Raw genomic sequence first — 55,156 nt, 5'->3', positions numbered from 1 at the left:
GTGAATATGGGATATGAGATATATGATAATGAAAAATGAGATTCCATAAGAGTATTACATGATATGTGATAAACAATCATGAGCTTATATGAATATGTGATATGAATGTGTATATGTGAAATGACATAAGTGATAATGCCCATGTTACGTGTTATGAGAGCTAGATGTATAGTTGGCATGCCAAGAGTCGAGGGTTACCTATGTCTTCTGAGACATATGGATAGTTTACCTATGTCTTTCGGGACATATGGACAGTTACCTATGTTATTCGGAACATATGGATAGGTCATTCGAAACATATTTCATATGCCACTCAGTGGACCCTTATACGAACTGTGGTGACAGCAATAGTGCATAACCTCAATGAACTCACATATCTTTAGTTCTCCAAAGTGTACATGGGCTAATAAAGAGATAATATAAATAAACTTAATATGATTGTTATACGTGATTGAGTACTTGGATATAAGTGTATGAGTTTCATTTATTGCATATGTTATAGTTTATATGTGAAATATGTTAGTATGATATATTTAAATATAAGAGAATCTAATAAATTTATATGATATGTTATAAGTAATTACATAAGAAATATAGTGAACTCTATAAGTATATATATATATAGGTAATGAGGTGGTGGACAATATGACTAATGAGAATTGAGATAAAATAGATAGTGTATTAACTAGGAAACATGTATATAAATAAGCATAAGAGTATATTAGATAAACTATGTAGGAAGGTTTATACGTTTAAATAGAATTGTGATCTAACCTTGTTAGATTCTTAAGTAATATGAAATTTAGTATAACTATCTAAGAAACCATATGAGAACATCAAGGGAATCAAATAACAATAAGTTATGCAAATATATGTTTATGTAACAAAATTATTTGAAAAATGAATTAATAGAATATAAGAAATTAGTATACAAGAATATGATATAGAATATGTAACAAGAATTTATGGATTAATGTTAAATAAAACATATGGAAATAAGAGATAAGATATGTGAAATTGTGAGTGAAATTATATTATTAGAAATTATGTAAATAAGCGACTTAACTAATGATAGTAGAATGTGATATAAGCTAAGTGGTGTAAAATTAAATGAATGTAAGAATATGAAATAATAAACACTCATATATGATATGATGATATTTGTGTATGCATGTATTTATTTTATGAAAGTGGATATGAGGTTGTATGATATAATAGCATGAAACGTGCATTCATTGTTAGAAGTTATAGCTATATTATATGTTTTATATGCCTCACTAAGTCATAGACTTAGCATGTGAGTGTTTCACACGTAGGTTCCAGAAAGCGAGAAGAGAAACGAAGAGAAGCAAGTCAGGTCAGATTCTCCTTCCTACAGATCAGATCAGAAGTGTAGTTGATATGTTTTGTAAACCAATTAATTTTAAATGAATGAAAAGTAAATATTTTCTTGAATTAGGAATTTAAAAGTTTAGTCTTCTTTTTTAAAGAAAAATGTTTAAAAATTCAATGTGACACCTCGGACTCATATCCGGGTCGGGAACGGGTTGTGGTGTTACATTTAATGGTATCATTGCTATGATTTAGCTGATTCTAGGCTTAAATCGAAGTTAAACGAGTTTTATAAATGGAATACATGCCACCATAAAGTGAATATTTCTGATATGATAGTGTAAGGAGTATATTGTCTTGCTAATAGAATTAGATTGATATATTATAATATAAGTATGATAATGAGAGTTTCGAAAGAAGTAGGCCTGATGGTGATAGCAATTCACCTGCCCTGGCCAGGTAGAATGAAGAGTGAACACCTCAGGAAATGCCTCGTAAGATCAAAGGTGTATTTCAGAAAGTTGAAATCATATAAGAATAGTGATAGAAGGTCTTCACTATTGTTAATCGAAAAAGTGATATGGAGTAGTTTTGTTACTGCGTGAATAAGATAGAATATGGTGAACAAGTGTCACCATAAGGACATTAAAAGAACAAATGATGTAGTGAGAATTTGTATAAGACTTCAAGAATAAGTGCATCAGTGACAAGTTTATAAGATAAATGAAACCAGAGTTTATGAGTTTGGAATAAGAGAATAGTACTGTGTATAAGCAAAAGTGTGGATATGATAAAGGTTTGTATTTTAGATGGAAAGAGTTAGCGTAGCCTAACAAGATTATGTGATGAAAAGTGTATTGGAGTTGTAAGATTTTAAGATATTGTCAGGTTAATATAACTAAATATAAAGTGGATCTGGATACAAGCTAAGGATTAATAAGAAGAGTATAAGAATGTTTATATCGATGATCAATTTATAAGACAAAGGAAGTTAGAATGTTGAATTTTGAACAATGGAAACTATATGGTGTTTGAGAATAAAGGTGGATTTGATAAGTTAAGTAAACTATTGTTAAGATAATTCTGATTGGAAATGATGTATATAATTGGTTGATTAGGGCTTGTGCCCTAGATTGAACAGTTTCTATTGACTAGTTGTAATAGTAAGATGATAGAGTTGTAATATGTGGAAAAGATATAAGGTTAAGTTAATCAAGTATGATATGGATTTGGATATGTGGATAGGGATTTATGTATCCAAAGGAAGCTAAAGATAGTAGTAGAATATGTATATTGTAAATATAATAAAGATTTTGTATAAGAACAAGATTTTTGGGCAATTCATAGTGGATTATAAGAGTTATGAAGAGGTAACAAAGAGGGGTAACCAAGGATAAGTATAAGTGATATAAAAAGAGTATGAGAACACGAGTGAAATATATGGTTAAGTTATACTATAAGGAGGTTTTGATTATGAAAGGATAAATGGATAAGGAAAATAAAAAAAATAGTGTCTAAAGGATCAAGGGTGACAAGAAATATGGAGGAGTAGACTATAAGTTTGATAAAGAAATAAGAAAAGTATGTAAGGTTGTATAAAGAGATTGTTTGATTTTGGTAAAATGTATGTTTTAATCATATATGATGAAGGTTTAAGGTTATGTTTCTTGGTCAAGTAGACATAGTCAGAGGAATAAGAAATGATTTATAGGTATTAAGGAAGTTCAAAATACAGTTGAAGTATTATATATTCTTTTGATCAAGTTATCAATAACAAATATACTATTTGAAAGGATTAAAGGTTGAGTTATTATTGTAAGTCAATTAGAGATTGACGAAGGAAATCGGAAGATTTATGATCTTGAGTGATAAGAATAAATGTTACTGTTTATATAATAAGTGACATGATATGAATTTTCAATGGTTAAAACTAAGTGCACAATAGAAGAAGAGAAAAGATAAAAAATAGATGGGGTTCTTTGGAAATTAAAGGCAAATAATTGATTGTAATTGCAAAGGAATAAGGTAGGGAAAGCAACATGAGAATATTAGAAGATATGTTTTTATTAAGGTGTGCAGTGAAAATTCAAGGACGAATTTTCTTAAAATGAGGGAAATTTGTAACATCCCAAAACAGGGTTAGTGACTAAAATGCAAATTTTAAAAACTTTGTGTTTAATTTTGAAATAAGTTAAAAGTTTAGGGACTTAATTGGAAATATTTTGTGAAGGATAGTTTAGTAAAGATTGAAAGAAATAAGGGTAAAATGGCCATTTGAAAAGAAAGATTTTTATCTTTCTTTTGTAGGCTATATAATACTTGGGAAAGGAAGGAAAAAAGTCTCTAGAAAACTCTTCCTTCTTCTTCTTTCTCTTCACCGTGAGAGCCAAAGCAAAAGTGAGTTTCCTGTTAGTTATTTATTTGTTGAATTTAAGGTTATTTTATGATCCTTAGATGATACTTAAGCTTAAGGAAAGCTTAAGTTAGCTTTAAAACAAAGAATAAAAGGGTTAGGAAAGATTAAAGTTAAAGAGTTTTTAAATTAAATTTTGAAAAATAGTTGATAAGATAAATTGGAGGCTAAATTTGACTTGTCAATGGTTGAATTAAGAGATATGAAGTGATAGAATTAAATTTAGAACAAGTAGAAAATTTGGTATGATTCTTGAATTCCATATGAAGGATGAGATTTTGAGGTTAAAGATGTGATAAATGAGTATAAGTAAGTTTAAGCATGTGTATGTAAGTTAAGAATATGAAAGGGGATGATATATGAGGTATTTGAGATGAAATGAAGTAATTTTCGGGCTTAACAAGTGAATTCTGAGCAATGGGTATCAGTACCATTCATCAGGTATCGATACCTCAATAGTAAATTTCAGGAAGATATTCAAAGGGTACTGATACCTTAAGGATGGTATCGATACCCCCTTGAAATGAAAAATTATCGAATGTAATTTGGGTATCGATACCTAGGCAGTGTACCGATACCTCAGTTAAGGGATGTATGATACCCTATGGGGGGTACCGATACCTACTTTAAACAGAAAATGAATTTCGTCTTTCTTTTAGTTAGAAATGAAGGATTACAGTATGCTATTTAGAATACTAATATGTATAAATGTATGATTATATAGACATCGAGCGTATGCAAGTTCCGGAACGACTTAAAGGTTAGAATTGATCAAGAAGAGAAAGTAAGCCATAGGAGTAATTGATAGCAAGTGAGGCACATGTGAGTGCATACTAGTTGTAAATGATGTGTATGGAAATAAGACTCGCGATGAGTCTAATTCAAATATTTGATTTCATAAATATATGAATGTTAGTATATGTGGTTGATATGACTATTATGTATGAATGAATACATTAATAGATTCATAAAGGTTATATGTTACTTGGTGTGATAAGGATATATAAATAGTTATAAGGTAACAAGGTATAAATTATATGAATTAAGTCTAAGTGGTTAAATGAAAAATAAGAATATAATATAAGTTAAGAGATATTGACATAAATTAGTATACAAATGTGTCAAATAAGCTATATAGGAAAGTTGATATGTTTAAGTGGATTATGACACTTTACCAGCATATTATGTGATATACTGGATAAGAAACTAGGAGTTTATATGTTATACGATCTGAACATAAGAGGTTATGTGAAATGAACTATGTGACTATATAAACATATGAAAATATGACTAAGATCCATGTGATATGTGACATGTGACATGTGAATATGCGATATGAGATATATGATAATGAAAAATGACATTCTATAAGAGTATTACATGATATGTGATAAAAAGCCATGAGCTTATATGAATATGTGATATGAATGTGTATATGTGAAATGACATAAGTGGCAATGCCCGTGTTATGTGTTATGAGAGCTAGAGGTATAGTTGGCATGCCAAGAGTCGAGGATTACCTATGTCTTCCGAGACATATGGATAGTTTACCTATGTCCTTCGGGACATATGGACAGTTACCTATGTTCTTCGAAACATATGGATAGGTCATTCGGGACATATTTCATATGCCACTCAGTGGACCCTTATACGAGTTGTGGTGACAGTAATAGTGCACAACCTCAATGAACTCACATATCTTTAGTTCTCCAAAGTGTACATAGGCTAATAAAGAGATAATATAAATAAACTTAATATGATTGTTATATGTGATTGAGTACTTGGATGTGAGTGTATGAGTTTCATTTATTTCATATGTTATAGTTTCTTTGTGAAATATGTTGGTATGATATATTTGAATATAAGAGAATATAATATACTTATATGATATAGTATATGGAATAAGGAATATAGTGAACTCTATAAGTATATATATATCGGTAATAAGGTGGTGGACTATATGACTAATGAGAATTGAGACAAAGTAGATAGTGCATTAACTAGGAAACATGTATATAAATAAGTATAAGAGTATATTAGATAAACTGTGTAGGAAGGTTTATACGTTTAAATAGAACTGTGATTTAACCTTGTTAGATTCTTAGGTGATATGAAATTTATTATAATGATCTAAGAAACTATATGAGAATATCAAGGGAATCAAATAACAATAAGTTATGCAAATATATGTTTATGTAACAAATTATGTGAAAAATGAATTAATAGAATATAAGAAATTAGTATACAAGAATATGATATAAAATATGTAACGATAATTTATGGATTAATGTTAAATAGAAACATATGGAAATAAGAGATAAAATATGTGAAATTGTGAGTGAAATTATATGATTAGGTATTATGTAAATAAATGACTTAACTGATGGCAGTAGAATATGATATAAGTTAAGTGGTGTAAAATTAAATGATTATAAGAATATGAAATAATAAACACTTATATATGATATGATGATATTTGTGTATGCATGTATTTATTTTATGAAAGTGGATATGAGGTTGTATGATATGATAGCATGAAACATGCATTCATTGTTAGAAGTTATAACTATATTATATGTTTTATATGCCTCAATAAGTCATAGACTTAGCGTGTGAGTATTTCACACGTAGGTTCCGGAAAGCGAGAAGAGAAGTGAAGAGAAGCAAGACTGGTCAGATTCTCCTTTATACAGATCAGATCAGATGTGTAGTTGAGTATATGTATTTTTTTATATAGAGTGTAGTTGACATGTAGTCTAAAGATGTAAATTGTATAAGCTCTGATATGTTTTGTAAACCAATTGATTTTAAATGAATGAATAGTAATCATTTTCTTGAATTAGGAATTTAAAGTTTAATCATTTTGTAAAGAAAAATGTTTGAAAAGTCAATGTGACACCTCAGACTCGTATTCGGGTCGGGTATGAGTTGAGGGTGTTACAATGATGATAATATAATCACATAGTTTTATTAGTAAACCTACTTCTGCCTTCTTTTCCTTCCTCTTTCTGATCGATACATTAAACCTATTTTTTGTTCCATAACATCTAGCTTCTTTACATGGTATTAGACACCAATAGATTCTGATGATAGTTTTCCGCTTTGCTCTGATCATTATTTTTTGTTAGGGAGCTGATTTCGACCTTCAATAAGGTTTTGATCTTCACTTACCTTTTTTTTCTGCCATGGTGAATCCTCAAGCAGTTCAAGTGGATTTTTTCCATCTAGTCTACTTACATCCTTTTGATACCCCAAGAACCTTATTAGTTTCTTATAAATTATCTGGGATTGAGAACTATAACCTATGGAGCATATCGATGGACATAGCCTTACTTGCTAAGAATAAAATTGGCTTCCTTGATTGTTCTTGCCCGCGTGATGATATCGCACTTAAGTTACAGTCACAATGAGTTGCAAAGCCATTGTGTTGTCTTGGATCTTGAATACGGTTAGCCATGAGTTATCGGCTGTAATTGTTTTTACATCTAATGCTTCGTTGGCGTGGGCAGAGTTTCAAGTCTAAAAAATTGTTTTAAACTTTTTCTAAGCTTTCCAACAACATTAGTAACGTTTAGGTTTGATTTCTTGCTTAGTGAGAGAAATTAGAGAAAGCTCCAAGTGCAAGGGAAAGGAAAAGTTCACCATTGGTTGAATTGAAGGAACTTCTAGAAGCTTAGGACTTAAGGTAATCCACTTTTAACTCAACTCTACCACAATATAGATCACTAGGTGAGTTTGTTAGTTTGCATAAGTCATGAAGCATGTTCATGGTAGATTTTAGTGTTTGGATTTTCTTATTATAACCCTTATTTTCAGACATAACACTTTAACAATGTTTATGGACCTTATTAGGACTCATATGACTGATGAAGAGGCATTTCGTACCCAAAATAGGGTATTTCTAGGTGCAAGTGTCGATTTTGGAAGAACAATACCAATAATATTCTTCAGATGCTAAAACTAAAAGGATTTTGGGCTATAAGTAATAGTACTGATACAATATGTATCAATACTGTAGGTAAGGTATCGATACTTGTAGGGTGGTATTGATACCATGTTTACTTAGCAGATTCCAGTTGCCATTTTTTGTGTCGGTACTCGTGGGAGTATCGATACCGAGGGGGAGTATTGATACTCCCAATAGGGGTATAAATACTTAGTTATTTTTTTAAAACATTAGAGCCAAAATTGGTATCAATACTCAGGAAATTATCGATACCATAGACTAGAAGTATCGATATTCAAACTAGAGTATCAATACCAACCTTTTTTTCTCGTAGTCTTCAGTAAGTTAGTAGTTTCAATACCGAGAAGTTAGTATCGATACCCAAAGGTCAATACTGATACTGAGGGGCTTAGTATTGGTATGCACGAAAATTTTTGGGTAAGAAACCTAAGTTTTTAAGGATGGTTTTCAGGAACCCAATAATATCATAATGTCATAAAATAAATGAAACTTTTATGTCGCTTGGGTTAAGATGGTATTTAACTGCTCAAAACTTTTTTGTTATTTCTTGTCCCACATAAATAAAACTCCATTTTGAAGTAGTTTAGTCATTGGGGTAACTATCACCGAGAAACCCTTTACAAATCAACGATATTAGTTGGAAAGACCTAAAAAGCTACGTAGTTCAGTCACATTCTTCAGTGGTTACCAATCTATGATGACCCGAATCTTCTAGGGGTCAACCCGAATACCATATTCTTCCACAACATGACCAAAAAAGGAGACCTCACACAACCACAACTCACACTTGCCAAACTTGAATAACTGACAGTCTTAGAGGGTCTGTATAACTATACAAAGATGTTTGTTATGCCCTTCCTCAAATCGCGAGTACACAAGGATTCATCTATGAAGACCACCACAAACTGGTTTAAGTATGGGTAGAACACTCTATTCATTAGGTCCATGAACGTCATCCGGGTATTGATGAGCCCAAACAACATCAGAAGGAACTCATACACTTTGTCCTAAACACGATCTTTGTTATATTAATATATTTGACCTTCAACTGGTAATACCCTGACCTTAAATCTATTTTAGAGAAAAAAACACATTCCCTTAAGCTAGTCGAAGAAATAATCTATCCTAGGGAGTGGGTATCAGTTCTTGATAGTTAATTTATTTAGCTAACGGTAGTCGATACACAACCTTATCGACCAATCCTTATTCTTCATAAAAAGATAGAATCTTCCCAATGAGAAATGCTTGGTCAAATAAAACCTTTCTCTAACAACTCCTGGAGTTGGACTTTCAACTGTTTGGGCTTTGTCAATGCCATCCAGTAGGGAGCAATAGACACTAGAGTAGAACCATGCAACACATCAATACCAAATTCTAACTCTCAGTATGACGACAATCCTGATAATTCTTCTGGGAGCACATTATGGAAGTCTTGAACGGTCTGAATATCATTGATAATGGGGATGAAAATTTGGGCATCGATCACATGAGTAAAAAGGGTTTACAACCCCTGATTTATCATTTTTTATGCTTTTACTGCTGAAACGATCCTTGAACACACATATTTATCATCCAACATCACCACTTTGGTGCCATAACCCTTCATGAGATTGAGTTGTCTAACCTTACACGTCAAGCTATCATTGAGCTCCGAAAACCAATCCATGCCCAAGATTTTATCGAACTCTCTAAATGGAAACTCCATTAGATAGGTTGAGAAAATTTGTTCTTGAATCTCCACTGGGCATCGAAGGTGAGTCTTCTCGACCAGAACATCTAACCCTAAAAGACTAGACACTATGACTCATATCTCTAAGTCATCGGTTGGAAGGTTTCTTTCTTTGGCTAAAAAATAACATATATATATGAATGGGTGAATCTTGGGTCAACTAATGTTGTAACCAGAATGGAAAATGCAGTAAAAGTACCTTAGATCACATCAGTTGGATCACACTCCTCTTAAGCTACTCGAGGCTCTAATCTGATCATAAATCTAGCAGTACATCTACTATATTGTCCAAAAGAAAAAAATCCCACTTCTCGAGGGTCATTAGACTCATTGAACTGATTGAGTTATCATATGAATTGATGCTAGAGTCACGCTTTGTGTATCTAGAAAATCTCAGACAAATTGGTCTAGCGAGCCACAGCCAAAACACCCTCTACTCTCAAAATAGCACGCTTCAAGATACCTCTTCCCGCAAGTCTAATATGATGGGTATGGTGTCCTAACTGATCGACCGGTACTTGCCACTGACGTTGACAAGTGTCCCCTATGGGGAACTGATATACCTTCATAGTCTGAGCTCTAGTTCGGTCTCCTAAATTAGCTCGCTGGGGTCCTCTACGAACCCTGAGAATCTCTAGCCCTCTTTAGCAGTGCCTGAATGAGTCTCGATGACTCTTCTATTCTTAGACTTTGTCCTAAAACACCAGTTAAAGCTCTAGATCTCATCCCAACACTTTTTTGATCACTTTTGCCTGACGGGTCAGCTCGACAAAGATCTTAGATGGGTCAACAACAATGTGGGTGAGAATGTTAAGGTGGAGGCCCTACTTAAACCTCTTAAAGGGGTGGTACTCAAATGCCACCAACTCTGGTGTATACCAACTCAACCAGAGAAACTCTCTCTCATATTTCATTACTGATATGTCTCTTTAGGTCAGGTGAAGAAACTAGTCTCTCATATCGTTGGTATAAGTATCGATTTACTTCTGTTTAAACTCAAACAAGAAGTAATCCTACATCGATCGCTTAGGCTCCATGGCCATCTTAATAGTCTCCCATCAGTCTATGGTGTCTCCTTTCAGTAAGGACATGACACACTCCAAATTACCCTCGAGGGTCAACTGCAACTACATAAGCATGTGGAGGGTCCCTTTAAGCTAATGATATTCAACAATAGGTTCGACATCCCTGAAACCAAGAAAGTTCAGTCATCTTGTATCAGCGATATCTCTCGACTGAATAATCATATGGTGCTACAGTAGATAAAGCTTACTGGGTATGTGGAGCGACGAGTGTCCTAGAGATAACTCTAACTATGTTTCAGAGGGCTACTATCAAATCTTTAAAGAATGTTACCTTATTGACCCTATTATCTCCCGGTAAACTCATCACAGGTGTCGAACGTTAAAGATGAACGACTTTTATCTCTACCCTCATGGCTAGGGGTTATACTATTATCTATGGCCTAACTCTGAAATTTAAACAAGAGGGACGAGTTATTATTGCATTTCCATACACACAGTACTATTAATACTGTAGGAGAATGTATACACATATAGACCCTTACTGACTCTAACCCATGGGTCCTAAGAATGGCTAAACTTGAAGTTCTGATAATAATAAATGTAATGTCCTAATCCACTATTACCCGAAGACTAAAAGATTAGTGCGCTACACGGAACCACTAAAGTGGTTAACCCAAAAATTTTCTTTTAAAACATTTGAAAATAAAAAATTTAAAAGCATTCATCATAATAATAAAATAAATAATAATATTGAACTTTACAAATAGGAAGCCCCTAAAATACATCCAAAATAATTTAAAACAGTATTCAAAATACAATTATGACTTGAATACAAAAGTTCGTATACAATACATCCTCTCTAAGACATATTCAAGACGTACTCAATAGATGATGTTGGTCTGGAATGTAGACTGCGCAATAAGCTCCTCGAATACTCCTCCTAAAAACCTGCGCACAAAAACAAATTTCAATTGTTGAGCTCACAAGCTTAATGTAACACTAATAACTAAACTATACTTTATGCATTCATTACAAGTTCTTACTTGCTAACATAATTAATTTCATACAAGAATGCAAAACTACACATACAAACAAACGTAGGCTTCATGGTGTGGTATGAGGGTTTCACTATATCTCACAGACACATACCCCTCTAGCCTACCTAGGGTGAAAATATGAAACTTTTACATCGGAAGAGTTCACCCAACCAACCTACTCTATGCGAGTACTTGGGGCATCTACACCCGGTTAAGAAGTGCCTTGTGCACTAGTTGAGGCTTGTCTGGATATTCTACCACGTAAGTGTTTACATAGTTACTAGAGTAACTCGGGTGTCCTAGTTGTTTCTCGAGTCTCATACAAGGCTAGTTTTATGATTCCCTAATTTATATCATTTCTAGATGTAATTATCGTCATTTATGTTGTTCTCACTTGAAATCTTATATATGGAGTTTAAATGGCCTTAAATCCCTTAATCAAGAGTGCTTAAAATGAAATATAATTCTTATCCAATTTAAGACGAGGGTATCGATATTGGCCTTAGAGTATCGATACTTCTATATAAGGGTATCGATATTACCCTGCGTATCAATGCCAAAATTGGCTTTGATGTTTGAAAAACTAGTTGAGTACTGATACCCTTATCTAGGGTATTGATTTCTTCACCCCAATATCGATACTCCCTTGATTATCGATACCAAAATAGCCTACTAGAATCCTAAATCCTAAAATTTTATTGATACTACCCTTTGAGTATCGATACCCTAAAGCCAATATCGATACTCTTAGAATGAGTATCGATACTCACAACTAGAACACCCTATTGTGTTGACTACTTGAAGAACGATAGCGATATTTTTCATGGAGTACCAATATCATGGCCCATAAATGCCATGTTTTGGGTACAAAAAATCAACATAATACTACTCTTTCTCCCTTTTAGGGACATCAAATAGTGTTTAAGTCTTATGTGATATATTAGGGGACTTAAAGGGTCATTTTTCATACTTAAAAACAACATATACTAGCATTTATCATGAATATATTCCCATGTTTCATAAACTAATACAAATTATACAAGTACACTTAATGAACCAAAAATGGTATAGGAAGGTTATAAATGTGTTACATTTAGATTTCAAGTTGAAAAGGATGTCATCAATTACCCAAGAGTTAACTTCTCTTTTCCTTTAGCTTTGGAACCTTCCTCAACTTCTCTCACTAATATAAATAGTAAATTGAGTTACTAACTTGTTTATGAGACTAAAAAAAGGTTACGAAAACTTTTCTAAACCTAAATCTACGAAAAATGAGACATAAATCCTTATTTTCGTAAACCCTCACAAAACCCTCATCTATAGCTTTAATGACCAAACTTTGAGATTGATGACTTGAATGGAAGCTTGAGGAGAAAAGATGGATGAGAAGAGAAAAGTATATGACGAGGACATAGACATGGACACTGATAATGAGTTTGTCCTAGACATGGACCAACATGATGTACTAGTAATTGTAAGGGTCAATGAGGTAATTTTCTTTAGGAACCTTACCTCAGTGTTTATTTAGATAGTCAGGACTATACACAGTACCATAACTGCACCACCTCCCTTGCCAAATCCGTCATCTCAAACCAAAACAGTGGATCAGAAGTCCCTTGTATAGTGCCTCTATAGATATAAGACCATATAATTTCATTATTCTCGATATGATGACAACATATTAGTCGACTAGTAGCTCAGGGAGACTCTTGGTACTCTTCGACAACTGTACTATACCCTTGAGGGTAATCTCGAGTGTGTCATCACCCTGCTCAAGGTTGATACCATTGATTGGTGAAAGATGATAGGGCTAATATTAGAGCTATAGAGGTCATCATGAGAGAAGTTTCTATTTGAGTTAAGACAAAAATACATTACAGAGGCTCACACCGATGATCTAAGGGAGTAGTTCTTGTATTTAAGTCAAGGGGATTACTCAGTGATGGAGTATGAGTGAGAGTTTCTCAGGATGAGTAGGTACGTGCCTGAGTTGATTTTCAAAAAGAAGCACTATTATCATAGATTCAAATAGGGTCTATACCATGACATTTTGTCGTACCTTGTAGTCGACCCTCATAAGATCTTTATTGATTTATCCTTCTAGGCAAAAATAATCGAGAGTGCCTTGGGTATGAGGGCCAGACAGTCTAGTGAGGCCGTGGGGAAGATTATAAGAGCCACCGACCTAGAGAGGTCATTATAGACTCTAGTTAAAAGGGCCCAAGATATTCAGGGTTTGTGAATACCTCAATAGTACAGTCGATAAGAGTTGGAAAAAGTTCAGATAGAGGGGGTAGATTCAAGCCTAGGAGGAGACCTCTGACGTTAGTATTTAGAGTGAAAGTCAGTGAATCAGTAAGAGTTTTCACTTATCCTATATGTGTTCAGTGTGGAAGGAGGCACCTAGGGACGTGTCAACAGGCTTTAGTTACAGTTTATTAGACTATTCTGTTAGAGATTTTTTGGGGGCTCAATGACTGACTCCAATAGTGAATAAAAGATTATCACCGTCGATGTATAGGGACCAAGGGCCGATAAGGTATGGTAGTATTTCATCTAGACAACAGAGTAGAGGGATATTCAGATTAGTGGTCAGTGTCAAAGGTAGCCTCTGGATAGTATGCAGTGAGAGCTTGGGAGGAGTGCGATGCAATAAACGTGATATCAGACACTTTCACAGTATTTTCCATTCCAGATACTGCATTGATTGATCATGGTTCCACATACTCTTACATCTGCTCTTATCTAGTTCAAGAGATATAAATCTCAACCGAAGACTTAAAGGTAGGATTTCAAGTATTGAGCCCTCTAGGTCTAGATGTCTTTGTAGACAAGACTCATTAATGAGGCTCTGTATAAATTTAAGGTCAGACCTTCCAAGCACACTTGATGAAGTTACCCTTTAGAGAGTTTGACATTATCTTGGGTATAGTTTGGTTAACCAAGCATAACCCAAGTTTGAAATATAAAGCCAGACAACTTAAGCTCTGGGTGGAGGATAATACAAGGTTAGTGATGATTGGTGATAAGTCAGGCTAGTTGAGGATCGTACCAGCTATAAAAACTCAATGGATGATTGACTATAGATGTGAAGCCTTCTTGGCTCTTGTAGTCGACACCTGAATTTCAGTTCTAACACTCGAAGAAATCCGAACAGTACATGATTTCCTTGATATGTTCCCAGAAGAATTACCAGGTTTACCGCCGGACTGTGAACTAGAGTGTGACATCGAGGTAATATCGAGTTCAGCTTTGGTGTCCATTACTCCCTAACGCATGACACTAATAGAACTAAAGAAGTTAAAGGCCCAGATTCATGGGTTCCTAGAGAAAGGATTCATTCAACTGAGCATCTTGTCATGGGGAGCGTCGGTCTTATTTGTTAAGAATAAGTATTAGATGATGAGGTTGTGTATCAACTACAAATAGTTGAACAAAGTTAACCATCAATAATCGTTACCCACTTTCAAGGATAGATGATCTCTTCAACCAGTTTAGGGGAGCATATGTGTTCTCTAAAATCGACTTGCAATCATGTTATTATCAGTTGCAAGTAAAGGATGTTGATATGGAAAAGATAACTTTCAAGATAACATACAATCATTATGAGTTATTTTTAATGCCGTTTGGACTCACCAACGCCCCAACGATATTCATAGACTTGATGAACCAAGTCTTTTACCCCTACCTAGATCATTTTGTAGTTATGCTGATAGATGAGATCCTTGTGTACTCCTGATTAGAAGAGGAGCATGATAAACACCTTTGCATCGTCTTACAAACACTCCAAGATGAATAGTTTTATGCTAAGTTTGGGTAGTATAAGTTTTGGTTACCAAAGGTTTCATTTCTAGGTCATGCCATATCGACAAACGATATCCAAGTTGACCCTCAAAAGATTCAGGCCATAGTTGATTGAGAGCCACCTAAGAATGTGGTAGAGGTACGCAATTTCTTAGGTCTAGCTGGGTACTATCATCGATTTGTTTAGGGCTTCTCGATTATAGCTGCCCCATTGACCAAATCGCTTCAGAAGGGAGTCCTCTTTGTGTGGGATGAAAAGCGATAGAATAGCTTCAAGTAATTGAAGACTATCTTAACTCAGTCCTTAGTATTAACTCAATCGAAGTCGGGTAAGAACTTTACAATTTTTAGTGATGCTTCGTTGAATGGTATTGGATGCATCTAAATGTAGGAAGACAATGTTGTAGCTTACATGTCTCACAAACTTAAACCTCATGAGCACGATTACCCCATTCACGATCTAGAGTTAACAGTGGTGGTGTTTGCCATCAAGATTTAGTGACACTACTTGTTTGGCGAGAAATGCCACATCTTCACCAATCACAAGAGTCTCAAGTATATGTTCACTTAGAAGGAGTTGAACTTTAGACAACGTAGATGGGTCAAGTTACTTAAGGACTACGATTTTGAATAGATTATCATCCGAGTAAAGAAAATGTTGTGGCATACGTCTTGAGAAGGAAATCGATGATAGAGTTACGAGATCTCTTAGAACGGTTGAGCTTAACTAGTGATGGTGTGTTGTTATATGAGTTACGAGTTGAGCTGAGTTAGTAAGGAAGACTAAGAGACTACGAAGATCAGATGTGCGGATAAAAGCTCGGGTTGAGCAGGTTTACCAAAGCAAGGCACTGTGTTTTGAGTTGCATAATGGGAATATTTTGTATTTTAGGGGTCAGTTATTCGTACCCATAAATGCTCAGTTGTGTAGTAAGGTCCTTCATGAGATGTATTTTAGTCCACTGTTAGTTTATCCATGCAGTAATAAAATGTACCAAGAGCTTTGACAGTTGTACTAGCGGTCAGGCATGAAAAGCGAAATATTCGAGTTTGTCGCTATATGCTTAGTGTGTAAGAAGATTAAGGCAGACAACCAGGTTCTTTTAGGATTACTTTAGCCCATTTAGATTCCTTGGTGAAAATAGGACAGAGTAACCATGAACTTTGTGACTGGGTTACCCATAACTAGACAGAGACATGATGCAGTTTGGGTCATAGTAGACCATCTAACCAAATCAGCCTATTTTCTCCTAGTTCGAATGGATTATATTCTATAGAGAATAATTCATTTGTACATTCATGAGAAAGTAAGGATACATGAGGTATCAATTTCCATCATATCCAACAGAGATCCTCGATTCACTACCCAATTTTGAAAAGCCCTTCATGAATCCCTAGGCACTAAACTAAATTTCAGTACAACTTTCCACCCTCATACAGATGACCTATCAGAATGTGTCATCCAAATCTTAGAGGACATACTTAGGTGCACCATCATAGATATTAAGAATAGTTGGGAGGACTACATGTTATTAGTGGAGTTTGCGTACAATAACAATTTTCAGTCAAATATTCAGATGGCTTAGTATAGTGCTTTGTATGGGCGCAAGTGTAGAACTCTACTATGTTGGACACATCTCAGTAAGGGTAAGATAGTAGGTATAAACTTAATAAGAGAAATCATGGAAAAGTTTTGGTTGATTCAAGGTTGGTTGAGAGAAGCCTCAAATAGGTAAAGATCTTACGTAGATCTGAAGCATAAGGATATTGAGTTTGTAGTGGGAGACAAGGTGTTCTTCAAGGTTTTTCCATGCAAGAAAATGTTTCTTTTTGGTCATAAAAGAAACTTGACATGCGCTTCATAGGACCTTATGAGATACTAGAAAGAGTTGAACCAGTGGCTTACCAGTTACCCTTACCACCAAAGTTAGAGTGCATCCACAATGTATTCCACGTATTCATGCTCAGGAGATATTGTTTCAATCATTCCCACGTCATACCCTTAGAGCAGATTGAGGTGAGCCCAAACATGACCTATAAGGAGGAGCCAACCAGAATCCTAGCAAGAGATGTAAAAGAGTTAAAGAACAAAATGATCCTTTTAGTTAAGGTATTGTGGAGAAACAATGGCGTTGAGGAAGCGATCTGGGAAACCAATGAGGATATGCAGCTTTAGTATCCTCACCTCATCTATCTAGGTAAATTTTGAGGATGAAATTTTAATTAGAAGGGGATAGTTGTAACTTCTCGAATCCCGGGTTAGGAGTTTTGGGTTAACCAGATTGGGCCTTAAAATAAATCATTTAGCTTATGGAAGCCTGACCCAAGTTTGAATGGAATTGAGCTAGGTTTGAGCCTATATGATCTAAAAGGGGTATTTTAAATTTGTGATTAAAAATTGTAGGACTAAGAGATCAATTAAACCAAATTTTAAAGCAAAGGCTGAAAACACATTAAATTGGGTGATCTCACATCCATCATTTCTCTTTTTTCTCAACTATTATTTGTTTCTTCTTCTCCTTTCTTCATAATTTATTCTCACTTCTATACAAAGTACCAAATGTGCAAACTTGGTAATGTTGTAAGCCTTGAACGGACTAAAGAATGTAAGAATCAGAAACTCCATAACTAGAGCTTTAATTCAAGCCCTTAATATCAAGTTTTGGCCATGGTTGTCATAAGTGGGTTTTAGTGGGGTTTTATGAAACCTAAAATACCACAGCTTATTTTTTTAGAGTTTCAAGCCTCAAAAACTATTTTAAACCCTTTCTAAGTTTCCTAACAACATTAGTAACCATTGTGTTTGATTTCTTGCATAGTGAGAGAAGTTGGAGAAAGCTCCAAGTACAAAAGAAATGAAAAGATCACCCTTGATTAAATTGAAGTAACTCCTAGCAACTTAGAACTCAAGGTAACTCACTTATAACTCAACTTTATTGCAATATAGATCACTAGGCGAGCTTTTTAGCTTGCATGAGTCATGAAGCATGTTCATGGTATATTTCAGTGTTTTGTGTTTTTCAACATGTTTATGGACTTATTATAACCCATATTATTAGATATAACACTTTAATAACATTTGGGGACCTTAGTAGGACTCATAAGAGTGTTGGAGAGGCATTTTGTGACCAAAACAAGGTATTTCTAGGCTGAGTATCGGTACTAGTAGAAAAATACCGATATTTTTCTTCAGATGCTAAAAATAAAGGATTTTGGGCTAGAAGTATCGATACTCATATAATGATATCGATATTGTAGGTAAGGTATCGACACTCGCAAGGTGGTATCGATAGCAAGTTCACTTAGCATATTCTAGTAGCTATTTTGGTATCGATACTCTTGGGAGTATTGATACCCCCAATAGCGGTATCGATACTTAGGTATTTTTTTTCTAAAACATCGAAGCCAAATTTGGTGCCGATACTCAAGAAAGTATTGATAACATAGACTAGAAGTATCGATACTCAAACTAGAGTATCAATACTAGCCCTTTTCTCTTAGTCTTCAATAAGTCATTAGTATCGATACTTAGAGGTTAGTATCGCTACCCAAAGGTTAGTACCAATACTGAGGGGCTTAGTATCGGTACCCAAGAATAGTTTTGCATAGAAACCTAAAGGTTTTAAGGGATAGTTTTGAGGGACTCATTAATATCAGAATGCCATGAAATAAGACTACAAGTGAGAACAGTAATAAACTGAGAACATCTAGAAACAATAACAACTAGAATGACATAAAACTAGTCTTGTTTGATGCTCGAGACACAGTCAGGAAACTCGAGTTACTTTAGCAGATAATGATCGTACGATTCAGATATCTCAGTCAGTGCCAAGACACTTCAGTTACTAGTTGGATGCATATGCCCCAAGACTCGATAGAGTAAGTTGGTTGGGTGTACATTTTTGATGTAGTTCTGGATCTCACCCTATATACCCAAGGGTATTTTAGGAATACTAAAGGTGTGTGAGCTCCGAGATGCAGAACCCTCAGTCACACCATGATGCCTATATAAGCATTCTACGTCTTCATACCTATGCCACTAACATGCTCATTTAGTGAATGCGTGTAGTATAATACAGTTATTAGTGTGGCACTGAGCTCGTAAGCTCAATGTTTGAAATGTGTTTTTGTGTGCAGGTTATTAGGAGATCGTCGGTGGAGTGTACCAGATATTGTAGCTCAACAGAGATCCTTAAAATACGTCTTGATTTATATTTGAGGTCATGTATCATTGTAGACCTTTTTTTATATTCAAACCTAACTCTATTTTGATTTAAACTCAGTGTATTATTTTTGGATGATTTGGGAGCTCCATAGTATTGTAAAACTTAGATTTACTATGTTTTATTTTATATCACTTTGAATGGTTATTTTATAATGTTTACAGTTGATTTAAAAAGAAATATTTTGGGTTAGCCACTCCGGTGGTCCCATTTGACATCATAATCCATCAATCTTCAGGTTGGAATGGATTTGGGTGTTACACATATAATATGTCTTAACATTTAATAAGAGATAAAATTATTGCAAAGAAATAATTTTTTTTGTGATCTTTGTTACGAAGATGAAGTTTGTAGGGATGGACAGTAGAATTTTGTTAATATAAGAGGTTTTAAAGTTACACTGAGTTTTGAGATATATATCAGGTTAATGGATACAAAGAATTCAATATATTTATACTCTTTTCAATTTATACTTCTATAATGAACTATTGTTTCTCTCATCCATTGAGATAAAAATGATCAAATCACATTAATTTTTTTTTGTGATTCATTTTATCTTGATCTCATTTTGATAATTATATCTTTTTACGAATTCCTAACAAGTGTTGTTAGAGTTATGTGACGAGTGTTGAATATTGCATACATTTATTTTTATTTACTCATCGTTTTGGATTGTATGTTACTAATTTATTTTTATTTTAGCTTATTTTAATGTAGGAACTTCATTTGGTTTAATCGACCAAAATCAACAATGAAAGGCATAATCTATAATTTTTATGGGATTGTGGCTAGGTCATAGGCACGACCTAGTGTATGACATTTTATGATGTGAAAAACTTAGTCGGTTTATTAAGTAGCTTCTAGAAGGTGGTCCAGTCAACATATTCTATTATCTTGAATATTTAATTTCGTAATTATCTTGAAGATAAATACTTGGGACGAGATTATCCAAAAGATAAAGCATAATTCAACCACAAGACTTAAATATTTTATCTTCATCTTTTGTGATAAACATTTGTTTTAAATTTAGGATTTTTATTTTGAGTTTTTTTATTTTTATCTTTATCTTTTAGTAGTTCTATTTTCTTAGAATTCTTGGGTTATAAATACCCTTTAGGTTCAAACTTTGAACTGATATTGAGATTCTTTGGTTACTTTATAAATATTTTATTTTCTTCATTCTATTTATTTTTCTTTTATTACTTTCTTTTCATAATGTTAAGCATAATTCAATCCATGCTTAGATAAACTTTCACTTAACCAAAGATTTTGCGAAGCTCAATTCTAATTTTGAGAACTGAGTCTTGGTTTTCATACCTTCAGATGGTGTTCTTTGATTCTCTGGAAATTGAGAGTGACAATCAATCATTCCCTTAAAAGTTACTACATCTTAAACTCAAAAGGTACACGTTGATTTGAAAATTATTTTTACTTGAAGTTTGGAAGTTAGATCGGTTGGTCGTAATTTGACTTCCTATAAATAAATTTAGCGACGGTATGTTAATGGGAATCAAGATCGAGTTTGATTCTCGATGAGATGTTTTAATTCGAGTTAGACTTTTCTAAAACTTAAAAATGTTTTGGATCTAACGACGATAGACGTGGTTAGACCAACAAGGATTGGATTTCGAAGATAAACTTGAAAGTTTCTCTTAACTAGAGAGAAGAGTTAGTTATAAGGGTTGGGCCTTGTTGATTATAATCGGCTTACATTAAAATTCTATTTCGATGATCGATCAAAATTGAGACTAAGCAAAGCCTAAGGCTAAGTCAATCCCATTGATTTTTTTTTTATTTTAATCATCTTCGATTCACTTTATTTTTACTTCTCTTTATTTATTTATATTATCTCTAAACCCCCAAGTTTTACTTTTGCAGTTAAAACTGAAGGACTAAAACAAGCATATTTATTAGGTTTCCTTAGTCCCGTGATCGACTTCTACTTATGTATACTACTTTCATAATTTATTTGAGATAAGAGAATTTATTTATTTGAAAATTTTTACTCTTGTAACTATGTTTAAAGACTCATGTTGATATGATCATGAGTTGTTATTTAGTTTTGAGTAGATTATTATGAATTTTGTTAGCAAGATAAGAGACATGAAAGAGATGTTTTACTACAATGAGTTTTAAATTGTATGAGAATAATTTTCAATTAATCTAACGATCTTCAACGTGTATTATTGACTCAAATTCTAATTGGTGATGAAGTTAGATTTTGGTGTATTCTAGTGGTTGGAAATTAATTGGTGATTAAACTTATTTAGACAAAAACTTTTATAAAATGAGATTTGTTGATAACGTAGTATTTGATTCTATAAATATAAGACTGACCTTAATATTTAAAATCATGAGAAAGATAATTATCGAAGAGATATAATATTCTTTTTCTGATCTCTAATACAAACTTGAGTTTGGTAGGGATGTACTTCAAATTTTTGGTAAAACATCATGTTATTGAGATACATTAGATTTTAAGATATAGATCACTTTATTAAATACATAAAATTTTATATATTTTATACTCTTTTTAATCTATATACTTTTAATAAATTATTATTTATTTTATTCATAGATAAAATAAAATAGTATTATAGTCACTTCTTAAGTATAATCTATTCCATCTCCATTTCATTCCTATTATTAATTCCACAGACAAATCCTTAATAAATAATGTGTACAAAAAGTTTCACGTTCACAAACACCCACTAATACTTTCATCATGCCCATTTTGTCCGTATATTATCTCTCTTCCTTTTCAATTTTTTTTTTTTTTTAAATTTTGAATGATGATTAGTAGAACAGATGAAAAGATTACAATATTTGCAAGGCACCAAGGAATATCACATCTTGAGGATATGAGGGTTGGTATCACTTTTGAAGTGGTAAGAAACCTCTGAAGAAGCGAGGTTTACATTCGACCTTCCAACAATATTCTGAAACTAACGCAGGGAGAACATTAAATATCAACACTGATGACCTAAAAACAACTACGTACATAAAATCTTTTGGTACTTTGATTGTTTTTTGCTCACAACTTCAACCGTGGGGGCATGATCAGATTACTGTTTTGTGAACATGTTCATCGTGTTGAATTCATTGTCGTTTAGGCAATCGAATCCAAAGTCATTGATTCCAAAATCTTGACAATCCAGAAAGCATGCGATGTGGTCCTCCCAGGATGGTAAGCTTGACTCATTACTATAACAAGTTTCTGTTGCCAGTGTGGCACCGTTCCAAGCATCAGCCAGGGCAGGTTCATCGAGCCATAAGCTCGTCAACAACGTTTCGTCGTTTCAAATGCTGTCTAACAAAGTGGAGTCATCGGTGGTGGAAAAATTCTCAGTTGGTGTAGTGCTGGAATTATCCTCTGACGAGTTGGTGATGCTGCCGCCGTTTTCTGTGATATTATTATCTGCAGAATTTTCAGCATGGGGAGAACTTTCTTCAGGCTTGGATTCTTTGTTTAAAGGTTCATGAGTAACTGGGTCGATTCCCAATTTTAGAAGCTTCTTCTTGATGTGGGTGTTCCAGTGGTTCTTGATCTCATTGTCGGTTCTGCCTGGCAACCTGGCTGCAATCTTCGACCACCTGCCATTATTAAGTTTGATTGTGAGGGTTCGTTTTCAGATGCTTTAACTGGAAAATGAGATGATTAGATATATATATATAAGCTGGCGTCTGTCTCATCAGAAACAAAAGCAATTAAACAATTCTAATGATTTATCAGTTGAAATGCTCCAAGCAATCCCATCATGACGGCAAAACTTTCGACATAATTTTCTCGAATAAATTAATTCACGAAATAATACATTTTTCAGATTAATTGTTCAAATAGGGTGAAATTTACAGTGTTGATCGTAGGTCACCATGTCATCCGGGCAACCTACTAGGTCGTCATTTCTTCCCGGCGAGCTACGAGATATTTTGCATGTGCCATGCACGTCCCAACACGCTGGACATCCGATGACATTCGAGCGAGCTATGCGAGAGCATCCGAGACCATCCGACCGAGGCCATCCGAGGGATAGATCGCCATGCACGTTGGGCTAAGTAACAAATATTACCTACATCGATAATTAGGCTTTCATACGATTACCTAAATTTCCCTAAGTAACAATGATTACCTACATCGATAATTAAGCTTTTTAACTACGTTGAAATGAAGATCGTCATGTGATTCCGACGACCAAACTGACGAGATGTCTAATTATTGATATAGGTAATGAAGCAGCTCACCACAGCTCGCAGAGACGGCATGGCGACCTCCTTAGTCGCCAGGACCGCATGGCGACATATGTTCGGATTGTAGATTTCACCCAATCTCAACAAATAATTTCAGTTAAATCTTATTTCAACAAATATTTTTTTTCAAAACTCTACAACAACAAATCACCCCATCACGACAGAAAAACAGTATAACACAGATGAGAGAGAGAGAGAGAGTGATTAAACCTATTTCCAAGACGGGAATGAAGATCAATAACCAATTGTTCTTCATCATCAGAAAGAAGGCCCCTCTTCAAATCAGGCCGAAGATAATTAGTCCATCGAAGCCGGCAGCTTTTGCCACAGCGGCGGAGGCCAGCGAGCATAGGAACAGCACGCCAGCAACACTGACCATTGGTGAGAATAAAGTTGATGAGTTTCTTGTCTTCCTCAGCTGTCCACGGTCCCTTTTTAACTCCCAGTTTGTCACAGCAAGGCTTCCTACCCATAGCTTACTCTCACTAGACACAAACAAAAATGTAATTAAGCTTACCAACTCTATACCCGTAAAGATCCAAAAGCCCCAAACCACACACCCCTTTATATAAAGTGCTCGAGCAGCCTTCAAGGATGAAATATATAAATTTTGAAAAATGGAGATTATGGGAATTAACCGAGTTAATATATGTAAATATGGACATAAATTCAAAATTTACAGAGATGGGAGGAGATCTCAGGTACCACCAATGGTTTAAGAAAGCGACGTTGGAACTAAAACGGGGTGTTCTAGTGTGAAAGATGGGATGATGGGTGACCCAAAGACAATGGCTATATCTAAGCATTTCTCCCAAAAAAATTCTTCCCATTTTCCTACAAAATCCCACTCTCCCTGTTGCACTCTTTAATCATTCCATCATCCATTTCGTCATCACCACGTTTTCATGCGCTGGCTATTCTTTTCCCTTTTTTTAAAGGGGAATATTATAGAAGTTTTGTGTTGAAACCAGTAAAAAGTTAGAAGCAGAAAAAAAATCATTACATAGAAAACACAAAGCAGCAACAAGCATTAAAGAAAACAACCTGTTCAACACAATAAAGCTTGTTGCGAATATCAGCGGTTCAGGACTTCATCCGATTCCGTCGAAGCACAGGAAGCCGAAGCTTGTTCTTGAGAACGGTAATCCCACAGAAACGCACATAGGGTTGAACGTAGGAGGAGCCTCGTGAAAAAAAACAGCCAAAAAAAGTGAGGGGCTCTAACCAGGTCAATCACCTATCGGAAAAACCAACCTGGCTAGCCGATCTTTAACAAAAAACTAATTATCTTAAAAATAATATTTTATAGCTACTAATGAATGAAGTCATATATACAAAAATTAATTCAAAGAAAAATATTTTGAATAAAAATGACAAAATATAACGCCCAATTAAATAAGTTATGAATTTTTTTAATAATTTATGAAAAAATACACAATAAAATAGTAATATAATTTAAGTGGTAAAGATTAATGAGGTGGTTTGATAATACTGTCTAAAACTATTTTTAGGGTCTCTTTGTTTTGGGGAAAACCAATTACGGAATTGGTTTTCCCGAAATCCAATTTTTGTTTCACGTAATTCGTTTTTCGAAAAATATTTTTCCGTGTTTGTTTCACATAATTCGTTTTCCGAAAAATATTTTCCAGTGTTTGGTTGGAAGAAAATTGGTTGGCCAACGTAAAACATTTTCCTGGTCAACAGAATTTCCTTTGTGTTTTCTGAAAAATGACTTACGGTCTGATTTTTCGTAAGTCATTTTCCGAACTTTTCACTTCAAAGAATAAATACTCAAAATAACTTTATTTTATGAATTTAATATTAATAAAATATTTTAATATCATTTTAATCAAGATATTAATTATTAAAATATTTAAAATATATTTATTAATATTTCTAATAATATAATATTATATTTTTAATATTATAATAAAATAATCAATTATATTATAATAATATAATATAAGATATTATATTTTTATTTTCATAATATATAATAAATTATTAATAAAATTTATATTATTTATTAATTTCATAGTAATATTATTAAATTATTAATAATGAATAATATTATTTATATATTTAATATTAATCTAATAATATTTTAATAAATATATTTAAAATATACTAATTAATATTTTTAAAATATAATATAAAACTATTACTTTAGTAAATAATTAATATAATTTATAATATTTTCATTTCAATAAAATATACCAATATTAATATTTTTATTAATAAAAATATAAAAATAATATTTAATAATAAATTAATTATTTTAATAATTTAAAAAATAATAATATTAAGTTTTATTATAAATAATATTATTTATTGTATTTAATATTTGTAATAAATAATTTTAAAAAAACTTATCAACTAGTGGAAAAAAGTTTAAACAACATCTTCCAAACATCGTAAAATGTTTTCCAAAAAAATGTAATTCATTTTACGAAAAACATTTTCCAGAAATTTAATTCATTTTCCATAATTCAATTTCCAGAAAACTAATTACAGCCAAACAAACAGACTTTAGTTAAAAAGTTCATTTTAACTTCAAAATCAATGTCAAAATGATAAAAAATTAAAAAAATATATAGTGAAAACAATGGTTTTAAAACCAATCACAAAAACTATAATTTCTAGCTTTGTCATTTACAACTTTGTGTTTAGAAGTAATTTATATTTTTAGCCTTACCAATGAGTTATCACAAAAGTATTTTTCTTAATAAAATATTTTGTATGTAGAAATATTATTAATGAGTTATCTTAAAATATATTTTATATTTTTATTATAATTTAAGTTGATAATTTTATATATCATAATGTTAAGGGTAAAGTATACAAATTGTCCCTCGACTATAGTGTATTATTTATTAAGTCTCTCGACTATTAAAAGTTAACAAATAGTCCTCCGACTATAGAGTGTTGCTTTATTGAGTCCCTCGACTATTAAAAGTAACAAAATGGTCACCCGACTATTCATTATGTTCCAAATTCGTCATTTTCTGTTAAAAAATTGAAAGTATTCTAAGATGAACATTAACTTGTTGACTGTGATATGATAAAATATGATCCTAGAATATCAAAAATTATCATATTTAATCATCATGTTAACGTTCAACTTAGACAAACTCTGATTTTTAACGAAAAATGACGAGTTTGGAACATAGTAAATAGTTAGGTGACCGTTTTGTAACTTTTAATAATCGATGGACATAACAAAATAACATTTTATAGTTAGAGGATTATTTTATAACTTTTAATAGTTGAGGGACTTAATAAAGCAATACCCTATAGTCGAGGGACTATTTTTGTACTTTATCATAATATTAATAAATGTAAATATAATTTAAATGTTTTGATTCACAACATAATTTCTAAAATTAACATTTTATCTTTTCAAAAGTAATTTTCAATCATAATTTCAAACAGTTCAATTTTAAATTGTAATTTTAAAATGTCACTTTTTTTTAAAAAAAAAAAGTTCTACAATACTTTTATAAGTGTTTTAGAAGCGTTTTATGGTTAGGAATTTTATTTCTGAATAAGAAAAGACTACACCGAGTTTCAACGAGATGAAGTAGTTGTGAGAATTGACCTCTACGTGCTACAGGGCACTCAAGCATTTGAACTGGGGTGTTGCGGCACCCACGCCAATTCCCACATGCTCATTTTTCTTTGTTACTTTGCTCCTCTTTTACATACTAGAATTCTTGGTCTATTTTTTTTTTAAGGTTTCTTGTTCGTTTTTCAACTTCTTATAGTACGATTTAAAATTTAATTCTCACGCGGGCGTGCAGGACACAAAATTCTTCTATTTATTCGTATATATTACATCCAATTTTTAATCGGACTCTAAACTCACTAGAAATGACCCTATCCTTGAGAATTGTTGAAGAGTCCATGGACGTTTGTTATGATATGAAGATCATAGGTTTAATACCTATCAAACTATTCCTTTTTGATTTCTTCTTATGAAAAATTATTAGATGTACTCGTTTCACCACGTTATTTATGGTATCGACCAATAAGATTTATCCATCTCATTTTATTCAAAGTGAATTTTCATTTATTTCCTAAATGTAAATAGAAGATGTAATTATTTTGAGATTGATGAATCTAATTGATTGGACCATGGATGACATGGTGAGTCTAGTCCATCAAATAATTTTCCTTCTTATATAATCTCCTATTTATGGAACATATTGGTAGGATTTATTTTTCGTAAATATGAGATTGTGTATATATATGATTTAATCCAAGTCATTGATATAAATGATCTATACCATTAGATGTAAAGATACTCAGCTAGAGATAGAGACCTTCCCACCTTATTGAAGATTAAATGATCTAAACCATTAGATAGAGGTCTTCTTCACCCTTTTGAAGACACGTAAAAATTTAGAGTATATTCATTCTTCACTTCTTAATAATATATGCAAACATTTACTTCATATTTCTCTTGCTAATTTCTCTGCCTTTAGTTCCTCTCTTGACGTGTGTGGTAGAATTTCCTATTTAGTTCGTGAAGTTTATTAGTAAGAGGAGGAAGTAGATCGTCCAAACAAATCCAACGTGCACCGAATAAAAATGGTCTAAAGAAGCTTTCAAAGCATAACCCTTCTTCAATCTTGAAAATTTCAAAAGTACTAAAAAAATTTGCTCTTTTGAATACAAGAGCTCTATGGTTTTTAGGAGAGAATATGAGAGGGAGATATGGGTGAAAAGATGAATGGAGAATGTTTTATCAACTATTCAGCCTTTGTCCCATGACCCCATCTCTCACACGTTCAAACATGAGAAAATAAATGGGATTTCAGATATGTTATTCAATAACGGGTAAATCTCACTTTTAGTCCTTTTTCTTTCAAAATTCAAAGGTCCTCTATTTTTGTGCCCATTTTTCCATAATTCTTATAGAGTTATTTGATTAAGTCTATAATATTTTCTAATTAATCTAATTATACTTATTAATTGATCTCTCTATGACTTAAGTCCATGTTCAAACATTGACTAAAAAATTTAAATCGTTACAGATCGTGTATGATTAATATTGTCTTCTATTACTCAATACAAATAAGGAAAAAGAAATATATATGTATATATATTTACACTTCACGAGATCAATACCTCATTAATATTGATGAGTGTTCTAAATCAATAATATTTGCTTGTTAATTCTTTGATCTTATGGATTTATTGATGTTGATTTGGTTGTATTATGCTTATTATTGTGCAAGATCTTGCTTTCCAGAATTAGCAATAAAACATGTGCATTCTACATTTTTATTATTATTTGGTCACTGCTGGAAACATAGGCACGAATCTGGGCATGACATGGTCTAATGTGGCAGTTTCTAGAAGGTACAGTCATCAACAGTTTTCTAGAAGATCTAGTCAACGCCTTCTGGAAGACGGACAAACAGAGATATCTTTGGAGATTTATTTTTAAATTTTAAAGTCTGAATTTAGAAAATATTTGGAATTATCTTTAGGATTATTTTTCTTTTAATTTCTATGTTTATCTCTAGGGTTTTAGAGGCTATAAATACCCTCTCGGGTAAGCCTAAATTGACAACTCAAAATTTACCCTTTTTCTTATTTCTAGTTTTAAAAAGTTCTTTCTTTTCAAGTTTTTATTTTTATTTTATTTTAAGTTTTATTTTTAAACATACTAAGTATGACTTTTTTCATGCTTAGCTAATTTTCTCATAAGCTGGGAGCTTAAGCGATGACTCAATTCCAACGTGAGAATTGAAAAACACTTGAATAACTTCGGAATACCTCTCTCAATCTCTGTGCTTATTTTCAAAATCAAAACAGTTTTCAAAATCAAAAATTGACTTTGGTCAAGATGTTGTTGCGATTAAATGTGTGAGAGGAAGGATCGGCTTATTGAAAGCACATTCGACTTTCTGGGAACACACTTGGCGAGATTGCCTTGCCAAGAGGGAATTGAGACAACAATCATAGTTGGTATTCACAAACTTAAACGGTTATTGATCTACGACAATTGATGTTGATCAGATCAATTCCTGAATCCGGAATCAAATATTACCTTGAGTATTCAGTATACAAAGAAGAGTCACGAGGATTGCCCTTGTAGACAAAGTAATCGACGTGAATCCCGAAGAGAAAATCTAATTCGATGATCATATGGAAATTGAGTCAAAGCGAGGCTTGAGGCTATTTTTTACCATATTCATCTTCAACTTTACATTCCTTATTTTCTTTATTTTTACTTTAAATTGTTTTTTATTATTTAATCATTTTTACCAAAACCCCCTTTTTATCTACTACTTATCGTTTGGTTTAAGCAATTCAAAAATTTGGGAATTTTCTAAGTCCCTGAGGATCGACCCTTACTTATCTTTACTACGTATTTCTTATATTCTATTGGGAAGAATGAATTTATTTTGACATCAAAATGACAGTTTTCAAATTAACGTCATTGATGGGGACTTCGCCAAAGTTATTAATTTTTTTTTGCTTTTGATTTATGACCAGGACAAACTCGGATAAATTAGTGGAGTACGACCCAGAAATCGAAGACATGGCTCAGAGACTTTATGCACAGACGCTTCGGGAAAGAATGAGACAACAGTTAGACCCGGAATTGAATTCAGAATCAAATTGAGGCAAATTCGTTAATAGAAAATCAAATTCGATGGTCGATCCCACTATCAGAGAGTTACACGCAGCTCCTACTGAACAAGAGCCTTTGTGCATTGATTTTCCCCAAGGCAAAACTACATATCAGTTAACAACTAACCTTATTCATCTCCTCCCTACCTTCTGCGAATTACCAAACGAGAATCCACATAAACATCTCACGAAATTTCACATGGTCTACTCCAGTATGAGACCACAGGGAGTAACTGAGGACCAAATCAAACTTAGAGCTTTTCCTTTTTCCTTAGCCGATTTAGCTAAGGAGTGATTATTTTATTTACACTCAAATTCTATTACTACATGGGCTCAAATGACTTGCCTTTTTCTTGACAGGTTTTTCCCTACGGCAAAAACAAGTGAGTTACAAAGAAGAATAATTGGAATCAAGTAATTATATGGAGAATCACTCTATGACTACTGGGAGAGATTTAAAAAGTTATGTGCTAGTTACCCACAACATGGGTTAATCAAACAAACACTCATTCGATACTTTTATGAAGGATTAACTCCCCTGTAAATGAAGATGATTGATGCTGCCAGCGGAGGAGCTTTGCTGAACATGACTCCTACTGAGGCTAGGGATTTAATTTCTACAATGGCAACAAATTCTCAACAGTTCCACCCAACTAATGAACCTCCTCAAAGGGTTCATGAGATAAGTTCATCTTCTTTAGAAAGTAAGATAGATAAATTAACTGAAGTAGTCAACTCTCTTGTTACAAGAAATATATGACCCAACAGATTATGTGGAATATGTGCATTACCTAATCATTCAACAGACGACTGTCCACTAATTCAAGATGACACGACAACTCAAGTTAATGCAGTATGGAACATTCTAGGACCTCCCCAGAGGGCTTATAATCCTTACAGCAATATTTATAACCTAGGATGAATGGATCACCCAAATTTCAGTTATGCTCAAAACTCAAGGACAACTCAAGCTTATTAACCAAGGTCACCTCCACCACCCCCACAGCCACAGAAGACATCGTTAGAGTCAATTGTTGAATGATTATCTCTTTCTCAGGAAAAGTTTCATATTCGTACTGAAGGCCACTTACAAGATATGGACAAGCAAATGAGCCAACTGGCTTAGATCGTAGGACGTTTGGAATCTCAAGGTAAACTTCTTTCTCAAACTGAGGTAAATCCAAGGGAGAATATCAGTGCCACCACTCTTCAGAGTGCTACAGTGGTCATGCAACATGTTTCAGAAGATCAAACAATCCAAAAAGGAAAGAAAATTTTTGACCCAAGATCTCAAGAGAAGAGAGACAAAGTACAAACGGATCCAACGCCATCCCCCTATGACGTTCTACCACATTTTCAATCGAGGTTAGTAAAAAAGGATAAAAAAAAGCTGAGGCAAAAGAAATACTAGATATATTTCGGAAGGTGGAAATCAATATACCTATCCTTGAGGTTATCCGGAAGGTTCCAAGATATGTCTGATTTTTAAAGGACCTTTGTACGACGAAGATGAAGCTTTTTGGGGTCGAGAAGGTAAATCTGAGAGAACATGTCTCAGCTGTTTTCCAATGAAAGTTACCACCAAAACTGAAAGACCAAGGTATGTTTGCAATACCCTGTAAAATTGGTAAAGTTAGGATAAAGCGATCCATGTGTGATCTTGGCACCTCTATTAATGTGATCTCTCTCTTTGTTTACAATATGATTACTAATGAGCTCTTGAAGGATACAAAAATATCAATTCAGCTTATCGACAGATCTGTCATTTACCCGGAAGGACTCTTGAAAATTGTTCTAGTGGAGGTAAACGACTTAATATTTCTAGCTGACTTTTATGTAATTGACATGGAGAATGATCGCATCAATACTTCTTCCGATACTCTATTGGGGTGTCGCTTCCTAATACAACTCACACAAAAATTGACGTGAGAAGAGGGGTTTTAACAATGGAGTTTGATGGTGAGATCATTAAATTTTAAGTTTATAAGAAAATGGAACACCTAGACAAAGTAGCAAGCATAAATTATGTTGATATTATTGATCCATTGCAAATGAGTTTGTAGAAACTAATTTTTCTTTTAATCTATGTAAGGAGTTAGAAGATCATGATGGGGAAATCAGGAAGTTGAAAAAAATATTTTTAGTTTGTGCCGATTGAAATTTGATTTCTTCTAAGTTTAAAGTTTTGTCTTCTATTTTGCAAGCACCTAGGATATAATTGAAACGAATGCCGAAACACTTAAAGAATGTCTTTTTAGGAGAAAATGCTAATTCACCGTTTATTATTTCGGATAATCTTTCAAAGCTAAAAAAGATTCGAAGAAAAAACTGTGGGAATGTCAAATTCTACAAGGAGAAAATAAAAGAATTATACGATCGTAGAATTTCTCATAAGGAAGTTCTTAGTTGGAAAAGCGTATGAAGTGGATGAAGTATTTCTCTTAGAACCTTTCGTCTAAAGTCATATCATTGAGCTAAACGACGTTAAACAAAGCGCTTCATGGGAGGCAACCCATTTTTAATTCCGTTACATTTTTATTTTATTTTATTTTATTTCGGTTTAGCAAATTTCATTTAATTTTTACTTTTATTTTTCAAGAACCAAATGTTTTTAATCAAGCTTAAACGATCAAGATTCGCACAATTTATATTCGAACAGTGTCCAATTTCAACCCCAATAATAGTAGCAATCGCGCAGAGTAATGGAACAATATGTTCCAGCTTCGTGTGCACCGTTTCATTAAACGGTGCACATTAGCATTGCCTTAAATTTGGTCGGCACACATTAGCCAAACCCTTTAAAAAAATTTATCACCCTTGTTGTAACATTTCTGCCGCCGCTCACCATACCTCTTCCATTCTTTCTCTTCTTTCACATAGGCCCCCATCTTTCCTTATCTGTACTTTTTGAATTTAAAACCCTTTTTCTTTTATTTGAACTAAAACACATACACCCTATCTCATCCCCTATCATTTATCATTTATTTTTTAAACCAACCCAATTTCACCCAAATTAAAATTCTCCCCCGCGTGTTTTTATAACCAAACCAAAACAATTAACTCCCAACACATTCATCTTCCCCAAGCCATACACGTCGCCTCTTTCTTCTTCTCATTTACTTCCACCACCGGCCTTGTTCCACTTTCTACGCCACACCGATCACTTCCCCCATCACACCCACCACCGAGCTTTTAACTGACCGTCATTTCCAAAACAGTACGCACGAGGAACCAATAAAACAATTATGCCGATTCCACGCACCCAACTCTCCGTCCGCGTTGTACCATTCGACGTTCGTACTGACCGCCTCTCTTCGTCCCGGACCAAACACTGTTCGTCGTCCCTCTCTGCCGCTTCCTCCAGTCCATTTCAAACGTTACCATGCGTTCAGTGGCATCGTACAATACTCTGAAGGTAAAATTTGATCCTACTTTTGTTCAATCGTTACCAATGTACCATCTCATTTATGGTTTTACAGAAGATTTAGATACTGATTTCCTACTGACAACACCACTTGACCATGCTTCTAGTTCACGGCATTAACCCGAGAAGCCTACTTTTCTATCCCAGTGCCTCCCTCCATGGTCGTGGTCGTGGCTGTGGTCGATAATAAATTCGGGGAGTTCTCAATTCCTTCTCTCGTACTTTAATTTTACGTTTTGGGAAAAACGCCTTAAGTGATGGGGAGTAGAGTCTAGGTTGAGTTTTCCTTTACTTATCTCTATGTTTTTATGATAGTATGTGTTGATTGGATTTTCGGAAAGTTTCATTGAATTTCTTTGTCCTGTTGAATTTTTTTGGAATGTCACAATTCTTTGGGAACACATAATTGGTTAGGTTAAAATATTCTTGATAGCGGATAGCATGAAGTGTGATCAAGTTAGATTTTTTGTGATATTCCATGATTTTGTTGGTTAAAATGTGCTTAATTCAATTCATGAAAAACAATTTGGTGAGATTTGAGCCTTTACGAGCATATCATTTTGTTGGATTGAGTGTGTCGAATTTGACATTTGTATTCTAGAACCTGTATTTTAAATACTGTCGAGATTACACACGAAAAATGATGCTTAAAAATGATTTGGGCACCTTAGTATTAATCATTCTGTTTTCCCCCACTAAATTGCCTACCCATGCATTTTCCCCTAGTTTACCACTCTTGAGCCTATTCTCATTCTTTGATATCACCACATTTATAAACCCAAGCCTTTTTTATTTTATCCCTGTTTTCTATCCTTTTTCAGGACAAGTGAACAATTTATCCTGTGTGTGATCATGCTCCATAAATAGAAGAACTTTTTATATGTTATAAAGGAAGTCATGTGCAAAAGAAAAAGTTCTTTCAAAAAAAGAAAAAAAAAGCAGTTTGAAAAGAAAAAAAAACATAAAAAAAGAAGAAAAAACATGAGAAAAAGTGGAAAAAACAAAATAACAACACAAGTACGGAACAATCAAATTCAATTCGAAAGGAAAGGTCTTGTTTGATGGTTTGTGTCTTTTATCTTGTTGTACTTAGTCGATTGATGGAGTTGAACTTGTTATTTGTTTGTTCCTTGTCTTAAATTTTAGCCATATTATTAGCCTTTTTCCCACCTGTCGAAACCGTCTTTCGGTTGTGCCCCGGAATTGGGCTTCGACTTGAATTGATTGGATTGGGAGTCGCCACCGACCATTTCAAAACAAATTTAGGTGGGTCGGACACCATCTTACCTGATCTGCGTTTTACCAGAAACGTGTCGGGTTCGGGAGTCGGTTACTGTCAAGAAAGGATTAGCACCCTTGAACCGCCCTTTCGGTACCAATTAATTTATCGGTTGTCTTCAATTGCGAAAATTAAAACTTAAAATTCAATTCGAATTAATTGCCTTTGATCGAATGAAAATCTCTAAAAAAGGTCAAAAATATTGTTTAGATCGTAAAATAAAAATAAATATGAAAAAATATTAATACACTAATCATAAATAAAATAAATAACAAAAATAAATAAAAGTTAGTAAAGAAAAAAAATAATTAAGAATAAAATGAATGATGTAAGTTGCATGGGGTTGCATGGTTCCTCCACGTGCATGGCTTCCATGGGCAAAATGGGACCAGTGGGATTTGTGTTATTAAGAGATGAAGAGTTACTACTGGATTATTACTTGGTACACGCCCAGTGGAATTTCACAAGAGTTCCACAAGCTATCTTAAGATAATGACAAGTGTCATGTTTAATTACACTTCAAATTTTAAAAACACTTGAAGTACACTTGTCATCATTTAAAACTTCTTGTAAAATTATTTTTTCGCTTAAGGTATACCAAATACTAAATCATATTATTTACTTTACCCAACAATTTCAAAGAGTTTCTGCCCAAAAGCACAATTTCTTCTAAACGGAGCAGCAGACAAGAAAATGGACATTACATAGTAAAAATATAAATCTTGGATAATAGTAACATCGATCAAACGGGGACAATTGCAGTAAATTTTATACCTTTCCTAATCAACTTTTGGACGCCGCCAGAGAACACTGTTAAACCACCAATACCAATTCCAACAAGCACTCCTGCTCGCTTCTTATCAGCCTTAGATAACGTATCGCCCCCGAGATCGGCATCTTCCACAGCCTTCTTGCCCGCAACAATACAGTACCTCAAGCAATCGTCAAGTCTCCTGTCGTTCTTCCCATCAATGTAACCAAGTAATAACGACACGTTTCTTGGGGTCCTTCTCACGCTTGGGAGCAGATACGGTGGGGGATGAAGCGGTGATGGAAGAGAATCTCTTGGTTGTCCTGGGTACGAGCATCGATATATTGGGAAAATGGCCATTCAGATTGGGCTTTTGGAGAGGTTTTAGAGGAAGAGCTCGAAAAGATGGGGCTTGAAGAGCTTCCATGTTTCGCGGGAACGGGGATGTGCTTAGAGGGTGATAATAACAAAGTGAAAAAAAGCAACCATATTGGAGGCAAAAATGATCCTTTTTCTTTTTGCTTTTGTGCTCTCCTCCTTCCTTGGATCCGAAGACTCTCCCCTTTTGCATTTTTACAACCAGATTATATAACAAGCCTCGCATGTCGAGAATCATGGAGAAAGATGATAACCACCCAAACTGCCCTCTGTGCGCACAACGCTTAACTTTCATATAAGGTTGTTGGCAAATGGAGATAGTGGGGTTGAACATGGGTTGTTGTTGAGATAATGGTGGGTTGAAAATGTGGCCTACAAAATTAAAAAAATATTAACAATAATAATAATAATAATAAATAAATAAATAATTATACGATAAAATGTTTTTTAGACCCGGACAAAAACGGGTGTCTACAGCTGCCCCTCTTTGAACATTTTTGTGTTAACAAGAATAGGGCAAAGATGAAAAAGACAACAAGTTTTTTTCCGGTTCTCTTGAGACTTGATAGTGTTTGTTGTGACACTAAGTCAATCCATTGGGTACGATATTGTTCTTCGTGAAGTCGAAGTCGTAGATGACCCCTTCGTTGTGAAGTTGAGCCTTGGAATTGGATGTCTTTCGTCGTGAAGTTGAAATCCAATATGCTGTTTCGAGGCCAATATCCTTCGCTGTGAAATTGAAATTGACTCTGAATGAAATTTTGTTGACAATCAGCCGCCCCTTCGTCGTGAAATTGAGCTTGTGTTGTCTTGGGTCCAAGATCCTTCGCTGAGAAGTCGAAATTGGCTCTGAAATTGGGAAATTGTTTATTGACAACCAGCGGTCCCTTCGTCGTGAAGTTGAACTTGCGTTGTCTGGAGTCCAATATCCTTCGCTATGAAGTTGAAATTGGCTCTGAAATTGGGAAGTTGTTTATTGACAACCAACGGTCCCTTCGTCGTGAAGTTGAACTTGCGTTGTCTGGAGTACAATATCCTTCGCTGTGAAGTTGAAATTGGCTCTGAAATTGGGAAATTGTTTATTGACAACCAGCGGTCCCTTCGTCATGAAGTTGAACTTGCGTTTTCTGGAGTCCAATATCCTTCGCTGTGAAGTTGAAATTGGCTCTGAAATTAGGAAATTATTTGTTGACAACCAGCGGTCCCTTCGTCGTGAAGTTGAACTTGCATTGTCTGGAGTCCAATATCCTTCGTTGTGAAGTTGAAATTGGCTCTGAAATTAGGAAATTATTTGTTGACAACCAGCGGTCCCTTCGTCGTGAAGTTGAACTTGCATTGTCTGGAGTCCAATATCCTTCGTTGTGAAGTTGAAATTGGCTCTGAAATTAGGAAATTATTTGTTGACAACCAGCGGTCCCTTCGTCGTGAAGTTGAACTTGCGTTGTCTGGAGTCCAATATCATTCGCTGTGAAGTTGAAATTGGCTCTGAAATTAGGAGATTATTTGTTGACAACCAGCGGTCCCTTCGTCGTGAAGTTGAACTTGCGTTGTCTGGAGTCCAATATCCTTCGTTGCGAAGTTGAAATTGGGAAGTTGTTTATTGACAACCAGCGGTCCCTTCGTCGTGAAGTTGAACTTGCGTTGTCTGGAGTCCAATATCCTTCGTTGTGAAGTCGAAATTGGCTCTGAAATTGGGAAATGTTTATTGACAACCAGCAGTCCCTTCGTCGGGAAGTTGAACTTGCGTTTTCTGGAGTCCAATATCCTTCGTTGTAAAGTCGAAATTGGCTCTGAAATTGAGAAATGTTTGTTGACAACCAGCGGTCCCTTCGTCGTGAAGTTGAACTTGCGTTGTCTGGAGTCCAATATCCTTCGTGGCGAAGTTGAAATTGGCTCTGAAATTGGGAAATTGTTTATTGACAACCAGCGGTCCCTTCGTCGTGAAGTTGAACTTGTGTTGTCTGGAGTCCAATATCCTTCGTGGTGAAGTTGAAATTGGCTCTGAAATTGAGAAATGTTTGTTGACAACCAGTGGTCCCTTCGTCGTGAAGTTGAACTTACGTTGTCTGGAGTCCAATATCCTTCGTTGTGAAGTTGAAATTGACTCTGAAATCGAGAAATGTTTGTTGACAACCAGCGGTCCCTTCGTCGTGAAGTTGAACTTGCGTTATCTGGAGTCCAATATCCTTCGTTGTGAAGTTGAAATTGACTCTGAAATCGAGAAATGTTTGTTGACAACCAGCGGTCCCTTCGTCGTGAAGTTGAACTTGCGTTGTCTGGAGTCCAATATCCTTCGTTGTGAAGTTGAAATTGACTCTGAATCGAGAAATGTTTGTTGACAACCAGCAGTCCCTTCGTCGTGAAGTTGAACTTGCGTTGTCTGGAGTCCAATATCCTTCGTTGTGAAGTTGAAATTGACTCTGAAATCGAGAAATGTTTGTTGACAACCAGCGGTCCCTTCGTCGTGAAGTTGAACTTGCGTTGTCTGGAGTCCAATATCCTTCGTTGTGAAGTTGAAATTGACTCTGAAATCGAGAAATTGTTTATTGACAACCAGCGGTCCCTTCGTCGTGAAGTTGAACTTGTGTTGTCTGGAGTCCAATATCCTTCGTGGTGAAGTTGAAATTGGCTCTGAAATTGAGAAATGTTTGTTGACAATCAGCCGCCCCTTCATCATGAAGTTGAGCTTGTGTTGTCTTGGATTCAAGATCCTTCGTTGAGAAGTTGAAATTTACTCTCGAGCAAATTGTGAGTTCGAGAGAAAATTTTCAATCTGTCGAGTTGGTCGAAGTGTAGCTTCTTGCTGCCGAGCTAAGCAACCACCATCGTTCTTTAAAGGCGCTTACGAATCAAGTATCCTTGACTCTAAAAGCTGCAAAAATCATGTATGCTAAAATGAGGAATGTGATGCACCTAATTATGTCTAAGATGCATGCAACATGAATGAATTATGTGTTATCTCTTCGTGCTTTTTCTGCCAATCTGGTCCATGGAATCGATCGTGCCCCATTTGCTTCTCGAGCTTGGGCTTTACTGACATTTCATATCTGAGATTGTTCTGTTTGAAAATGTTTTTCTCATTTTTCTTGTTTCAGGAGAGAAAACGATAAAAATGCTCTAAAATATTATTCGCAATTGAATCAAATTATAAACGTGAGTTCAAAGAATATCAAAGGAATCAATAGCTCTTTTAACGTTTTCAGAGTTACAGCTCTTTGACCAGTGTTCAAATGGATGGGTTGGCTTTAGCTTGGCCTCCTTTCTAAGGTTTTGGTAAAAAAATGTCATTTTTTTTGAAATGCCGCAACATGCTTTGGCACTTCAATTGGGTGCGGACAAAATGACGCAACTAGCATTATCACTTACTAGACCTTTTATTTCAGTCCTCTGAAATCTTCTATTTGTTCAAGCTTTGTAGGCTCCTCTAACAAAGGCAGTGCAAAAACATCGGTCTAAAAATGAAATTCTTGAGTGCTCGTGTGTAGTTGACTATAACAGGTGTTCCTTAACTCCCTTAGTCCATTTTACCGAAAATTTATTGCTTAGATAAATTTTATTTAATTTGTCGTTATCTGACTAGCTGAATCCATAAAGCCGGGGCGTTTAACCAATTGCTTTAGAGGGACAGCTTAATATTATAATCACAGTTATCAAGTTAACTGAAGGGTTCATCTCATCACAGAGTCTTCAGCCTGACAAGAGCAGTGGAGCAAACACCGAATTGCCAAGTGTCTGAGCAATGTCATGGTTTAAACGTAATCTACTCATAAGGCCAGGGCTTTCAAGTTTCCTCTATAACCAATTGCCTTAGCGGAATAGCTCAGTTTTTACGGATTTAATTTCCTAAGATTGTCAAGAAGAACCTGTTATAGCCTAGGTGTTTTTTGAAAGTCAAGGAATCTCATCTTTAGAGTTCAATTTTCAAGCAACTGACCTAAACTGGATTCACCTACTCGACTCTTTCATTTGTAAAGATCATCATCGTCATTGAACGTCTTAAATAAAAAACATAGTAATTTTCATATGCAAATGATGCCCCATGTTTTCCGCACCTTATGAAAGGAAAAGGGTATATTGGTTAATTACAAGACCAGGGTATGGTGTTTGAGGGTATATTCTGGATAAGGTCAAAGTCCTTTTTTTTAAATCATGTTACTTTGTCAAAGATCCGTAACTTTGAACCAATAACAGAGTTTCTTAATTCAAATGATATTCAAAGAATTGCAAGTTTGCAAATGTGATTTATTGCTTGCCATCATTAAAGCAACATAAATTTATTTAAAAGTCCTTGCAAAAACTTGAGAAAAGAATAAAAAAACAAATCCAAACAGAATGGCTCAAATGATGAAATGATATGCCTCACTTGGATGCCCCCAAGTTGTTGAAGTCGATCCGATTCTTGTTACGTATTTTCTGTATGATTCTCTTGATGGTGGAATAATTCTCGATAGTGCACCCTGGGACTCCGCTATGATTTTCGCAATGAGCGTTCTCATCATACTACCTGGGGTACGGGGCTTCATGGACACCACGTGTGCATCAAACAACTGTTGGTAAAGCTCCTTATATGTCATAGGATCGGAATGTTCTCATTTTTGATGAGACATGTGAATGTAATGAAAAAAGGGAATCATAATGCGAATGTAAAGAAAAAATAACAAAATGCACAATATGTCTGAATGTATGATGCATGAAATGTTCGAGGCATTGATCCGAAAAATGTGCCTATTATTCTGAATAATCCTTATTGGGGACAAAAATGTTACGTCTGAAGAGACAAAAAACTTTTTTGATGGTATAGATCCTGCACAGCCTCTGGAAAGTTGATTCGTCTTCCGCTTTTTCACCGATTGAATATCTTGTCGAACCATTCTAGTTCCTTTGGCTAAACTTGTGCGGGTAACGAGTTGCTTGCCCCAAAAAAAAGGTCTCGAATGACTGCATCTCCGGCCTTCGCTCTATGCCGAGCTCGTTCCAAACGAAAGTGCCATTAGAGCCCTCAATCCGAAGTTTGTCGACCTGTTCTTGGAATTAATCAATAATGGTCTCCGGCTTAGCTAGGGTTTCACCATCTTGTTCTCGTAATTTTCGAAAGGACTCTCCGGGTCAGTAACCATTTCCTCGTCTTGCCCCTGCAACTTTTGCCTCTGAGTATTCTTTGATCACGGTTGGACTTCTGAGCTTTTTATCTCTTTGTATTATAACCCCTTTGTCCATTAATGCAGATTATTTACGTTTAACAAACACATTTTTGGTGGATCAATACCTCGTTTAGTTGATGCGAATGATAAAAGAAATGCCAAAGAATAAAAATGAAATGAGGAAAAAAAAGTTAGTGAGATAATGATGATAAAAAAAATGATAAAAATGAAAAGTCTTACCCCACATGATATCTACCCCACATGCTTATTATTCCTACCCGGACATGATCTCTATCCCGCATGCTAATTTCAAACAAATCCTAACCGCATATTTGTCTAGTTCGCACGCTTTGAACAGAAACTAAAGCAGAAAACAAAGCAGCCTAGGGTTTGGAATGAGGTTTTGGGGTGGGCTCTAATTCTCCATGGTCTCCTGGTTTAGGTGCTAAAAAATGGTACCCGAGTTCTCCTTGCTGGTGCCCCCTTGGGCTTGCCAGACCCTTAGTCCTAAACCCATCACAGGCTTGTGTGGACTAAGTTAAACTCGAGAGGAAACATTCCCTTATGCCCATACGGAGAATAAATTCACACGAAGGCATAAGGTATATAAATCCCGAAGGTTACTTGCTAGGCCCATACGGAGAATAAATTCACACGAAGGCGTCGCTTTCACCCCCACTTAAATAGGGTTCATAGCTCGGGTTTAGAGCCTTAGATAAAAAAAATCTTTAAGGGCTGAAATCATTAGAAAACGGTTAGTACAACTATTTACTCAAAAATAAAATCAAAAGTAAATAAATGGAATCGAATAAATAAATTAAAATTAAAATTTACAATTTTCGCATAAAAAGACAACCGAAAATTAATTCTGGCCTGACTCACTTACCTGTCCCCAGCGGAGTCGCCAAGCTGTCGAAACCGTCTTTCGGTTGTGCCCCGGAATTGGGCTTCGACTTGAATTGATTGGATTGGGAGTCGCCACCGACCATTTTAAAACAAATTTAGGTGGGTCAGACACCATCTTACCTGATCTGCGTTTTACCAGAAACGTGTCGGGTTCGGGAGTCGGTTACTGTCAAGAAAGGATTAGCACCCTTGAACCGCCCTTTCAGTACCAATTAATTTATCGGTTGTCTTCAATTGCGAAAATTAAAACTTAAAATTCAATTCGAATTAATTGCCTTTGATCGAATGAAAATCTCTAAAAAAGGTCAAAAATATTGTTTAGATCGTAAAATAAAAATAAATATGAAAAAATATTAATACACTAATCATAAATAAAATAAATAACAAAAATAAATAAAAGTTAGTAAAGAAAAAAATAATTAAGAATAAAATGAATGATGTAAGTTGCATGGGGTTGCATGGTTCCTCCACGTGCATGGCTTCCATGGGCAAAATGGGACCAGTGGGATTTGTGTTATTAAGAGATGAAGAGTTACTACTGGATTATTACTTGGTACACGCCCAGTGGAATTTCACAAGAGTTCCACAAGCTATCTTAAGATAATGACAAGTGTCATGTTTAATTACACTTCAAATTTTAAAAACACTTGAAGTACACTTGTCATCATTTAAAACTGCTTGTAAAATTATTTTTTCGCTTAAGGTATACCAAATACTAAATCATATTATTTACTTTACCCAACAATTTCAAAGAGTTTCTGCCCAAAAGCACAATTTCTTCTAAACGGAGCAGCAGACAAGAAAATGGACATTACATAGTAAAAATATAAATCTTGGATAATAGTAACATCGATCAAACGGGGACAATTGCAGTAAATTTTATACCTTTCCTAATCAACTTTTGGACGCCGCCAGAGAACACTGTTAAACCACCAATACCAATTCCAACAAGCACTCCTGCTCGCTCCTTATCAGCCTTAGATAACGTATCGCCCCCGAGATCGGCATCTTCCACAGCCTTCTTGCCCGCAACAATACAGTACCTCAAGCAATCGTCAAGTCTCCTATCGTTCTTCCCATCAATGTAACCAAGTAATAACGACACGTTTCTTGGGGTCCTTCTCACGCTTGGGAGCAGATACGGTGGGGGATGAAGCGGTGATGGAAGATAATCTCTTGGTTGTCCTGGGTACGAGCATCGATATATTGGGAAAATGGCCATTCAGATTGGGCTTTTGGAGAGGTTTTAGAGGAAGAGCTCGAAAAGATGGGGCTTGAAGAGCTTCCATGTTTCGCGGGAACGGGGATGTGCTTAGAGGGTGATAATAACAAAGTGAAAAAAAGCAACCATATTGGAGGCAAAAATGATCCTTTTTCTTTTTGCTTTTGTGCCCTCCTCCTTCCTTGGATCCGAAGACTCTCCCCTTTTGCATTTTTACAACCAGATTATATAACAAGCCTCGTATGTCGAGAATCATGGAGAAAGATGATAACCACCCAAACTGCCCTCTGTGCGCACAACGCTTAACTTTCATATAAGGTTGTTGGCAAATGGAGATAGTGGGGTTGAACATGGGTTGTTGTTGAGATAATGGTGGGTTGAAAATGTGGCCTACAAAATTAAAAAAAATATTAACAATAATAATAATAATAATAAATAAATAAATAATTATACGATAAAATGTTTTTTTAGACCCGGACAAAAACGGGTGTCTACACCACCTTTACATAAGCCTCATTACAACCAATGAAAGAACCTTTGATTTATCCATCTTGTTCTTTTTAGTAGTGGAGATTTGATTTACTTGCAGGCTTATGGTAATGTCGTGTCAGTTCTGACATTGAGCGTTTCTATAACCCAAACACTTTGAATGCTTTGAGTGAATCCCGGTAAGGTGTTGAGTTATGTGGCATTGAAATTGATGAATGAATGGATGTTACAATTGTATTTAACTTGTTCCAATTGGTGATGTTCAATTGATTGGTGTCTTGATTTGGATGATTATTGTGGTCTCTACCTTGCTTCCTCAAATGTGAGACTTGACAAAGAAAGGTAAATGGAATTTTTGACTGATTTGATTATATCATACTTGAGGAAAAGCATGAGATAAGTGAGGAGGAATTTGATGAGTGTTCTAAATCAATAATATTTTCTTGTTAATTCTTTGATCTTATGGATTTATTGATGTTGATTTGGTTATATTATGCTTATTTTCGTGCAGGATCTTACTTTCCAGAATTAGCAGTAAAATGAGCGCGTTCTACATTTTTTATTATTTGGTCACGGTTGGAGACGTGGGCTCGACTCTGGGCATGACACGGTCTAACGTGGCAGTTTCTAGAAGGTCCAGTCAATAATAGTTTTCTAGAAGATCTAGTCAGCGCCTTCTGGAAGGTGGACGGGAAGAGATATCTTAGGAGATTTATTTTTAAATTTTAAAGTTTGAATTTAGAAAACATTTGAAATTATCTTTAGGATTATTTTTCTTTTAATTTCTATGTTTATCTCTAGGGTTTTAGAGGCTATAAATACCCTATTGGGGTAAGCCTAAATTGACAACTCATAATTTACTCTTCTTCTTATTTCTATTTTTATAAAGTTCTTTCTTTTCTTTTCAAGTTTTCATTTTTATTTAATTTTAATTTCTATTTTTAAACATGCTAAGTATGATTTTTGTCACACTTAGCTAATTTTCTTATAATCCGAGAGTTTAAGCGATGACTCAATTCCAACGTGAGAATTGAAAAGCACTTGAATAACTTCGGAATATCTCTCTCAATCTCTACGCTTATTTTCAAAATCAAAACAGTTTTCAAAAACAAAGATTGACTTTGGTTAAGATGTTGTTGCGATTAAATGTGTGGTATGCAGGATCGGCTTATTGAAAGCACATTCGACTTCCTGGGAACACACTTGGCGAGATTGTCTTGCCAAGAGGTAATTGAGATCGAAATTAGTAGTTATTGAAATAACAATCTGAGTCGGTCTTCACGAACTTAAATAGTTATTGATCTACGACAATTGATGTTGATCATATCAATTTTCGAAGCCGGAATCAAAGATTACCTTGGGTATCCGGTATACAAAGAAGAGTCACGAGGATTGTCCTTGTAGACAAAGTAACCGACGTGAATCCAGAAGAAAAAATCTAATTCGATGATCCGAAGGAAATTGAGTCAAAGTGAGGCTTGAGGCTATTTATACCATATTCATCTTCAACTTTACATTCTTTATTTTCTTTATTTTTACTTTAAATCGTTTTTTATAATTTAATCATTTTTACCAAAACCCCACTTTTTATCTACTACTTATTGTCTGGTTTAAGAAAATTCAAACAGAAATTTGTGAATTTTTTAAGTCCCTGAGGATTGACCCTTACTTCTCTTTATTACGTATTGCTTATATTCTATTGGGAATAAGGAATTTATTTTGACATCAAAATGACAGTTGTCAAATATGAGACATGATTCTTGCATTACCTACGGTTGACACCACTGTTATTACATTATACAATAAGATGTGGTTTAGAACGTATTTAAATTTTGGACATCTGATTAATTATTTATGGTTAAAAAAACTTTGATAATTCATATATTATAATATATATATATATATATATATATATATTATATATTCTGTAATATAAATTCATTACTTAATTTTTCATGCAAAAACTAAAATATATATTTTTACTACATAAAGTGAATGTAATTTTTTTTATTAAACTAAAATGATTACAAAGTAGTATTTCTTATAAATTCCTATCTCATATCAAGGTGGGATGCAATCACGAAAGAGGCGAGGAAGACTTTAAAGGTAGGAAAAAGGCTTGGAATGCAAATTCTGGAGGATGAACAAGTTATCCGAGAACTCGCGCTATTGGAGAATAACCAGTAAAGTCTTTCGGGAGGAGACCGTGAACCAAGAAGGATGAAGATTTTGTCGTGGAACATTCGTGAGCTTGGAAGTGACGTAAAATTGTCAGCATTAAGGAAGTTAATTAGGGAGAAAAAAGTCGAGACGGTATTAATCCAAGAACAAAGAAAGAGAGCATGAAGGATGAGGATTGTCCAAAATTGTGGGGAGACGATAATTTTGGTTTCAGTTTCACACCGGCAGTAGGCCGTTCAGGCGGGTTGTTGTCTATCTGGGATAAAGCCAAGGTCAAAGAAGATAATTCATCATCCTACATAAGGTACATCGTGACGATAGGTATGTGGATTCAAGAAGGTACATATTATGTTGTGATTAATGTATACGAGTCATGTTTAGAGTCGGATAAAAAAATCTTGTGGGGAGAATTGGGTGACCTGCGTGGGAAGGAACACATGAATTGGATTATGGGGGTGATTTCTACGTAGTGAGAAATAGAAGTGAAAGGAGCGGGTGCGAGGGGGTGCAGCAAGGAAGTGAGGCTTTCAACGAATTCATCACGCTGTGTAAGTTAATTGATATGCCAATGGTGGGAAAGAAGTTTACATGGTTCGTGCCGGAGAATAAGAGGTGTAGACACCCGTTTTTGTTCGGGTTTTATTTTTTATTTTTTAAAAATATTTATTTATTATTATTATTATTATTATTATTATTATTATATTTTTTTAATACTTTTTCAGGTCCCGTGTTCAACCCCACTATCTCCATTAATCCCTAAAAATCCGGCTAGTGCAGACCTCCCTCCAACGTGCGCACCACCCATATTCTCCGGAAACTCAGTTCTTTGCAACATAATGGATGTTCGAGCCTTGTTTTTAGGAGGGTCGCTGAAGGTGCCACCGCCTGGTACATGGAGCGGCTACGTGGGATCCAGTATATAACAGATCATGGGGCACAAACGAAAGGGGGGAGGGAGGCAGCAGATCGGGGGCAGCCAATAGCAGCCATGTCGCTGCTCAATGATCTCATCAACCTCTTCTCTTTTCATCTCTCTTGCTTTCTATTCCACGAAACCTGAAAATCCACTAATTCAACACCATCGTCTCCACTGCACTACGAACTGAAGCAACCATATCTAGCGGTGAAATGCCACCTAATCTTGGTCAAGCTTTTAAGGACCATACGAGTGAGATGTTTGCATATCACACAACAATGGTGTCAAATACTCTTGGAGTCTCCACTGTTGTCTTCACTAGAACTGGTTTCATGGCCATATTACTTAGCCATTATCGTCATTCTGGCACCATCTTTGCCTTCACAAATGAGAAAAGGAAGCAAGGAATGGTGAAGGGGGAGCAAGCATCAAGCTCTAGCCCTGACTACTCTGCAACAAGAACCAATCTTTTACCTCTTTGATTTCTTCTTTCCCACCAAAATTTTCCATTTATGGGTTCATTCTCATACCAAATCTAAACAAGGGTCCCACGTTCCTTTTTTTGTTATATTTCCACACACACACAATTGAGAAAACAGTACATGCAAAGCAAACAAAGGGTTTCTAATTTCATAGACAGAATGGAGGAGTCGAAGAAGGATTCGGATAAACTTGTGTGGGATCAGATTCAGATGAGGAGTCCATCGGGTAACCCGCTTGTTCATTGAATATCGTGTGTTAGTCACTGGATTGCCATCTTCAGCTTCATGGCAGGATCTTATGGAACATGTGTCGGCCGAGGATAGCATGCACATGCAGAGCGTGGATCAAGGTTGTCTTTTATATTTTTAATTACATGTTTCACAACTGTTGAGCTTTAGTTTTTTTTTCTAATGTTATGAATCAGTAATACGGTGAAGAATCTGGGATTTTGTAGTGTAGATTTGTCCAGAATTATATATATATATATATATATATATATATATATATATATATATATATATATATTATCATATAGGTTTTGAAAGATTTTTTTTCATAGTTATTTTTCGTAATCTAACAATATTCTTGACTTTTTAGGAGAATTTTTAATCAATCAAAGGTAAGTAACTCGAATCGGATTTTTGAATTTTAATTTAAATTTGCAATTTTCGCAATTAAGACAACCGATAAATTAATTGGTACCGAAAGGGCGGTTCAAGGGTGCTAATCCTTCCTTGACCATAACCGACTCCCGAACCCGACACATTTCTAGTAAAAACGCAGATCAGGTAAGATGGTGTCCGACCCACCTAAATTCGTTTCAAAATGGTCGGTGGCGACTCTAACCCAATCAATTCAAGTCGAAGCCCAATTCCGGGGCCCAAACCGAAAGACGGTTGCGACAGCTTGGCGACTCTGCTGGGGACAGGTAAGTGAGTCAGGCCGAAATTAATTTTCGGTTGTCTTTTTTTAGCGAAAATTACAAGTTTAGATTTTAATTTATTTATTCGGTTCTTATTATTTATCTTTGATTATTTTTTTCAAATAAATAGTTGTACTAACGTTTTTTAATGATTTCAGATTTTTTTCAAAATTGTCATCTCTAGCTCTATACCCGAGCTCCGAACCCTTTTAAGTGGGGGTGAAAGCGACGCCTTCGTGGGAATTTATTCTCCGTATGGGCCTAGCAAGTAACCTTCGGGATTCATATACCTTATGTCTTCGTGTGAATTTATTCTCCGTATGGGCATAAGGGAATGTATCCTCTCGAGTTTAACTTAGTCCACATAAGCTTGTAATGGGTTTAGGACTAAGGGTCTGGTAAGCCTAAGGAGACACCAGCAAGGAGAACTCGGGTACCGTTTTTTAGAACCTAACTCGGGAGACTACAAGGAGTTAGAGCCCACCTCAAAACCTCATTTCAAACCCTAGAATGCCGGAATTATTTCCTGCTTTACTTTCTGTTCAAAGCATGCGAACTAGACAAATATGCGGCTAGGATTTGTTTGAAATTAGCATGCGGGATAGAGATCACGTCCGGGTAGGAATATTAAGCATGTTCGGGTAGATTATCATGTGGGGTAGGATTTTTTATTTTTTTTATATTTTGATTTACCTCACTAACCCCTTTTATTTTTTGTTCTATTTTATTTTGTTTTCATCATTCGCATCATTTAAAACGAGGTGTTGATCCACCAAAAATGTGTTTGTTAAACACGAATAATCTGCATTAATGGATAAAGGGATTATAATACAAAGAGATAAAAAGCTCAGAAGCCCAGCCGTGGTCAAAGAATACTCGGAGGCAAAGGGTGCAGGGGCAAGACGAGGAAAATGTTACTGACCCGGAGAGTCCTTTCGAAAACTGCGAGATCAAGATGGCGAAACCCTAGCTAAGCTGGAGATCATTATTGATAAATTCTAGAAACAAGTCGATACACTTTGGGTGGAGGGCTCCGATGGCACTTTCGTTTGGAACAAGCTCGACATAGAGTGAAAGCCGGCGATGCAGTCCTTCGAGATCTTTTGGGGGCAAGCAGCTCGTTATTTGCACATTTAGCCAAAGGAGTCGAACGTTTGACAGGATATTCAACCGGTGACAGACGAAGGCAGAAGACTAGTCAACCTATCAGAAGCTGTTCGGGGTCTATGCCTTCAAAATATTTTTGTCTCTTAAGACGTAACACTTTTGCCCCAATAAGGATTATTTATAATAACAGGTACATTTTTTGGATCAATGCCTCGAACATTTCATGCATCATGCATTTAGACATATTGTGCATTTTGTTATTTTTATTTTTTTTACATTCGCATTATTTTTCCTTTTTTTACATTCACATGTCTCATCAAAAATGAGAACATTTTGATCCTATGACATATAAGGAGCTTTACCAACAGTTGTTTGACGCACACGTGGTGTCACCATATCCAGAGAAATCCATGAAGCCTCGTACCCCAGGTAGTATGATGAGAACGCTCATTGCGAAAATCATAGCGGAGTCCCAGGGCGTACTATCGAGAATTACTCCACAATCAAGAGAATCATACATAAAATACGTAACAAGAATCGGATCGACTTCAACAACTTGGGGGCATCCAAGTGAGGAAGACCATTTCATCATTTGAGACATTTTGTTTGAATTTGTTTTTTCATTTTTTTCTCAAGTTTTGTAAGGACTTTTAAATAAATTTATGTTACTTTAAAGATGTTAAACAATGAATCACATTTGCAAACTTGCAATTCTTTGAATATCATATGAACTAAGAAACTCTGAAATGGTTCAAAGTTACATATCTTTGACGAAGTAACATGATTTAAAACAAGGAATTTGACTTTACCCAGAATATACACTCAAACACCGTACCCTGCTCTTGTAATTAACCAATAACATTTTCCTTTCATAAGGTGCGGACAATATGGGGCATCCTTTGCATATGACATTATTATACTTTTTATTTAAGACGTTCAGTGATGATAATGATCTTCACAGATGGAATAGTCGAGTAAGTGAATCTAGTTTAGGTCAGTTGCTTGAAAATTGAACTCTAAAGATGAAATTTTTTACTTTCAACAAACACCTAGACTATAACAGGTTCTTCTTGACAATCTTAAGAAATTAAATCCGTAAAACTGAGCTATTCCACTAAGGCAATCGGTTACAGAGGAAACTCGAAAGCCCTGGCTTTATTAATAGATTGTATTCAAACCATGACATTGCTCGGACACTTGGCAATTCGGTGTTTGCTCCACTGCTTTTGTCAGGCCGAAGACTTTGTGATGAGATGAACCCTTCAGTTAAACCTGATAAAAGTGATTATAATGTTAAGCTGTCCCTCTAAAGTAATTGGTTAAACGCCCCGACTTTATGGATTCAGCTAGCCAGACAATGGAAAATTAAATCAAATTTATCTGAGCAAGAAATTTTTGGTAATATTGGACTAAGGGAGTTAAGGAACACCTGTTATAGTCGACTACACACGAGCACTCAAGAATTTCATTTTTAGACCGATATTTTTCGCACTGCCTTTGTTGGAGGAGCCTACAAAGCTTGAACAAATGGAAGATTTCAGAGGACTGAAATAAAAGGTCTAGTAAGTGATCATGCTAGTTGCGTCATTTTGTCTGCACCCAATTGAAATGCCAAAGCATGTTGCGATAATTAAAAAAAATGACATTTTGTGTTACCAAGACCTTAGAAATGAAGCCAGCCTAAAACCAACTCATCTGTTTGAACATTTGTCAAAGAGTTGTAACTCTGAAAGCATTAAAAGAGCTTTTGATTTCATTGATATTTTTTGAACTCACATTTACAATGTGATTCAGTTGCGAACAATATTTTACAACATTTTTATCATTTTCCCTCATGAAACAAGAAAAAGGAGAAAAATATTTTCAAACAGAACAATCTCATATATGAAGGGTCTGTAAATCCCAAGCCTGGAAAATGATGGGGCGTGATCGATTCCATGGACCAGATTGGCAGACAAAACACGAGACTCTAGTCCAAGAGATAAAGCATAATTCATTCATGTTGCATATATTTTAGAGCATCATATTTATCATTTTCCACATACATAATTTTTTGCAGCTTTTAGAGTCAAGTTTCGACTTCAAGACGAAGGATACTCGATTCAAAAGCCAATTTCAACTTCACGACGAAGGGACCGCTGGTTGTCAACAAACATTTCTCAATTTCAGAGCCAATTTCAACTTCACAACGAAGGATATTGGACTCCAGACAACGCAAGTTCAACTTCACGACGAAGGGACCGCTGGTTGTCAATAAACATTTCCCAATTTCAGAGCCAATTTCAACTTCACAACGAAGGGTATTGTACTCCAGACAACGCAAGTTCAACTTCACGACGAAGGGACCGCTGGTTGTCAACAAATATTTCTCAATTTCAGAGCCAATTTCAACTTCACAACGAAGGATATTGGACTCCAGACAACGCAAGTTCAACTTCACGACGAAGGGACCGCTGGTTGTCAATAAACATTTCTCAATTTCAGAGCCAATTTCAACTTCACAACGAAGGATATTGGACTCCAGACAACGCAAGTTCAACTTCACGACGAAGGGACCGCTGGTTCTCAACAAACATTTCTCAATTTCAGAGCCAATTTCAACTTCACAACGAAGGATATTGGACTCCAGACAACACAAGTTCAACTTCACGACGAAGGGACCGCTGGTTGTCAATAAATAACTTCTAAATTTCAGAGCCAATTTCAACTTCACAACGAAGGATATTGGACTCCAGACAACACAAGTTCAACTTCACGACGAAGGGACCGCTGGTTGTCAATAAATAACTTCCCAATTTCATAGCCAATTTCAACTTCACAACGAAGGATATTGGACTCTAGACAACGCAAGTTCAACTTCACGACGAAGGGACCGCTGGTTGTCAATAAACAATTTCCCAATTTCAGAGCCAATTTCAACTTCACAGCGAAGGATATTGGACTCCAGACAACGCAAGTTCAACTTCACGACGAAGGGACTGCTGGTTATCAACAAACAACTTCTCAATTTCAGAGCCAATTTCAACTTCACAACGAATGATATTGGACTCCATACAACGCAAGTTCAACTTCACGACGAAGGGACTGCTGGTTGTCAATAAACAACTTCCCAATTTCAGAGTCAATTTCAACTTCACAACGAAGGATATTAGACACCAGACAACGCAAGTTTAACTTCACGACGAAGGGACCGCTGGTTGTCAACAAACAACTTCTCAATTTCAGAGCCAATTTCAACTTCACAACGAAGGATATTGGACTCCAGACAACGCAAGTTCAACTTCACGACGAAGGGACCGCTGGTTGTCAACAAACAACTTCTCAATTTCAGAGCCAATTTCAACTTCACAGCAAAGGATATTGGACTCCAGACAACGCAAGTTCAACTTCACGACGAAGGGACCGCTGGTTGTCAATAAACAATTTCCCAATTTCAGAGTCAATTTCAACTTCATAGCAAAGGATATCGTGTTCATTTGCAACATAGCTCAAGGCAAGAAGGGCTATTTGCCAACCAAAGACCTTCGAGTTCGATTACATTCAGCTCGGAGGCATATCAAATTTACAGTGTAACTCAAGGCGAGAAGGGTTATCTGTCAACAAAAACTGCCGAGTTTGATTTCATTCAGCTCGATGACAGCGAGGAAGTCCAATCACATTTGAGAGGACCGAACAAAAACTGATTGTCTTTTTTCGTCTTTGCCCTATTTTTGTTAACACAAAAATGTGCAAAGAGGGGCAACTGTAGACACCCGTTTTTGTTCGGGTTTTATTTTTTATTTTTTAAAAATATTTATTTATTTTTTATTATTATTATTATTATTATTATTATATTTTTTTAATACTTTTTCAGGTCCCGTGTTCAACCCCACTATCTCCATTAATCCCTAAAAATCCAGCTAGTGCAGACCTTCCTCCAACGTGCGCACCACCCATATTCTCCGGAAACTCAGTTCTTTGCAACATAATGGATGTTCGAGCCTTGTTTTTAGGAGGGTCGCTGAAGGTGCCACCACCTGGTACATGGAGCAGCTACGTGGGATCCAGTATATAACAGATCATGGGGCACAAACGAAAGGGGGGAGGGAGGCAGCAGATCGGGGGCAGCCAATAGCAGCCATGTCGCTGCTCAATGATCTCATCAACCTCTTCTCTTTTCATCTCTCTTGCTTTCTATTCCACGAAACCTGAAAATCCACTAATTCAACACCATCGTCTCCACTGCACTACGAACTGAAGCAACCATATCTAGCGGTGAAATGCCACCTAATCTTGGTCAAGCTTTTAAGGACCATACGAGTGAGATGTTTGCATATCACGCAACAATGGTGTCAAATACTCTTGGAGTCTCCACTGTTGTCTTCACTAGAACTGGTTTCATGGCCATATTACTTAGCCATTATCGTCATTCTGGCACCATCTTTGCCTTCACAAATGAGAAAAGGAAGCAAGGAATGGTGAAGGGGGAGCAAGCATCAAGCTCTAGCCCTGACTACTCTGCAATAAGAACCAATCTTTTACCTCTTTGATTTCTTCTTTCCCCACCAAAATTTTCCATTTCTGGGTTCATTCTCATACCAAATCTAAACAATGGTCCCACGTTCCTTTTTTTGTTATATTTCCACACACACAATTGAGAAAACAGTACATGCAAAGCAAACAAAGGGTTTCTAATTTCATAGACAGAATGGAGGAGCCAAAGAAGGATTCGGATAAACTTGTGTGGGATCAGATTCAGATGAGGAGTCCATCGGGTAACCCGCTTGTTCATTGAATATCGTGTGTTAGTCACTGGATTGCCATCTTCAGCTTCATGGCAGGATCTTAAGGAACATGTGTCGGCCGAGGATAGCATGCACATGCAGAGCGTGGATCAAGGTTGTCTTTTATATTTTTAATTACATGTTTCACAACTGTTGAGCTTTAGTTTTTTTTTTTCTAATGTTATGAATCAGTAATACGGTGAAGAATCTGGGATTTTGTAGTGTAGATTGTCCAGAATATATATATATATATATATATATATATATATATATATATATATATATATATATATATATATATATTATCATATAGGTTTTGAAAGATTTTTTTTCATAGTTATTTTTCATAATCTAACAATATTCTTGACTTTTTAGGAGAATTTTTAATCAATCAAAGGTAAGTAACTCGAATCGGATTTTTGAATTTTAATTTAAATTTGCAATTTTCGCAATTAAGACAACCGATAAATTAATTGGTACCGAAAGGGCGGTTCAAGGGTGCTAATCCTTCCTTGACCGTAACCGACTCCCGAACCCGACACATTTCTGGTAAAAACGCAGATCATGTAAGATGGTGTCCGACCCACCTAAATTCGTTTCAAAATGGTCGGTGGCGACTCTAACCCAATCAATTCAAGTCGAAGCCCAATTCCGGGGCCCAAACCGAAAGACGGTTGCGACAAGAGGAACAGACTAGATCGGTTTTTAATTGATGAAGAATGGCTCTTGAAATTTCAAAATCTGGTTCAATTGGGGCTTCAAATGACGGTT

General features: G+C 35.2%; 1 protein-coding gene across 1 annotated transcript; it reads right to left on the bottom strand.

The window, feature by feature from the left end:
- Positions 1–22,766: 22,766 nt before the first annotated feature.
- Positions 22,767–24,289, bottom strand: LOC120199343 (MYB-like transcription factor ODO1). The gene is made up of 3 exons (XM_039200454.1): positions 23,989–24,289; positions 22,967–23,124; positions 22,767–22,935 (listed from the first exon to the last, which is right to left on the bottom strand). The coding sequence occupies exons 1-3, from the start codon at positions 24,249–24,251 to the stop codon at positions 22,841–22,843; spliced, it is 516 nt and encodes a 171-aa protein (XP_039056385.1). The 5' UTR covers positions 24,252–24,289; the 3' UTR covers positions 22,767–22,840.
- Positions 24,290–55,156: the final 30,867 nt, after the last annotated feature.

Source organism: Hibiscus syriacus, unplaced genomic scaffold (assembly GCF_006381635.1).
Source record: "Hibiscus syriacus cultivar Baekdansim isolate YM2019G1 unplaced genomic scaffold, ASM638163v2 tig00005411_pilon, whole genome shotgun sequence".
Taxonomy (NCBI): Eukaryota; Viridiplantae; Streptophyta; class Magnoliopsida; order Malvales; family Malvaceae; genus Hibiscus; species Hibiscus syriacus.
Note: the sequence above shows the minus strand (reverse complement) of the source record. Positions and strands in the feature narration are given on the sequence as shown.

What these genes read in the sequence shown, in the direction of transcription:
- LOC120199343 (XM_039200454.1), bottom strand. Translation starts at nt 24,251, where the DNA reads ATGGGTAGGAAGCCTTGCTGTGACAAACTGGGAGTTAAAAAGGGACCG. An exon ending in CATTCCCGTCTTGGAAATAG is followed by an intron (nt 23,125 to 23,988) that starts GTTTAATCACTC and finishes TAATAATGGCAG; the next exon opens with GTGGTCGAAGATTGCAGCCA. An exon ending in GCCTGAAGAAAGTTCTCCCC is followed by an intron (nt 22,936 to 22,966) that starts ATGCTGAAAATT and finishes TAATAATATCAC; the next exon opens with AGAAAACGGCGGCAGCATCA.